The sequence below is a fragment of the Bos taurus genome, chromosome 19 (genome assembly GCF_002263795.3).
Source record: "Bos taurus isolate L1 Dominette 01449 registration number 42190680 breed Hereford chromosome 19, ARS-UCD2.0, whole genome shotgun sequence".
Classification (NCBI taxonomy): Eukaryota; Metazoa; Chordata; class Mammalia; order Artiodactyla; family Bovidae; genus Bos; species Bos taurus.
In genome coordinates this window covers 32740925-32812291 of record NC_037346.1, presented here as the reverse complement: position 1 = coordinate 32812291, position 71367 = coordinate 32740925, and the positions used below count along the sequence as shown (strand labels likewise).

The 71367-nt window shown below is 46.4% G+C and overlaps 1 protein-coding gene and 1 long non-coding RNA gene across 5 annotated transcripts; one reads left to right on the top strand and one right to left on the bottom strand.

Moving 5' to 3' along the window:
* Positions 1 to 27066: 27066 nt before the first annotated feature.
* LOC104975041 (uncharacterized) lies at positions 27067 to 30819 on the bottom strand. Its single transcript, XR_813267.4, has 3 exons — positions 30626 to 30819; positions 29015 to 29060; positions 27067 to 27890 (listed from the first exon to the last, which is right to left on the bottom strand). It is a non-coding gene; the product is annotated as an uncharacterized lncRNA (long non-coding RNA).
* Positions 28253 to 56672, top strand: PMP22 (peripheral myelin protein 22). Of its 4 annotated transcripts, none has more exons than XM_005220380.5 (5): positions 28253 to 28424; positions 32585 to 32701; positions 33912 to 34011; positions 48320 to 48460; positions 55352 to 56672. In XM_005220380.5, exons 2-5 carry the CDS (start codon positions 32624 to 32626, stop codon positions 55513 to 55515), a joined length of 483 nt encoding a protein of 160 aa, XP_005220437.1. In that variant the 5' UTR covers positions 28253 to 28424; positions 32585 to 32623; the 3' UTR covers positions 55516 to 56672.
* The last annotated feature ends 14695 nt before the right edge of the window (positions 56673 to 71367 follow it).

Genomic DNA, 71367 nt, shown 5'->3' with positions numbered 1-71367 from the left:
AGAAGGATTCTGTTTTGTGATTGATGGCTGGTTCCCTGGGGACCCTGCTGTTCACTCATTTTGCTGGAAGCTAATAGAAGACCCTTTCTGCTGCCAACTCTTTCCTTTTAGCAAAGAGCTTCTAAAGAGCTCATCAAGACCAAAAAGCAGCTCCAGTGACACCATGGTAGAGTGAGGAGGGAACTCTGACTGTTTAGAATAAATTAGACGTTATCAAAGCTTGTGGTGGTTTAAAGAAAATTATTTTAAGACCGATGTATTATTTTTCCCAACAGATATTCATGAGGATATAATATTTTGAACAATCAATCTCATCAATATTAGTGAATTAATTTTGCCAAAATATTGCAAAGTCCTAGATCTAAACTTCTTTGAGTATATCTTTAAATAGAATTTAAGAACCATATCTGAGTGTATACTCTGTTTTACAGATAGAAGGAAAAAATCTCAAACAGCTTGACAGAAGGTACTCAGTTCTAGGAATCAAGCTCTTCTAGCATCCTGTTGGCAATAGCCATTGATACTGATGGACTGTAGAACTGCCCTCCATGTGCCTGTGTCTTTGACAGCATGTTTTTCCTTAAGAGTGTTCAGTTGCAAATGGAAAACGATTGTGTTTTGTGACACCGGCATTTTAGTGCTAGTTAACTAAAATAGGTTCTTTCCCGTATGTGTGCATTTTGGACTGTCTTCTTGAGCTGGAGTTATAGCAACAGAAATAGCTAACTTCCTCTAGACAGAAAAGAGAATTTAGAAGTAGGTCCCTCCCTTTCTCACTTTGGTTTGGTTTCTGTTCATCTTATCTTGAGGATTTTAAGACCCTTAGCTAAGGACACATTTTTCTTTGTTTGCAAGGAGCTGAGGATACACAGGAATGTATTAATAAAATGGGTACTAAGCAGTGCGGAATAGCAGTGTTAGGGAATGTAGAAAGGGCTCTAATTATGAAATTTAGAGATGAGGAGTCAACAAAAACCTCAAACCTACTGATGCAGAGCTACCTAGGGAGAATTTCAAGAGTCATTTGAGTTCTGGTTGGTCAGATGAGTAATTACCTTCTTAGAGAAGTTTTGAGATGTGTTTATTGTTCAAGAAAAGAAACAAGGTACAAAAATTTCATGGTCTAAAGGTATTGAAATCATAGAGTCTGTTCTCTTATCACTGTGGAATTATGTTAGAAATCAATAGCAAAAGTTCAATAGCTAAGTTGAAGATCTCTCAGTAAGTGGCACATTGCACTTGCAAAAAAAGAAAATATGTGGGTTATTTGCAGTTTATTCTTTATTCATTCACTGAATCAATAGATTTCTACTGAGTTCCTTCCATGTGTTTGTGCTTATTGAGCTCTGGAAATAAGACAGTAAACAAGATTGACATGGTCTTTGCCCTCATGGAGGTGACAGCCCAGTGAATTTGACGGGCCACCCAATCAAATTTAAGAATTAAGAACCCTTAGTTCTTAACAAAGAACTAAGCTAATTATGACAATTTATGAGAGGGATTGAACCTTGGGAGGCTGTCTTGAAATTGTGACATTTAAGCAACTATCTGAAAGGGACAGGATCAATGTGCAATGTGCTGGGGGTGGGAGAGCCCACAGTGGTACAGAGAAGTGCATTTTCAAAGACCCCGAACATTTGAGGAGCTTCATACAGGGCTTCTCTGGTGACTCAGACAGTAAACAATCTTCCTGCAATGCAGGAGACCCGGGTTTGATCCCTGGATCAGGAAGAAGCCCTGGAGAAGGGCATGGCAACCCACTCCAGTATTCTTGCCTAGAGAATCCCAGGGACAGAGGAGCCTGGTGGGCTATATAGTCCATGGGATCACAGAGTCAGACGTGACTGAGTGACAGCACTAACATAAGAGAGTTACAAATGGGCAGGGCTGGCTTCATAGGCACAAGACCTGCACAGTCACTCAAGGCCCTGGACCCAGGGGAGCTCATGCTTGGGCCAGTGCTCTGCTGTCACCATCTTGAAATTCTTAATAATTTTTGAACAAGGCGCCCTGCATTTTCATAGGTGGTCCTGGCTGTGGGAGTTTGATCTTGACCCTACTTGTGATGTGTAACCATTGGAGGGTGTGACTCAAGGAGGGTCATCGTCTCAATTCCTGAAGGATGCTCTGGTTGTGATGTGAAGACTGGAGGGGAGTGGTGTCATGGTTGTTGCCCTTTAGAAACTTACAGTACAGCAGGTACAACAGAACCTGGCCAAGGGGTGTCCTTTGAAGAGGATCCTGAGAATTGAACAGAGGGTTAATAGGTTAACAGGACATTTCTGAGTTGGGAAAGGTATCATTTCTCATATGTGTCCTCCCAGTCTTCTTTTCTCTGGGCTAAACACCATGTTTTTGCCTCTCAACTCAAGCTCAATTTCTTTCTTTTCTTTTTTTACTCAGAGAAAGATGTATTAAAAGCCATTTTTGAACTCTAAAGTACCATACAAATAAAAGGTACTGTTATTATGTTTCAGATTATAACAGGAATAAATCTGATTTCTTCCCAGAACTTCCTTCCAACTTTCCAGTTCTTCATATCCTTTTTAAAGCACAATGCTTCAGAATTTAAGATGTTATGCTTCTGAAGATATTGGCCTTCTTTCTATCAATTTGATTTTTATTTTTAGGCATCTTTTAGGATTTTTTCCCCCCAGTAGTTGTTACAGCTAGAATGCAGGCATAGGACCTTGGTTCTGAGATTAGATATAGGAGGTGGAGAATTCATTGCATTTGTGAAGAGTCTTTTCATGATAGGCTGTGTCCATTCACTCTGCCTCCTGTGATCAGGCTTCCATTTCTGTTACTTCACCAAAACATTTCTGTTTAAGGCCAGTAATCACTTCCTTGCATTCATCAAGCTCAATTTCTTAAATCGATTAAGAAGCTTAAAGATCTGAACACCACTGTTTCCCGTTTGAAGCCTCACAATACTTTGGGGGAGCTGTGCCATAGCTTGAGTTTAATGCTGCAGACTCTCACATGAGGTGGGGCCACTTTCCCCTCTTCCTCCCTATGACTCAGTGAGCTCAGATGACTCCCAGATGGTTCCGATGAGGTTTCTCAGTTGCTTTTCTGAATCTCCGCTAATCTAATTCCTCTGAAGCCCTGGAGTGCCTCTCACAGACACTGACCATCTCTTCCATTCAATGCAGCCGTGTTTCTGCTGTCCGTGAAGCTTCTATTCCAGGCATTTCCCATAAAGATTATCTTATGACATGTCTGCCAGCCACAGCATCTTCTTCTTGTGCTGTATTAACTCTCAGCACCGTCCAGTAGAGGTTTCTGCAATGATGGAAATGTCCTATGTCTTCTCTGTCCAAAAGAGTAGCCACCAGCCACATGTGACTCTTAAATACAGAAAATTAACACCACTTCAAATGAAAATGTAGGGCACTGGAACTCAGGAAAGCTATTTAGTGGTTCAGTACCACAGAATTGGAAGAGGACAAATCCAGATGAAGCTCAGACCTTCTGACTCTCAGGGATCTTTTCTCTGTGTTGTGGCCATGTGGTCTCTATTTATTTGCAAAGCTTTATAGAGCATCTATTAAGGGTAATTGCAGGTATGGGGATGCCAAGAAATAAAATAGTTTCATTGGGTCAAAAAAGGGTGAGCAATGAGAAAAGAGAACCACTTGGTGACCTCTAAGAACACAGAAGAAAAAGGGAGGGTCCCAGTGTTTACCTCCAGGAGCCTAGAGGTGTTGCCACCACCACTCTACAAGATGGGCCGTGTTCTGCATGTGTGCTAAAGACGGGGCTCCCAATCCCGCAGGTTCCTCACTGTCTGACACACTCAATATCCCACTGGCTAAGCCACTTCCTGGTGGACTTCAGGGTTTGTAGGGAGTGAGGCTAAGGGCCCAAGATCACACAGCTACTGAAACCCAGACCCTTTCAGGCCAAATGTTAACTAGGGTGGCAATGGGTATGGATGCTGCCAAGTAAGTTTGTGCTCTTACTCTGGTGGTCCTAGGTGCCAGGCTGAGAGATTTCGATTTGGGCTATTGGCAGCAAGAGGCCAGAGAAGCTTCTGACGAACTTCTCAGTGGAAGGTACCGAGGAAGAAAGAAGGATACACTTGTGGTGGTCAGAATGGAAAGATGGGAGAGCTTCTAGGAAAACCACGTGTTGAGGTTTTTTCTCATTAAGGGCTCCTTTCTCCCACACCCAGAAGATGTCCAGAGCTGCTGGGGACAAAGCAGGATTGCAACATCCAAGACAGTGCAAATTTCTTCAAGATATGAAAACGTTGTTCACGTTTGCAAGTATAGAGAAGAAGCCAAGGAAGAGAGGAAGAAATCAGACTGGAGGAGTCAGATTACGTATATTATCTTCTAAAGAGATGAGTTACTTGGTAACAATTTTAAAGTTACTCTAAGGTAAGACTTCTCTAAATGTCCTTAAAAATCTTTCAGCTACTTTTACTTATTATTACAGAAGCAGCATTTTAAAATTATAGTAATTAAAGCTGAGATAGGCAGACAGATCACTGAAACAGAAAAGTCCAAAATCATGCCCTTATATATGTGGATCTAATAAAATCGATGCTCCATAATGGTAGGAGGGAGGATGGATCACTCAATAAATAGCAATTTGCCAAAAAAATTAATTTAGGTTGTAATTTAGTAAGACAAAATTAGTATAAATTATAGATGACTATAGATTTTTAAGTATCATGAAAGTATACACTCTCTGTATCTATTCAAACATCCAGAAGAACAATAAAAGTGAAAGTCAAAAACTGGGAAGGATCAGTGAACATTTCCTCATGCACTTTTTGGTTGAATTGAGTTTTTTAATTTTTCAAATTCTGTGACATCATTTTGGTTGCAGTTTTAAGATGTTGTCTACCCAACAATGTCATCTCTCTCTTCCTCTAATAATGGAAAAAAAATCAACAGGTATTGGGAAAGAGTCAAATTCTTTGCTATTAAGTCATTTATACCAGGAGAAGGAAATGGCAACCTACTCCAGTATTCTTGCCTGGAGAATTCCATGGACAAAGGAGCCTGGCAGGCTGTAGTCCCTGGGATCACAAAGAGTTGGACCTGACTGAGTGACTAGCACTCACTTATTCATTTATACCAATTGTCCATCTCCTGAAAAATCCTCATGAATTTCCAAATATATAGTGTGATCAGATCAGATCAGTTGCTCAGTCGTGTCTGACTCTTTGCGACCCCATGAATCGCAGCACGCCAGGCCTCCCTGTCCATCACCAACTCCCGGAGTTCATGCAGACTCATGTCCATTGAGTCGCTGATGCCATCCAGCCATCTCATCCTCTGTCGTCCTCTTCTCCTCCTGCCCCCAATCCCTCCCAGCATCAGAGTCTTTTCCAATGAGTCAACTCTTCGCATGAGGTGGCCAAAGTACTGGAGTTTCAGCTTTAGCATCATTCCTTCCAAAGAAATCCCAGGGCTGACCTCCTTCAGAATGGACTGGTTGGATCCTCTTGCAGTCCAAGGGACTCTCAAGAGTCTTCTCCAACACCACAGTTTAAAAGCATCAATTCTTCGGTGCTCAGCCTTCTTCATAGTCCAACTCTCACATCCATACATGACCACAGGAAAAACCATAACCTTGACTAGACGAACCTTTGTTGGCAAAGTAATGTCTCTGCTTTTGAATATGCTATCTAGGTTGGTCATAACTTTCCTTCCAAGGAGTAAGCATCTTTTAATTTCATGGCTGCAGTCGTCATCTGTAGTGATTTTGCAGCCCAGAAAAATAAAGTCTGACACTGTTTCCACTGTTTCCCCATCTATTTCCTGTGAAGTGGTGGGACTGGATGCCATGATCTTCGTTTTCTGAATGTTGAGCTTTAAGCCAACTTTTTCACTCTCCACTTTCACTTTCATCAAGAGGCTTTTTAGTTCCTCTTCACTTTCTGCCATAAGGGTGGTGTCATCTGCATATCTGAGGTTATTGATATTTCTCCCGGCAATCTTGATTCCAGCTTGTGTTTCTTCCAGTCCAGCGTTTCTCATAATGTACTCTGAATATAAGTTAAATAAACAGGTTGACAATATACAGCCTTGACGAACTCCTTTTCCTATTTGGAACCAGTCTGTTGTTGCCCTGGGCATCACTGAGTTGGGCTTAAGAGATATTATCAGTGCCATGAAGTAATGTTTTTTAAAAATCCAAACGCTCATTCCTAAATTCAAATACTCATTTGAGTGCCTTTTACTCAATATAGTCTATTGTAGAGAATAAAATCTTATACCTCCTGCTGATACCTTCACACCCTGTGTCAAAAGGCCTATGCTGAATGGGCACCGCTTGATTTAAATTTCCAGTTTGAGCATCTTCCCTGCTTTACTGCGTCATGATTAACACACACACTGGTAATCCCAACATTTATTTTCACCAGCTCCTTCTCTCACCATACCTACTTAGCTAGTGTTCCCAACGCACATTTTCCAGTCCTCAGCATGACTCACACAATAATTGCTCACTAAAATAAATACCTCTTCTGTACTATAAGTTTCCAACAGAAAAAGTTGTCAGCTTTTTCTTCCTTGAGATATTCACTCATATTCCAAGTGAGTTCAAAAGTTGGTACACCAGGGTTTTATCCAACCACAAACCAAAAACAAACACAAGCCTTACCACCAGCCTTCATGACGTTGCTCTTTCACATTAGATGTTATTAATACAGGGCATCATCCATCTGGTGTCCACTCATGTATGGATGTGAGAGTTGGACTGTGAAGAAGGCTGAGCACCGAAGAATTGATGCTTTTAAACTGTGGTGTTGGAGAAGACTCTTGAGAGTCCCTTGGACTGCAAGGAGATCCAACCAGTCCATTCTAAAGGAGATCAGTCCTGGGTGTTCTTTGGAAGGGATGATGCTAAAGCTGAAACTCCAGTACTTTGGCCACCTCATGCGAAGAGTTGACTCATTGGAAAAGACTCTGATGCTGGGAGGGATTGGGGGCAGGAGGAGAAGGGGACGACAGAGGATGAGATGGCTGGATGGCATCAGCAACTCGATGGACATGAGTCTGCATGAACTCCGGGAGTTGGTGATGGACAGGGAGGCCTGGCGTGCTGCAGTTCATGGGGTCGCAAAGAGTCGGACACGACTGAGCGACTGAACTGAACTGAACTGAACTGATGAATAAATCCCATCACTACACATCAGTCAGGTTGAGCTAAGTTATGCTGCAGTAACAAGTGAGCCCCTGATCTCACTCAGCAAAGTTTGTGACTGGCACGAGGCAGTTGAAGACTGCTGTACATCATCCTTACTCTGAGATCCAGGGTGGCGAAACAGCCACTGCTGGAACATGGACAAGTCCTGGCAGCAGGCTAGAGAGAACTCTGAAAATTGTTTATCCACCCTTTTTTCCAGACTGAAGCCAGTCATGTGGCTGTGCCTGACTTCAGAGGCAGCTGAGAAATGCAGTGCTGTCAGGCACGCAGGAGGCAGAGAACTAGAAATGGGTAGTGAATGCCCTAATGATTTCCACATGCTCATTTGACTTACTCTCTGAGTACAAATGTGTCAAAGGCTATGAAATTGGTTTTGTGAACTTTGGGAAAATATTTTGACTCAACCTGTTGATGCTTTGGAGAAGGCTTTGAATGTTGGCTTTGAAGTTTTAGACTTCTTAGAGAAAAAGATTCCATTGAAGACTGGAAAGCAGTATTTTGTGGTCATTCTAGAAAAAAATTGCTCAGTGGGTTTATTAAAGAGGTCACTGGTGAAAAATGATGCAAAATCTTCATACTCCTATTTAGCGAAGTTTCTGATCAGGACAAATCAGTGCAGAAATAGAAAGAAAGAAATTCCTTCATCCAGTGAAATCCAATTTAAAAACTCACTTGTCAGACTTTTCATTCAACCCTCCAGTTGGAGTTGTTTGTAGGAAATCTGTTTTCCTATCACGGCTCTGGCGCATGCAGATTCATAGTCTATAGTTGAACTGTACTGGAATCCTCTTTCCTATTTATATTTATGATGCTATTCTGAGCTCTAGTATTTACATTACTATTTTCAATATACTCTTATTCTTAACAAACCACCTTGGAGCCGTTGATTCTTTTCTGTGAACCGAGGATTTAAAACAGCAGAGTGATAACAAAAAACAATGACAAATTTTTGAAAAAAAAATTTAAAGAGAAAATAAAATGAAGTTCTTAAATGAATTAGGTAGATGTCCTTGAACAGGATGTTCAGTAAAAGTTGACTTGTGGAAATAGTATAAGCAACACTCAGTACCCCTAGAGACAGATAATGTAGAAAACTTTCTGTCTTTATTTTTAGGAAATGGGGACGATCTGAAAAGTTCAAAGCTTGTAGTTCCTCAGAGAATATGATCCCCCATTCTATCAGACAATGTCCTTCTCAATACCTCCAACCAATTTGTGGGGTTTTTTTGGCCTTTATTGCAAGAGATGCCCCAATTATTTTAATTAATCCTCCCTTTAACCTTCTAATTATCATGGTGTGAAAAGAGGTTGGGAGGGACATTCTCTCCTCCTGCTATTTATTATATACACAGGTCTCACTAAACAACAGAGAAACATTTTCATTTGCATGCTTCCTTTTTTAATGGCATATTGAGTACACCAGTTCAGAGCCCAATATCCCAATGCAAAGTGTGGGTAATTAGAAGAGGGTTCTCAAGCTTGGGATCAGAGACAGGGGTCTCTCACTTCCTGGCTTTTACCCCAGAATTGAAATCTGGGACCACATTCTCAGATGGCAATGGAGAGAGAGAGAGGCACGGCCTTGAAAATTCCTGACTCAGTTACTGACTTTTCCCGCCCTGTTCTATTTTATTTACGTGTTTATTTGGCTGCTTTGGGTCTTAGGTGCAGCACATGGGATCTTTCGCTGGGACACATGGACTCAGTAGCGGCAGTGTGTGGGCTTAGTTGCCCCCTAGGTATGGGGGATCTTAGTTCCCTGACCAGCTATTGAATCCACGACCTCTGCACTGGAAGGTCTGTTCTTAACCACTGGACCACCACAGGGAAGTCCCTCAGCTACTGTCTCTCACCCAGGAGTGAGGATAACTAGCTGGCCTTACATATAATCCCCTGAAAATACCACAGTGTGGGCCCATGAGCAGTGGTCTGAACCCAGTGACCCCAGTGCCATGAATGAATTTCATGTTCGATGGGTCAGTGATCCCATTCTTACCTGGGGGAAGGACCCTGGGAAGTGGGAGAGAAAAGTCAGCCAGGGTCCCTTTAAAAGTTGTCTATAGGGAGGAGAGAGAAAGTCCATTCTTCTGTGAACCAAAGTATGAAAAAGTAGAGAAAGACATTCCTTCTCTCAGGCACTAGTGTTCACTGGCTTCTATGGTTTGAATATGTATGTCACCCCAAAAGGAAAAAGGAAGGAACCCAGAAACCCCAAGTCTCTTCCTTTGGGGGGAAGGGAGTTTAGGAGTGAAGCTCCAATTCTCTCCTCTCAAATTTTCCTTCCCTTTGAATAATTGCTCATTAATTACCAAGTCCTCCAACACTGTTCTGTGTAGGGATGTGGTATGGGCTGAAGTGTGTTCTCTAAAATTCCCATGTTCAAGTCTTAACCCCAGTACCTCAGAATGGGATGTATAAAGATACAGGATTCTTAAAGAGGTAAGTTACCATGAGGCCGTATAGGTGAGTCTTAATCAAGCATGACTAGAGTCCTTATAAGAGGAGGACACCTTAGATGTTGACATACATAGAGGACAGACCAGGTGAAGACACAGGGAGAAGGTGGCTGTCTTCTCTGGGGTACTTTGTTAGGGCCATCCTGGCAAATGATACACGATGGGTGGAAAGTGACTTCTTTTAATGTCTAAGAACATAGCTGAGAGCAAACATTTAAGGCAAGTTTCTGTAAAGTTTATTGTTGTCCAATTGTTAAGTTGTCTCTGACTCTTTGTGACTCCATGGACTGCAGCATGTCAGACTCCTCTGTCTTCCACTATCTTCCAGAGTTTGTTCAAATTCATGTCCGTTGAGTTGGTGATGCCATCCAACCATCTCATCCTCTGTCACCCCCTTCTCCTCCTGCCCTCAATCTTTCCCAGCATCAGGGTCTTTTCCAATAAATCGGCTCTTTGCATGGGTGGCCAAAATATTGGAGCTTCAGTATCAGTCCTTCCAATGAACACTAAGGGTTGATTTCCTTTAGAATTGACAGTCTTGATCTCCTTGCATCCAAGAGACTCTCAAGAGTCTTCTTCAGCATCACAATTAGAAAGCATCAGTTCTTTGGTGCTCAGCCTTTTTTAGGGTCCAACCCTCACACCCGTACATGGCTACTGGAAAAAGCCTAGCTTTAACTGTTCATAAAATTTGCGACACAGCAAAAAGGAACCAGACACATTAAGGTAAAACTGGGTCATCCGGCTTGTAAGAAATGGCTTGCTTTTTAAGCTCACTAATGGCTCATCCCATTCAGGAAAGAATTGATGCCTCCTGCACCCCAGGGTCCAGAGCTGGATCCCCACCCACACAGCCCATTATTTTGTCCAGAAATCATGTGGTCACATGTGCTGAGAGCTGGGTTAGGACTCAGACCACAAGTGGCCTGTGGCTGGAGTTCGTGGTCAGGAAAAGAGTGGTAGAACCCAGTATCACAACCCCTGGGCTTGTCTGTAAGCCAGTGTGGACATGCTGTGAATCTGTATGGCTGTGGCATTTCCACATGTGCTCTGGGAGGGCCATGTAATGAACAAGGTGTCTATAAGCATCTGATTAAAACTATGTTCCCACACCCCTAGGAGGGCCTCAGAGCAGGGACGATGTTCTCCTCTCACTTGAGAGAAACCTTATAGGAACATTCTCTGGCAAAGGCAAGCCCCTCCACAGTGTGCTCCAGGAAAATAGTTCTGAACACAAGAACTGCCAGGTCTGGATAAACATAGCGCAGTCCCTCAGATGTTTTGAACATGACTGAATGTTCATACCACACAGCCTTCCATCAGAGGCCTCCAAATAGTTCACATAAAATCCTGAGCCTGTTCCAGGCGGCGGCTCGTCAAGGGTTATCAGATCCACTGTTAGAGAGACCGAGCACCATGAAGTGTTTATCCTTGAAGATAAAGTGAACCAGGAGAAAGTTGATGCTTGAGATGGAGCTGGTGGCAGGAGAGTCCAATTCTAATAGACTTGGACATTTCTTTATACTCAAAACCCCACTTTCCTCATGTTTAAAATGGGAATAATAAAACAATTCCCTGGTGGCTCAGATGGTTAAGAACTCGTCTGCAATTCGGGAGACCTGGGTTCGATTCCTGGGTTAGGAAGATCCCCTGGAGGAGGGTTTGTCAACCCGCTCCAGTATTCTTGCCTGGAGAATCCCCATGGACAGAAGAGCCTGGCAGGCTACGGTCCATGGGGTCGAAAAGAGTTGGACATGACTGAGCGACTAAGCACAGTGATAATAATAGTGTGTCTTGAGACTTCTTGGTGGCCGAGAGATTAAGATTCCATGATCCCAGTGCATGGGGCACGGGTTCAGTCCCTGGTTGGGTGGCTAAGATCCTGCATGTTGGAGGGTGTGGCCAAAAAAATAAAATAATAGTGTGTCTTCATATACATGCTCTAGGTTTTTAGTCAGATTAAAAAGCAAAGAGGGTTCCTACTTTGTGGTGGGGAAGCTCTCAAAGTTCCTGCACACCTTAGCCTTCAGGAAGAAACATAGAAAATGATGAGAAAGGTGATAAATGCTAAAGTGATAAAGACCTTCAAGAACACATTCATCACTGCCCCAGCGTTCTTGAGACATCCTACGATTCTACCGTACCAAAATCTATTTTCCTTAAACCCACCTTGAAGTCCAAGCAGCAGAAAGGATAGTTGATGAGCCAAGAGGTTGGAAATTTTAAATGTTGAAGTAACATAAATAAGTGAGTTGTAAAGCAACTCAAAGAAATATTTAACAGTCAGAGTGTGGTGCATATAAACAGGGGATCCCCACCTTCATGTGCAGATTTCTAGTGAAACACAGAGGTTTGGAGATTTGTATGTTTTTTCAAACAACCCCTTCATTCATACATGCAACAAATATTAATAAAGTGTGTATGTTATGCCAGGGACTGAAGTTAGCCATAGGAATGGAAGAATGGTAAGACAAGTCTCAGCCTTCCAAGACTAGAGCCTAGAAGGAGAACATCAATAAGGAAATTAAAAAAAGAAAGAAATGCAATAAAGTGTAATTAGATTCTCAACAGCTGGACTTGGTATTCACGGTGTCAGCAGTATCTGAGTAAGGACACAGGCCTGTGCCTTCCAGTGATTTTTTTAATGACTATTTTTTCCCCTTTCTTTTTTATTTTTTAAGTTGTGAAAGTGTGATAACACCTTTACAGCAGACTTGGAAAATACAGAACAAAGTTATATATAGTTCCACTATATATTACAATTATTTTTTAAGTAGATAATTTAAGATTTTTGGTTGGAGTTCAATATCAAATGCTCAAAAATTAATAGAATGAATATACAGAAAAGGACATACTAGACTCGAACAGCACCATAAGCCAATTCAAAATAATTAAGATTTATGCAATTTTCATACAACAGTAAGATAGTAATCGTATTTAAGTTCCCATAGACTATAAACTAGGAGATGTTGGAACATACCCAAGGATATAAAACAAGGTGCAAAAACTTCATGGTCTAAAGGTATTGAAATCATACAGAGTCTGTTCTCTTATCACTGTGAAGATAAGTTTAATGAGTATTTTTAAGACAAGTTTTAAGTTTACAGGAAAATTGAGGAAAAGGTACAGGAATTTCCCATACAGCTTCTACCCACCTCCCCACATACACAGCCTCCCCATTATCAATGTCCCCCACCAGATGGTATGTTTATTACAGTTGATGACTCTACAAGGACTCATCATAGTCATCCAAAGTCCACAGTTTAGCTTAGCATTCATTTGGTGGTGTACATTGTATGGGTTTAGACAAAGGTATAATGACATGTACCCATCGTTACAATACCATACAGAGTATTTTCACTGCCCTAGAAACCTGTACTTTGTTTCTTCATTCCTAGCACCCATGTTCAGAGAAGGCGATGGCACCCCACTCCAGTACTCTTGCCTGGAAAATCCCATGGTTGGAGGAGCCTGGTAGGCTACAGTCCATGGGGTCGCTCAGAGTCGGACACGACTGAGCGACTTCACTTTCACTTTTCACCTTCATGCTTTGGAGAAGGAAATGGCAACCCACTCCAGTATTCTTGCCTGGAGAATCCTGGGGACAGGGGAGCCTGGTGGGCTGCTGTCTATGGGGTCACACAGAGTCGGACACAACTGAAGCGACGCAGCAGCAGCAGCAGCATCCATGTTAGTCACTCAATCTGAGTGACTGACTGACTCTTTGGGACCCTATGGACTGTAGCCTGCCAGGCTCCTCTCTCCATGGAATTCTCCAAGTAAGAATACTGGACTGGGTAGCCATTCCTTTCTCCAGGGGATTTTCCTAACCCAGGGGTTGAACCTGGGTCTCTTGCATTGCAAGCAGATTCTTTACTGTCTGAGTCACATGGGAAGGCCTAACTGCTATTAACTATTCATCCTAACTGCTCCCCAAAGTCCTGACAACTGATCTTTTGACTGTCTCCAAGGTTTTGCTTTTCCCAGAAAGTCATGTAGTCTGAGTCATACAGTAAGTAGACTTTTCAAATCGGCTTCTTTTACTTAATCATATGCATTTAAGTTTGCTGTGCTTAGTTGCTCAGAAATGTCCAACTCTTTGCAACCCCATGGACTGTAGCCCACAAGGCTCCTCTGTCCATGGGGATTCTCCAAGCAAGAATACCAGAGTGGGTTGTCATGCTCTCTTCCAGGGGATCTTCCTGACCTGAGAATTGCACTGGGGTCTCCTGCATTGCAGGTGGATTCTTTACCAACTGAGCTACCCTCCTCCGTGTCATTTCAAGGCTGGATAGCTCATTGTGTGTGTTCAATAATATTCCATTGTCTGGATGTACCAGTTTATTTACACATGTAATGACTTTAATTTTGCTCGGGTGCAGTGTTACCTGGGTGGCTGAGGGCACAGTGTGAAATGTATGGGCAGGAACAAGTCACCAAACTAATGAGGAGACCAGCTGACTTTCCACCACTAGTTGACGCTTGGTTGGAGGGAGGGGTGTGGTGGTGACTGGCACAGTTACCTTCACAGTGTGACTGATGAGAATCTCAGTCACAGTGTAGTCAGAAACAACCTTAAGAAAAATCCAGTTGCTAGTGGTGATGATGGAGAAGAGAAGAAATGAAAGACCTCTAAGGACACGACTGTTGACAGTAACCATTGATACTGATGGACTGTAGGTTGCCCTCTGTGTGCTTGGGTCTTTGGTAGCATACTTCTTCTAAAGAGCATTCAGTTCCAAATGGGGAGCAACTATGTTTTGTGAACACTTACCAGCATTTTGGGGCTTCCCTGGTGGCTTGAAGGTAAAGAATCTGCTGGCAATCCAAGAGATGTGGGTTTGATCCCTGGGTCAGGAAGATTCCCTGGAGAAGGAAACGGCTACCCACACTCCAGTATTCCTGCCTGGAGAATTCCATGGACAGAGGAGCCTGGTGGGCACTTTGGTGCTAGTTAACTAAAATAGGTTCTTTCCCATGCTCAGAATGTATTCCTCATGAATAGAAAGGCTCTATTCTGTATGAAGTGTGTGATGGTAGACAGAAAGTGTTAGAAGCTTCTTGAAGGGAGTGACTTGGAGCAGATTCTTGGAAGATAAGTCATGCACTGACCATGTGACTAAGATCAAAAGTTCCGAAAGACCCTTGCCTGTTTGGAAAATACTGGGCAAAAACCAAACAAAAGGACTTCTGTTTCTGGCCAAGGAGGGTAGTAGGGATTTACTCTCTGACTAGAAACAACCCAAAGTGATCATGGCAAGAAAAGTTCATAAGCTGGTTGTTTGTCCTTGAAATATCTTCCCCCATAGAATCAGTTTTAAGTGACAGGTTCATTCCTGGCTGATGCACAAAAGCCTGTTTCCTCCACATGAGGGAATTTCAACTATACTCTCTGTTAAGTAGGTTTTATAGCCTGGTTTGAAGACAGTGTCTCCCCATGTTATATGTTGTCTTCCTGAAGGAGATGTTGGGGGACCAGAAGAACAAGGAAACAATGATCATTTAAATAGTCCTTTCACCTGCTGCAGGTGTCTGCTGAAATGGAAATGGAGAGGTTCGAGGACAGGTCTGGCCTCTGGGAACAGCTGGGCATTGTTTGGTCAGTGGATAAAGGTCTTTTCTAAGCGCTTGAGGCTTCCACCTCCCTGGAGAGGGCTGTCCAAAGCTCTTGGCTGCCCTGAAGGGGGAACTGGGGAATTATTATGGACCCAGAGACTTTCCAGCTTGATGCAGTTCCTTCTAACCCAGGTATGGAATGAGATGATAAGAGCAAATACATGTGTCTGGGTGGTCAAAGGGTCTGTGGATATTTAGCAAACAGAGAACATATAAGTAAAAAAAGACACAAATAAAAAGACATCTCCAAGGCAACAGAGAGGAGTGCTACTTGTGGGGATGTTGGCGGAGGGGGGGGGGCGGAACCATTGCAACACAGGGCATGCATTCCTAATCGGTCCTTTCAGGGCATTTGGGAACTTTCCAAGAAGTAATAGACTGAGAGCTGGAGGACCAGCACAAGTCAGAGTGGAGATGGAGGCTGAGAGAATTCCAGGCCGGGAGAAAGGGCAGGGCAGGGGTCAGAAGGCAGGACAGAACATGCCTGGTAGAGACATTACAGACTGCAGCCCACCTGTTGCCGAGCACAGCAGGTGTTGGGGAATATTTCAAAGCACCATCACAGCATGTTTTGTTACAGGAGAAAAGGATTTAAGTCAGCTAATAAATGGGCTTCCCTGGTGGCTCAGCGGTGAAGAATCCACCTGCTAACCCAGGAGACATGGGTTAGATCCTTGGGTCAGGAAGATCCCCTGGAGAAGGGAATGGTCACCCACTCTACTATTCTTACCTGGAGATGCCAGCGGACAGAGGAACCCAGCGGGCTACAGTCCATGGGATCGCAAATAATCAGACTTGACTTAGTGACTAAACAACAACAATAAGCAGGCTATAACCAGGTGTCTATTTTGTTCTGTTTTGATGTTTTTTTGTTGCAGGATTTCTCAGAACCTTTGAAATTCTTCTAGATGCTCATATCCATCAAGAAATCCTCTAGTGGACTTTTCTCTCAAAAAACCATCAGTGTGTTCCACAGAGGTCTTGGTGGTGTCACTAGAGACACTCAGCTGAAGCTTTGGGACAAAGCCAGGATGAGAACATGGTCTCTGGAGTTAGAAAGATCCAGGCTTTTTGACTTCGATTCTGTGAGCAAAATGTTCAATTTTTCTAGCTTTGCTTCCCTCACTGAAATTCGGAATAATAGCTGGAATGATAGTTTTATTTTAGTTTAGTTTTATTTTGGAATAATAGTTCCCAAAATAATAGTTGTCAACAGTGGTTGCCCTTGGGGACTGGGAATTGACTGGAAAGTGGCTCAATGGAATTTTCTGGGTTGACAATAATGTGCTGTATTACTCAGGTGGAGACAGTCATCAAATTCCATCAGTGGTGCCCTTGAGAGGTGCACATTTTACTGTATGTAAATCTTACCTTAAAAATGTTAAGCATGTATTGCACTTTATTTAATGGTTTTCATGTCATATTACTTAAGAGTGAATAACCTGACATCTGCAACTAACTTTTAAATGAATAAAAAGTAAAATGGGTTGATAGATGGATACATATGTGATAGAGCAAATGCTGTTAAAAGGTAACAATTATAGATTCTAAGTGGTAGGAATTTGGGTGTTCATTGGGCCACTCTTTCAACTTTTTTTGTATTTTTTTTCATAATAAAATGTTGGGGAAAAGTTAATAATTACTATTTCTCAGGTCAATTTCAGTACAGTGAGTCCCCTACACATGAATGAGTTCCCATCCATGAGCACTTTTCTAAGTCCAATTTGTTCATAAGTCCAATAAAATCAGCCTAGGTACCCAGCTAACATGATTGGCTATATATTGATAGTTCAGTTCAGTTAATCAGTTGTGTCTGACTCTTTGTGACCCCATGGACTGTAGCACACCAGGCTTCCCTGTCCATCATTGATAGTACTGAACTGAAATAGGTTTACAATACTTTTCACACATGATAAAGAATCCACCTGCAATGCAGGAGACACAGGTTTGATCCCTGGGTTGGGAAGATCCCCTGGAGAAGGGAATGGCAACATACTCCAGTATTCTTGCCTGGAAAATTCCACGGACAGAAGAGCCTGGTGGGCTAACAGTTCATGGGATCACAAAGAACTGGACAAGACTAACACACACTCCATAAAAAACAAAGAAAAATAAAATATTTTAAATTTTATAGTACAATAATCTTATAGACATATGAACTAACTCATGTGATTGGACTTGCAAACACGTTTGCATCTTTGAAAGTTGGCAACTTGGAGTTTCGTATATAGGGGACTTACTGTACTAGTACAATGTCGAGAACATAACAAGTTGGTGATGATGGTTATTTTTAATGGTCATTAGATAGTGACAAAGTGCAGGCAGAGAGAGCATTTGGCTTTGGCAGTAATTCAGAGAAATTAAACCAGGGCCTAAAATAGAGTGGTTGCCATGAGAATGAAGGTGGTGGAAACAGTTTGGAGATGGAGCTGCTAACACTCGGTGATCCACGGGTAAACTGGTGTTGAGAGAAGGTGCAGAGTCTGGGGTGATGCCACAGCTTCCAGTCTTGACAACGGATGGTTGGATGCTGGTACCTTTCAGAGGGGCCCATCCTTTCCGGATGAAGGAGAGCAGGCTCTAGAATGTCCTGGTCCCGAGGCTGTTTTGTAGTGAAGGAGCTGCAGCAGCCCTGTTTGACAAGTCGGCTCCTCTTATCTTCCCCACTTCCACAGAGCAATGCAAAACGTGTCAAGCTTTGTTTCCACCAGTGAGAGGAATATCTTAAGGCTGCAAGACTCAGCCTCAGGAAGGTGCTTCAAGGGACACTCTTTAAAGCACTTTGCAGATTTCTCTGGAAATGACAGCTCTATGGTCCTGGGGTCTGCAGGTTGTTAAGATAGTAGTGGCTCCGTGGAGGGGGGTGACCACTCAGAATGTTCTAGAGTGTGGTTCCTGCAGCCCTGAGACCCTCGCCCAGCACTGTTGGACCAGTGCTCCGGGCAGGGCCAGCCTCAGAATAGTGCTGCCATCAACACTGTAGCTCAGGGACTTCCCTGGGTGTCTGGCAGTTAAGAATCTGCCTTGCAATGCAGCGGACACGGTCCAGGAACTAACATCCCATATGCCACGGAGCACCGAAGCCCAGGCACCACAACTACTGAAACCTGCACTTCAGAGCCTGCGCTCTGCCCAAGAGAGGCCACTGAAATGAGGAGCCGTGCACAGCAAGGAGGACTTGATACAGCCAAAAGTAAATAAATAAATAAATACTTAAAAAACAGACTGTGGCTCAGAGATGGTGGTGATAGAGCAATGCTTCCTGGTATGACTATTTTCTCTGGCCAAGGAAATGCTGAATGTTGAGAGTTATTCTGTTCATTATTCGGTGCTCTTCCCAAGTAAAGGTGCTGTTTTTCATAAAAACGTGCCTGTTACTTGATTTTCCATGGGCCTTGCTTTGGGGGTTGAAGACCTGAATCAGAGGAAAAGTGTTAATAGTCAGGTTTACGCCACAGATGAGAGCCCATGGTTCCAGGCAGGGGGCTGTACGAGTTGCGGGGTTGGCCTCAGCTGTTTCCACGGTGATGCTGCTGGAAGCTTTGTGAGCACACAGCTCACCAACCGGAACAGGGCTGCCATGAGGAAGTACGCATTGAGAGTGAGACTTTAGAAGCTTTTAGAGAGATTTTACATGGCATGACACCCAGTGTGTGACCAGGGGACATGTCCCTCTGGCATATCTATCAGATCCTACGGAACCTTGGAGTCTTCTCAGTCTCTTTCTCTATCACTCTCATTCCTCAGAAATACAGCTGAGCCAGTGATTAAAGCCTGTTTTCTAGGCTCCAAAGAACCAGGAATGTGAGGAAGTCTATCCATGACATGGGTGGGGCCGGAGTGGGGGGTTGCAATTGCCTCTGCTGGCAGAGTCCTGCTTCTGATTATAACCTGTTTAATATGAAATCCCAACTCTATGATTCTTCATGTATCAGTTAGCTTTAGCTACATAAGAAATCATTCCCAAACTTTTATTTTTTTGGCTGAACTGTATGGCATGTGGGATCCTAGTTCCCCCACCGGATATTGAACCCTACATTGGAAGTTCAGAATCTTAACCAATGGGCCACCAGGAAAGTCCCCATTCCTAAACTCAGTGGCTTAAAATGACAATTTATTGATTTTCAAGATTCTGAGAGCTGGCTGGGCTTTGTTTCGCATCCCTTCTGATCTGGGCCTGAATCCACTGTTCTGTCCAGGGTGGCTTGTGGGTCTGGGGTCTTTGCTGAGTTGGGTGGGATGGTTCAGATCATGCTCCATGAGGTCTCCCCATACCCAGCAGGCTTCCCTGGGCTTGTTGTGATGATGGGGGAACAGTCCCCAGCAGTAGTGGATTAACCCTCAATGGGCAAGTGCTCTTTAAGCCTCCTAACATCCCATTGGCTAAAGCAGGTCTGCTCTGGATTCAAACGGTGCAGAAACAGACTGTACCTCCTCACAGAGGGAACAGAAAGGCTACATTGTAAGGAGGCGAGCAGACAGGGACCAGAAGCTTTCCTGGCTATTTTTGCATTTAATGAAGATTGACAAGACCCTGTGACAATGTTCACCCCTGGCTCATAGTAGCTGCTCACTAAAGAGTTATTAAATGAATAAGATTTTAAGACTTTATTTTTCCTTCTTTTCACATAGTTGAGGTTAAGATGCTCAAAATACACTGCTCCCAGGGGCTGGTTCTGACTGTGGATGCCAAAAATGCCCAGTCATCTGTTTACCTGTCATCATGGAAGAAGCCAGTAAAGTCCAGTGACCTTAGTTAGAGGAACTGTATAGCTTTTGTTTCCTTTATAGAAGCAGCCACTGGCATAGACTGGGAACTCAGTCTTCATCCATTGTGTGCTTGTTAAAACAACACCAACTGGTTTCAGCTCCACCCAGGTATTCACACATAACATTGTGTACAAGGAGTAGGGGGTAAGGATCAGCCGCTAAAATTACTGGGTGGAAAATGGCTCTATCAGGGATATCTCTGGAGAAAAGTCTAGTCTGAAAAGATGCACGCACCCCAAAGTTCATAGCAGCACTATGCACAACAGCCAAGACACGGAAGCAACCTAAGTGTCCATGGACAGAGAAATGGGTAATAAAGATGTCATACATATATGTCATATATATACAATGAAATATTACTCAGCCATAAAAAAGAATGAAATAAGGCCATTTGTGGCAACATGGATAGACCTAGATATTATCCCACTAAGTGAAGTAAGTCAGAAAGACAAATATCATGTGATACTGCTTATATATGAATCTAAAAATGAAGATACAAATTAACTTATTTATAGCACAGAAATACACTCACAGATATAGAAAAGAAAACAAACTTATGGTTACTGAAGGGAAATAGCAGGGAGGAAGGATAAATTAGGAGTGTGGGATTAACAGATACACTACTATTTAGAAAATAAATAATCAACAGGGACCTACTGTATAGCACAGGGGACTCTACTCAATATTTTGTAATAATCTATAAAGGAAAAGAATCTGAAAAATGATATACGTACACATGCGTAACTGAATTCCTTTGCCGTACATGTGAAACTAATACAACATTGTAAATCAACTATAATTCAATTTAAAAAAAAAGGAAAAAGAGGATAGAAAAAGTTGAACTTACAGAAGAAGTCTTATTGCCTTTTCTAATAAACCTCACATTGTCAGGAAAAAGAAAAAGAAAAGTGGCTCCACCAGCCACCTGGGTGGACACATACCTGCTGGGGTGTTGTCAGAGTGTGGGGCTCCGGTGCCACCGGGCTTGTGCACCGGCTGGTGGGTCAGGTTCCTATTTTCTCTAGCCCCATAGCTGCGGAGTCCAGGTATCCAGCCCCTCAGTGGTCGTCTTCCTCAGCTTGCTGGAGTGGAGCTCTTTCTCAGAAGGTCTTCCAGTTGGGGGCCATCCCTGACAACCCTCACCAACCACTCTCCCCCTGGATTCTCTGGAAGAACCTCTTTGAGGGGGTTATTTGAGGAACCTGGGGTGATCTGAGTAACAATGTGATCAGGATGCTTTTATTTCGCTGGAGGAGTTCTTGCCCTCCCTTGCAGCCTGCAACCCTGGGGCATCGCTGGGCTTCCGCGCACTGGCTCAGTGTTCCTCTGTGTGTCACTGGTCTCTGTGTGTGGAGGTGTGTCAGGGGGTCCTGGAGCTGACCTAGGAGAAAAGACATGGCCATAAGAGTCTGCAACCCACAGCAAGCTTCATCAGTGGGTCTTGGACAGGGTCGCATGAGAGACAAGGTCAGTGCATCACAGCTAGAGACCATACACAGGGACCACCATCCACAAAGGGAGGAGGGGAAGGGACTCCTGGGAGCGGGGCCAGGAGCGAGGGCTTACATGTGTATCTGTGTATATCCAGTGATGCTGCCCAATGGGACGTCTCTGGGTCAGAGGACCGAAGGACCGTAGCGGTTTGCGGGGGTTTTACAACCACAGACTCTTTCTCATCAATGGCTTGGAGTCATGGGGTAAGGTCTCATGGGGCTTGCAAAGCAGCCAAGTTCTAAGTGGCTAAAACTTTTGGGCTATTTTTAAATAATTGGATGTGTAAGCATTGGAGTTAGAAGCCAGGGAGCTTTTAAGTAATGGGTCTCAGCCTGCAGTGAAGATATAAACCACCCAGAGGCCACCTTCAGATCATTCCTATAACCCCGTAACTGGGGTCTGGGTGTTCTTCCAAAGTCCATGATGAGGCCAAGCCCTGAGCTAAGACTCAGTGGTCCCCCCGAGAGGAAAATGACCACCTGATAGGGGAGAGCCTGAATGGTCACTGGGAACCACGTGTCCCTGATGGCCTCAGGCCACATCCTCCCTATTCCTTACTGGGGACCACAGCCCCTGTGAACACTGCCTCTTCCCTGCCAGGGTTGGGGAGGCCTTGGCCGATGTCTCCTGCCTCCACACCTGCCTCTTCATTTCCTGAAATGCCTGGAGCCATCTCTTCCGTTTGTGTCCATTGATTTAGGCTAGAATGTCAGGGCCCACGAGGGTCATGTAGCGCAGTGTTTCCAGTGGTGAGTTCCAGGGAATCTAATCCTTGGAGACAATCTGAGAATAAGCATTCAGTGCTCTGATATATCTAGGAAAGGCTTCATCACCTAGTCTCCTCCTAGGGGCTCCTAAGACACAGTTGTAGGTTCAAGGATCCAAGATGATAGTGGAGTGAGTATGTTGTGTGGGGCAGCCTTTGGGGAGGTTCTGGAAAGGACCTCGCTGGGGAGGAAAATTCAAAAGAGTCCTGATGTCTCCAAGGATCGAGAGGCTTACAAGGTAGTGAAATTCAGATTTTAATGGTATTTTTATTTCATTATGGTTGTACAGCATAAAGGATGAATGAGCTATGAGAGCGATGAGGGAGAGAGAGCAAAAGAGGGACAGAGAGAGATTCGGAGACATAAGATAGCAAGACAAGGGGAGGGGCTTCCCTGATGGTCCAGAGGTTAATGCTTCACCTTCCTATGCAGGGGGTGCAGGTTTGATCCCTGGTCGAGGAGCTAAGATCTCATATGCCTCATGGCCAAAAAACCAAACCATAAAAAAACAGAAGCAATATTGTAATACATTCAATAAATACTTTTAAAAAAGGTGCACATAAAGAAATCTTTAAAAAGCAAAGGACAATAAGACAAGGGAGTCATTTAATCCCCATGGTTGAATGGACCACACTTTTCATCTGAATCATGTCTGACCTTGCTTTTAGTGAGAGTTATAATGACTCTCAGGCTTCCCAGGTGGCGCTAGTGGTAAAGAACCCGCCCGCTGATGCAGGAGATGTAAGAGAAGCAGGTTTGATCCCTGGGTGGGGAAGATCCCCTGGAGAAGGGCATGGCAACCCACTGCAGTATCCTTGCCTGGAGAATCCCATGGATAGAGCGGCCTCATAGTTGTGGTGGGCTCAGTACTTGTGGTGCATGGATTGAGTTACTCCTTGGCATGTAGGATCTTCCTGGACCAGGGATCGAACCCATGTCCCCTGCACTGGCAGGCGGATTCTTAACCACTGGACTAACAGGGAAGTCCAACACTTTCATTTTCGTCACTGTGAAAACTGGGTTGAGTCCACAGAGGCACATTTACGGGATGTAGTGGCTTATGGTCCAAGTTTATGTTTGGCTGCATCACCTGCCAACTCTGTGCCCTTGGGCACTGTGGTAACCTCTGGGGGCTGAAGGGGTCACAGTGGTCCACTCCTTCTGGGATTGTTGTAGGTAATAAAGTCAAGGTTTCAGCACAGCGTCTGGGGAGTGCCTGATCAGTTATAGGCATCGCATTTTGTAATTCCCTCTCCAACCACATGATGTTGACTTTTCTTCATTTCATTAAATTATCTTCCTTGACATTATTTTTAATGTCTTCACAGCATTTCATCTTATGACTGTACCAACCTTTATCCCCTATTGTTTGAAATATAGCATGTTCATTTTCCTTCTACAACAAACAGCTGCTTTTTTTTTTTTTTTTGTTTGCATATCCATATTTCTAGAATTTTCCTTTCTGGATCAAAACTGTAAGGTAATTGCCCCACGAGGTCCGGGATTTATCACTGAAGTCCCCCGGAGAGGTATTTCCTAGTCTTAAACAATGAAGAGTAAAAATACTTAAAGCTTTGCCCAGTCTTGCCTTGAACCTCTCCAAAGGTTTTGACCTTGATCTGTGAACTTCCTAGACTTTCCCTGAGGTTTCCCACTGGTTAAGTGGTTCAGGGGGTCACGAGGGAGAAAACATCTGTTCTCAAGTTCAATTGAAGTGCAGCCTCGTTCCTCCGGCTCAAAAGTGCTCAGGGAACAAAAGGAAGCATCAATGAGGCAGCTTGGGGAACGCTCCCCCAGGTCCCTTGCTGAGATGCTTTGTGTGTGCCCATCGTTTTGTTTTGCTTTGCTGGTAATGAATGCTTCGCTGCCTGGTGTGGTCCCACCTGCCTGAATCAAGCATTCCCTTGGCTTAGAGTGGACCTTCCCATCCACCTCCCTCAAAAACAACCGGCCTCTGCCAGCCAGCCTAGGTTGCCTTCTTGGCCTTGTCTCGCTGGGCCTGCGGGACTTGAAAAGTCCGTCCACGCCTCTCCAATTCCCTCACCTCAAGACTGTTACTTCCTCCATCCAAGGGAGCCTCTCTCCACCAGGAGAAGAAAAACGTTCCTTAGCAATAAGAGTTTTTAGAAAAGTTTCAGAGTCCTCAGTCCCAAGTGCAAAGCCACATGGGACCCTCTCTTTCTTAGGTTACTTCGGAATCCCCCCTCTCGCCTGCTCGTGAGATGCCAGAGAAGACCGCCTTGCCCCTCCACTTGCATCTATGGAATTCGGCCTTTCTCAGCAACAATGTGTTTGGGAACAAAGAGTTCTTTGTACTTCGTATCGTGCCAATGGCTCCGCACGACCATTCTGTGCTTTCTCTCTCCCATAAGTGTGGCAGCTAAAGATGCGATGTATCCCATGATAAACTGTCAATCTGTGTAACTGAGGGAATGGCCCTGTGCCAACCTGAGTTTGTGTGTCATAGGCTGCTTTTTACCTGCGTCTTCGTTGCTCGTTGAGAATATCTTCTAGGGGCTTGGAGATGACATAACTTCAGACACATCCAGCTATAGCAGAATCTGCACACGGAAGTCAACACTGGCTTCATTCCTCCTCTTCCCCTTCTCCTCCTCTTCTTTCTCTCCTCCCTCCCTCTCTTCCTTCATCCCCCTCTTCAGCTCACTCTCTTAATAATAAACTGCTCAGAGAGTCTAAATGGGTCTGGATGGGGCAGTAACCAGCCTTCCGAGGCCCTTTCAGACCAGCTGTGTCCGAGCCCCGCCAGAAACTCCCACACAGCCTGCTGGCTGTAAGGAAACAGGAAAGGCCACCCTGCTGGAGTAAACACTCCCCAGATATTGACTGAGTGCTTGGTGGGGCTGATGTGCCAACGACATTCATCCCCTGGACAAATGCCCGATTGAGACTCATGTCTGTTTTTCCTTTGGGGAATTCTGCATAATGGAAAAACATCACAGGTTTGGAAACCAGAGGAGCTGGTTGCAAGTCCCAGCAGGTACTCGCTGGTGCACAAAGGAAAGACCCTCAATTTTCCAAGCCTCAGTTTCTAGCTAGAAAATAGTCCTGATTCCCTTCAAGTAAGATACTATATGAAATGGCATTTTGGCCACTCTAAGTGCAGAAGACAAGGGTTGCCTCTCACTTCCATGCATCTGATTCTCCTCCCTGTAGAGAGCAGTGATGGTCTCATGAAATCAAACTACCAGCCGTGCACTGGGTCCACCTTGTGCCAGCTGCACAGGTGAGTGATGCTGACAGCTTGGAGGCAGGATGAGTCGGGGCACGGGGAATGGGGGCCGCACAGGATGGGGCAATGGGTAGAGGTTGTAGGATGTTCTCTCTTTTTTTTTTAATGAGAAAATAAACTGGGATGCATAAACAGATAAAACGTGTCAGTATCTTTGGTGAAAAAAGGGAATTAGATCACATAACATCTATGGAAGCACCATGAAAAAGTTTAGATGTACTATGAATCCAGACAGCTATGTGTGTTTGTCGCTCAGTGGTGTTTGACTTCTTTATTTTTTTGTGACTGCATGGACTGTAACCCACCAGGTTCCTCTGTCCATAAGATTCCCCATGGGAATCCTGGAGTGGGTTGTCATTCCCTTCTCCAGGGGATCTTTCCAACCCAGGGATCAAGCCCGAGTCTCCTGTGTTACAGGCAGATTCTTTACTGTGTGAGCCACCAGGAAGGCCCCAGACACCAATAAGAGGCTCCAAAAAGCAGTGGGTACCAAGAGTGGATTCTGCAGCCAGATTCCCAGATTGAATCTGTCCTCAGCCATTTCCTCATGGGGCATCTTGAGAAAGTCACTCCATGTCTTACTGTGCCTTGATTTCCCCCACACCCCATCTTGCCCCAGTCTCCTTCCTCTGAATTCTTAGGCCCTGAAGCAGGAATCTCCAGGCTGAGTCCTGGCCTGAGTGGCAGCAGCCTCTGCAATGCAGTCTTCAGAGTCAGATCCTGGGGGCATCCAGGAAGGCGGGGTGTCTGGGTGGGGGGGCGGTTTGCTGAGACACCGTGCTCATCGGTCCCCATCACCACCATGTCAGCAGAGGACTGTGGGAAATTCCTCTCTCTCTGTGTCTCTGTCTCTCTCTCTCACACACACATACACACACACCAGGTATACATACAAGCCCCTCTTATGCCTGCCAAGACTCTGACCACAGCTGTGTAACACTGCAGCCTGCACTGGGACTTACCTCGATTTGGGGCCCCCTGACACCATATGATGCGAAGAACCGACTCATTGGAAAAGACCCTGATGCTGGGAAAGACTGAAGGCAGGAGGAGAAGGGGGCTACAGAGGATGAGATGGTTGGATGGCATCATTGACTCTATGGACACGAGTTTGAGCAAACTCCGGGAGATGGTGAAGGACAGGGAAGCCTGCTGTGCTGCAGTCCATGGGATCACAAAGAGGCGGACATGACTGAGCAACTGAACTGAACTGACGCCATGTGACAATCTGACTGGATGCTGGAACATCCTGGTGAATGTTAGAAATGACCTACACCTGAGCCCCCTCCCAGACCACCGCGTCCATGTGTGGCTCTGGGTCTGGGCAAGGACGTTTCCAATCAAGGACTGATTCTGAGGAGCAGCCAAAGTTGAAATCTGAGATATGAAAACAGACTAAATTGTTTCCCTGTGACTGGGGAGATGCTGCCTGGGGGCAGAACTCCCTCCTGACTGTGGAGTCCAGCAGAACAGAACACAAAGTGTCTGTGGCAGAAGGGGACCTCCCTGCATGCATGGGTGCTCCAGATGGGGGACCCTTCACAGAAGAGGGAGAGAAACTGCCAGAATTTCAGGAAATTCATTCACTGAAACCAAGCCCCCTTGCCCGGAAGCTTCCACCTAGAGAACTTGGTAGAGATGGAGGACATTTTCTTTTTTTTTTTTAATTAATTTTTATTGGAGTACAGTTGTATTTCAATGTTGTGTCAGTTTTTGCTGTACAATGAAGTGAATCAGCTATACATATACATATATCCCCTCATTTTTGGATTTGCTGCCCATTTAGGTCACCACAGGGCATTGAGGAGAATTCCCTGTGCTCTACAGTAGGTTCTCATTAGTCATCTATCTTAAACATAGTGGCAATCTGTTATACGTGTCAATTCCAGTCTCCCAGTTCTCCCACCCCTTGGAGAATGTTTTCTGAGGGTTTGAAGGTGTCCAAGCTGCAAAGAGTCTGAGAAACACCCTCCTTTCTTTTGTGTGCCTCTCCGCAGCTTTTCCATCGTCCTGCCCGACAGGTTAGAATGTTCTCAACAGAGGCTTGTTTATTTGAATTATCTCATGAAGGTCAACATTTAATCCTGACTCGATTAAAACCCCATGGAAGACAGAGCTGTAGGAACCCATTTCCAGGAGCTGCGTTTCAATGCCTGCCTGTGTGACAGAGCGGAGAGAGGTCTAGACAGTCATGGCAGGTGGCGGGGGCCCTGATTTGGTTCCCTGCTGAGATCCTGTGAAGAGATGACCTGTGCAATGTTTGAGTGCCTTAAAATGATGTCGTTGATAAAGGATGAAACCTACCTGCACACACATTATACACATAGTGTACTGCATTGGCCTCAAAGTCCGTTTGAGCTTTTGTATACGCTGTAAAAGAAAAACCTGAATGAACCTTTTGGCCAACCCTATGTTTCATCTTCGCTGACTTCACTGGGGGTGGGGGGGGGGGCACTGAGGACTGGGTGATCTCTTTGCTCTGACACAGGCTGGCACTGGTGGTGAGAATGGCCTCGGCATCCCAGCTTTCAGGCACACCTGAAGCTCCTCTCCCTCCAGTCCAGGCTCCCCACACTCTAAGGGCCTCTTGGGATCACTGTGTTCTGGTGAGGACACAAAGCTGGGTGCTGTCTCTTTAAACAGTAGAGGCTGAGACGCTCTCAGGCCACCATGACATATCCCAGCATTGGACCAGCCCCTGAATAAACTGGATGGACGCCTGGTCTGGCTTCAGTTACTGGGGAGCATCACCAGGGCGCATTTCGGGGATCCTGGTGGGAAGCAGCAGGACTAGACCTGCCAGCTGCTGGTGTCTCGGCTGCCCTGTCCTGGGAGGGGCCTGCCTGACACGCGTCTGAGTGTGAAGACAGCCGAGTGGAGGAAAGGGTGACCCTGTTTGGCCCGGTGAGTTGTCTTGGCAGACTGTGCCTCTGGATGGTGTATGCTCATGATTTACAGAGCACTTGCTGCCCAGCCCCACGCCCTGCAAACCACAAATGGAAAGGATCGCAGGGGAGACAGCGCGTGTGTGTTGGAAATGACCAGAGAATCCGAGGGTTTCTAAAATCCTTGGCTAAGAGCTGGATATACACACTGGCTGGGGAGGCCAGAAGGGCCCTTTGGGAGCACCTAGAAACCCTGGCACATCCAGAGTTGAAGGGAGGAAGGGGACCAGACACGCCAGCCCTGATGGAAAACAGCTCCACGCACACAGCTGGCAGGTGACCTCGGATTGTAAGCAGGTTGGGGAGAGGCTTCCTCTTGTAACGGAGCCCTGGCTGGGACCTGGGTGTGGCCGAGCTGGTGACATCACCCTAGGCGGCGGCATTTGTCTTCCACAGCTGGGGGCTGAATGGGCAGGAGGCAGGCGAGGGGCACTGAAGTGACTGACAGGGACGGGTGGGTTCAGATGTCCTGCAGTGTGACTATGTGCGACCTGGTTAATGACTAAAACCTTGGGTGCAAAGGAAAGGAAGAAATGAGCTATATCTTACCATGTGTGCACTTTTCTAGATGTCTACATTTCATTCAGAAGTTTAGCTGGGAAAAAAGACAAGAAAGGAAGAAAATCCTGAGTAGATATGCTAATATTTATAAAGTGCTTAGAACAATCCCGGGAACCTGGTGATCATGTCAATGTTGGTTTAATAAATAAAAAGTCTGGATGGCACAAATTCCCAGGCAATTGCCCTGGCAATAATTCCCAGGGCAAACCCAGCCTAGAATATGACCCAGGAGGAAAGTGATCACTCCCATTTGTTTAGTTAGTCCTTCTACCTACAAATGTGCTTTCAATCTAGGAGGCTGATAAGCGATTTTAGTTTAGGGGGTCGGGCTTTCCTTAAAAGGTTGTTGTGAGGATTAAATGTGAAATAATATTAATAGTGACAATTTCCTGGGTACTACTGATCCTTTATTTGGTTCCAGACATTATGCTAAGTATTTCACAACTATCTCTTTTAATCAACACCATAACTCTTTAAAAAAAATGGGCATTCTCAGTCCTGTTTGCAGATGAGAAAACTGAAGCACCCCATACCTCAGCAAACTGACCAAATCCACAGCCCTGAGTAAGCAGGCTAATCAGGTTTGTTTGAGCCTCCACACCTAACCACTGGACCACACCCCTCTTACAGACCACCTCAGAGTCCTGCTAACCCACCTGCCATATCACTGGGCAGGGAACAAAAATTTCCCAAGGATTCGTCTTTTTAATCTAAGGATTTTTGAAAGACCATTGTTTGAAGAATTTTTCCAAATTATCTTTGCTTGAAGAATGTATAATTAGCTGCCACAGGCAGCCGCTTTCAGATAGTAAAATAAGTAGATGGGGGTATTTGAGTCATTCAGAGCGGTGATGTTCTGTGACACAGAGCTCTGGCAGGTGCTGGTGACTTGTGTGTGACCTGCTGCGTTGGCAGGCAGACCTGTAAAGCCCACCTTCCCGCTCCGCGTTCCTGCATCAAGGCGGGCTCCCAGAGCGTCTTCCCCTCTTACTGGGGCGCACCCACCCTGCGCCCGGAAGGGCTATCCTCTCTCCCCGTGACGCTGGGCGGACCGCCTTCAGCCGACTATGAATCAGCTGATTTCCCTGGCTGCTCTTCCCCCACCTCAAATGGCCAACTCACCACCCTATGGCCGGGGACGCCAGCCCAGGCCGGGCACCAAGCCAGCAAACTCGTCTGGAGCGTACCCGGTTGTGGTCTGGATTTGCCCAGCGACCCCCGGGCGCGCTGTCCTGCAGTGGGCAGCCTTTTCCCCCTCCTCCTCCAACTCTCTCCCTAGCAGGCCCGCTAGATCCGTCCCGGGAATCCGAGGCACCTGGCGCACCGCCTGGGCGCAGACGGGATCGCGCGGGCGGGCTTGGTGCGGGTGAGCCCCGCTAGGACGCCGGGGCAGGCCAGGGGCGCCAGGACTCCAGAGGAGGGATGTCTGCCTGCGCTTAAGTGCCATCTCCCCCTATCCGTGGGAGGGGCATCCAGGCTGGACCTCCACGTGGGCGCGGTCCGAATGCGTGCGTCCCAGAGCCTGGCGCTGGGCACCCGCGGGGGCAACCTCTGGTCGACTTTCCCACTTGGGCGGAGGGGGCGGAGGGGCCAGTATACCGGTCAACTCTTGGTCTCGGTAAAGTCAGCGAAACCACAGGAAACAGAGGTGAGAAAGCTGCGCGGTCTGCTAGTTTCCAGGATAAGTCACAGCGGTTTTGCCGTCATCGACTTTCTCCCGGGGCGCAGCGTAAGGCCCAGGCTGTCTCCTGCCCTCCCTCTCTCCCGGCTGCCCTCTCCCCTCCCCGAGTCCCGCCCCCCTGCACACGCTGACCCAGGGACACACCCTACTGCAGCGACGCAGACAGGGCGTTGTTCCCGTTAAAGGGGAACGCCGGGAGCCTCCCTCCTGCCCCTCGCTTGGCGCGCGTAGCCCCGCAGCGCAGCTGCCTTTGCGGACGCCAGCCGCTGAGCGGACGCACGGAGTGTGTGCCCGAGGCAGCTCTGAGGATCTCTGAGGATCGGGGACAGCTATCCTTTGGGCCGTAAGTGCTTTGGCCGGGAGAGTGGAGGAGACGAAGGAGGAATGTGGGCATCTTCCATCGACGGCGCCAGAACGCGCGGAGCGAGGGGGCTTCGGGCTGGCGCGTTCCCCGATCGCTGGCAGAACACCGCCTGTCCGGCGTCATTCCTGCGGGGCTTGTAAGGGTCTGGTATGGAGAACCTGCGGGTCTGTGAACCGCCGGGGGCGCGGGTGCTGATGTCTGGATGTGGGGCAGGGGCGGAGGACTTTTCGTCTCGCTGGAGAGTCGCCTACTCGGAGACTCGCTGGCAAAGCAGTCCCTGCGGTGGACATCTTCAGGGTATAGGGTCCCCGGGGCCCCCCAATTTCTAGCTACATACCCGTTTATCTTTCTCTTGTCTCCCCCCACTTCCCCCCGCCTCCTCGGCATGAGGAGTCACTGGATTTAATTTAAACCTTCTGGGAGACGTCAGAAAACCCTGCTTATTTCCTCTGCACGTTCCAGGGTTTTTTTTTTTTTTTTTTTTAAGTGTTGCTGAAGGAGAGGACCGAGGGGCCTGCGACTGGGTACTTTAAACACTGAAGTTATTGAATCGTTGTTTCTAGCCCAAGACTCTGTCCTTCAGCACTTTCTTAAACGCAGCTTCGTCTTAGCAAACGTGCGGATCCTTCCGCAGATCAGACTCGGGATGTGAGGTGTGGTGTGAGGACCGCACCGCGGCGGATAGAAGAGGTCCTGCCGGCTCCATGCTGCTGCACTTATTTCTGGCGGGGGGGAGCTCACCCCATTACCTCCGCCTCTCCTTCGCACGGACACTTGCTCCCCTCCAGCCTGGGCCCTGAGCGCATTGGCCCGACCAGCGCCCGGGGAGGGCAGGAGGCGCCGGCCCCAGCAATTCTCCCGGGCGGTTCTTTCCTCTTCCCTCGGCTCTGTGCCTTCTCTCCGGGGCCGCGGATGTCTTTGCCAAGCGGTGGTGGGGTCGGGGCGGCTCCCCTGCGCGGGCCAAACTTGAGTGGAAACTCGGAGCCTAACGAAACGCGGAGCGGTCTAAGGGACCCGGCTCTAAGCCGCGCGCTATCCTTCCCAGCACGCCGCTGGATCCTGGGCCTCTCGCAGAGACCTAGGCCCCTGCCTGCCCCTCGCCCCCACCTCCACTCCACCGGGAGAGCGCTCGCTCTCCCTTTTTCTGTCCCCCTTCCGCAAGCTGGGCCGCCCCCGGCGCGCCCGGGTGGGTGGAGGCGCGCTGCAGCCTCTGCTTGGCACTCTGGAAAAACCTCCCCTCCCGGGAAGATTTCGACGTTTGTCGTGCGTACCGCTTGTTTTCTTCCAAAAGCAAAAGATATTCGGCCCGGCGGGCTGCGGGGCAGGGATGCTACGGTCGGCTGCTGCCCTCTCTCGGCGGCCGCGGGGCGGGGTGGGCGGGCGGCGGGCCAGGACCGGGCATTCCGAGCGCAGGATCCTCCCTCCTCCCCTCCCTCCTCCCCTCCCTCCCTCGCTCGCCTGCTCGGGCCAGTTAGCCCGACCTCACGTCCAATTCGGCTGTGTCTCCTGTCAGGCCAGACGGAAACTCCGCTGAGCAGAACCCGCCGCCAGAATGCTGCTCCTGCTGCTGGGTATCATCGTCCTCCACGTGGCCGTGCTGGTGCTGCTGTTCGTGTCCACCATCGTCAGCGTGAGTGTCCGGCCGGGTAGCGCGCGGTTGGGGCGCCCGGAGCTCGCCCAGAGCTTGGCCTCCGGACCACGATTCCCGCCACGCCCCCTCAAGTTTGCAGATTGCGAGTCTCAGACATCCTTGGGCCTTTTGCAGTTTCTGGCAATCCGCGCCTTTTCAGTAGTTTTTGAGAATATCAGAGTGGATTCAGGGGTGGGGAGAAAGCAAGCAAGCGCTGGGCTAGGTCAGCACACAGGCCTCTCTTTAAGCCAAAGAATGTGAATGCAGATCCAGGGTCCCCCCTACCCCCTTCATGTGATAAGCTTGTTTAGCATTTTTCTTGATGGGGCGGGGGAGGCGGGGAGGTGGGGGGGTGGGGGGCGGTGGTGGTTGTCCTTGAGGAAGGAAGTGGAGAATTTAGGAAGGTCTGTTTTTTCTCCAAACGGCATCCATCAGATGGGTGACTTAGTTCATGAAATGGCCTTTAGGACTTAAAACTGGCAAGTTAAAATTAGATTTTCCTTAATGGTTCATAGTCCCAGGTCTGTTTTGTGCTGTGGACAGGGCACCTTCTTAGAAAAGCCTCCTCCAGTACAAACAGATCATTGGGATAACTTGCATTACAAAATCAGCAAACATCCAGCTCAGTAGGTTTTAAACTTATTTTCTTAAAGATGAGCCCAGACTTGGGCAGTCATGTGACTGTGGTCTTAACTTCTTAATATACGACAAGTCCCAGGTATGATGTTCTTGCTTGGTTCAAAGATTGAAAAATAATTATGTTGGGGACTGATGAGTTGATTCATCACTTACCAGCATCTTCCCAACATCTTAACAGTAGGTTGACGGGAATTACCAATAAGGAAATGAGTTCAGAGTGGCTGTGGCACGGGGTCTGGGAGTCAGGAGATCAGGGGAGGAGAGACGGCTTGGATGCAGGTGTCCTGGCTTAAGTCCATGGCTCCTTCTACTGCTGTACACACCTTGGCACAGAGAAACTCATATTTGTGAGGTTTTTTTCCACTTACAAAGTGCTTTTTACTTGCAAAGCCCTGGCCCTCCCCTAGAAAAAAGGTTTGGGCCAGAGCACCACCTCTTCCCTTTCTCTAGCACCGTGGGCTCTGGCTGGACAGTCGATGAGGCTGCTCTTTGCCTTGCCTTGGTCTTCTCCCTCCCCTTCTCTGTCACTCCTCACTGCCTCCTCTGACTTACTGCATCTGGTTCTTTCTAGCAATGGATGGTGGGCAATGGACACGCGACTGACCTCTGGCAAAACTGTAGCACCTCCTTGATGGGCAGTGTCCAGCACTGTTTTTCGTCATCAGCAAATGGTGAGGATGGTTTTTTGTTCCACAAACTCGTCCTGGTCTGTCTGCAATGTGCCTCTCTCTCCAGACCTAGAAGCACTTTGTTCTTGGAAGCTAGAGCGGTGTTGCTGGGCTGGGGTGAGATGTGGCCAGGGGCTGGGAAGCCAAGGTGAAAGGAGAGGGGTGGTAGCTTTACTGGCTAAGCTGAGATCTCAGGGAATTGTTGTGCATTCTCTCTACCTGGAGAGAAGCCCTAGACCTGCCCTCCTGTTCCTGCTCATCACTTAGTGTAATTCTTTTAGTGAGTGAAGAAATGTGGATGCAGATAAGCAATGATGATGCAAAATCTCAGGCAGATTCTGCTGGGAGTTTCGATCCAACAAGCAAGTTTGGTTTGGTGGTGGAATATCCAGGAGTGCCCTGGGTCTTCCTGGTGCAGTGATGGAGGGGCTGTCCCGGGAATCCATGGGCCCCTTTTGGTCTCCAGTTACAGGACTCCCTCTCTGGGTCTTGGGCCTCAAAGATCCCATATAGCCATCAGAGCTGTAGAGTGATTTCTTGTTGCAAGACGGGGCATTGACACTGTTTGCATGTCCCCAAGCTGAGCCCGGGGGTATTTTTACTCTGTCCTCAGCATCTTTGTTTGTGAGATGTTGGAATCCAGGCTTTCTTGGGTTCAGGTTAAAGGGATTAATTGGCAGTGGAAGCACACTCTTAGACCCTTGCAGTATCCAGAGGGAGGGAGGGCTCAGCAGGGCCCTGGGGCCTGTGAATGTAGAGAGGCAGTAATAAATACGATGCAGTCTTTTTGGTGGCTGAGAAGTATCTGGTGGCAGCATGGACCCTGGCAGGGGCCACAGTGCCTGGTGTTGAGAACACAGTGGGCCAGGCTCTTCACAGTCTCATGTTCCAAAGGATGTGTCCTCAGCCTGGACATGAGGTTTCAATGTGGCCGCAGCTGCCCCTTGATCAAATATTTCTGTCGAAGATGCTATAGCCAGTGAGAGAAACCATTTCAGATGCAGCTGAACAAGGCAGGCAGGGCAGTGGCCATTGGTTCTGGCTTCTCACCATCCAATTTCACTGCTGGCCTTTCCTTCTCTGGGCTATGTACCCAAATTGTCCCTGAAGCATCACCAACCAAACATCTCTAACCTCAGCATAAAGAGAAACTGCTAGAACTACTCGAGGAGGATAGCCAAGCAGTAGAAAACACTGTCTTATGTGTCTGCTTTCCTGGGGGCAAGAAAAGAGACCCCAGTCCTTGTGGAAGGGAGCAGTCCTTAATTCTTTTCTGTGAGTCTGTGAAGAATATTGAATTAAAACCACCCTTGAGGCTGCGTGGTGAGTTGGTAGCCAAGTAACCGAAACCCTCAGGAGTGTCTGAGCGTGTGGCCGGAGCACTGCTTGGCCCCAAAGCCGCAGCATCCGGTGTCTCCTGGGCAAGGTCTGGCTGAAGTTCCCTGAAGGCTGAGAATGGGAGGTGCTCTGCTCCCTACTGACACCTGGTGGCCATGCGTGGTGACTCCGCCCACAAGGGCTGGCTTTCCCTGAGACCCCGGGTACCCACTTGCACCTCCCCCAAGTGGTGTGTGGCCATGTGGAGTTGGCAGGAGATTCTACACTCACAGGCCCGGAAGGGGCAGTTTTGGCAGGCATGTTCCAACCCGGCTGGGTTTCAAGAGGGATGAGTCGGCAGAGGAGCAGGGATCTAAATTGTCCTGCAGCAGGGCAGCGATGTTCGTATGCTGCTGGCCTGCCTTCTGCATTGACCGCGGTCAGTTAGGAATGGCTGCTCTACCGTCCTCCCAGCAGCTCCCAAAGAGGCACCAGTGTCGTTTCAGTTGGGAACTTCCCATCGCTCAGCTAGCTCTTTGTGTTCAACCTCATCTTCTTGGATTTGCTGACAGTGACCTTGGAGTGTTTCATCTTGGGTTTTTATCCAAATCCACATTGTTGCTTTCCTGGGGCGGGGGGTTCCAAGATCCTGCTTCTCCCCTACACATGCCTTCTCTTCTCTCCCAGGAAGGGCATTTTTGAGGAGCTCTGGACAAGCTGTGTTTGTTTGCACTTGAACTTCTAAGTAAGATGTTCCCATTTCAGCTTCCCCAGTGGTCAGTATCTCTGCTCTCGTCTTCTGATGGGTCAGCTTGTGTTACAGCCTAAGCTCTGGTGGATTTGAAGCCACTGGGCCTCCTTTGCCTTCGGACTGGGTTTAACCATTTTTGTGCCAAACAAGAGGCGAAAAAAATACATAATTAAGAAAAAAATTAGACTGCCTTTACAGATGAACCCTGTTAGTCATAAACCAGTCACCATGGTTTGTATTTGCTCTTAGGATGTTTCAAACATACCTTTTATTTAAGTCATTGAAAGTAATTTTTTATTGATACTTGTTTGTGAAGAATATGTCAACAAGTTTGTTATGTGAAAATGCATTGGTTTACATGACTTGCTATTTTTTTGAAGGGGCCTGTCTTTGCCTGAGTGTTGCTGGAGCCCTGCACCTCTGCAGGGCTTCATTCTTTTTTTTTTTCTTATATGAATGGTGCTTGTTACCACATTGACTGCATGGCAGTCAAACATCTATGTTACTTAGTTGGATGGAGACAGATTTTCCTTGAACTCCCTCTTTGTATTAGAGTTGGTTTTAGATTTCTTACTAAATGCCCTCAGCTTTGTCTGCTTTTCCATTATCTAAATGCATTTACATACATTTAGAATATAAATCCCTGGCTCTACCCTGATCCTGGCTGCAGACAGAGGTGAAGGAGGCCAGTGAGGGAATATTTATCATGACCTTGTTTTGAATGCCTCTTGACCCAGGGCATACAAGGACTTGTAGACTCTGGACTTTGGTCCTGATCGTCCTGAGCTCTGTGAGGAGTCAAGAGATCACTTTGGGGAGATGAAGACAGCATAGGCCAGATGCCCGAGGAGTGGAGGCAGGCAGGCAGAGCCGGAGTTCAGGGGAGGAAGTGGAAGGCAGGTCTCCTGTGGGAGGTGGGATTTGATCCATCCTCCAAAGGATGGGCAGGATTTAAATAAACACAGGCAAGGAGGAGGCAATTCCCTGTCGAGACAATGACATGACCTAAAGCAAGGGGAAAGGTAATGGAGAGACGCGTTCCGGTTGAGATTAAGATTGACCCCACAAAACAAAACATCTTTAAATGGTAGTGACTTAAATAAGATAGTTTATTTCTCTCTCTTTCAAAAGAAGTATGGAAATAGGCAGCCTAACATAGATATGGCAATTCCAGGAAACTGTCAGAGCCATAGGCACTTTCTACCTCATTTCTTTGTCTAATCCTTATGGAGCAGACAGCTGCTACAGCGCCAGCCATTTCATCTCTGCTTCAAGCCGCAGAATAGAGAAAGGAGGAGGAGAAGAATGTGTCCCCCTCCCTTTTAATGAAACATCTTCAGATAGACCACACACCTCTGTTTTTGTCTTTTCCTGGAAGTCAGTCACAGAGCCACACCTACTGTCAAGGGAGGCTGAGCACGGAGTCATTTGACGTCATGGGAAGCATGACTTCTTGATTCACAGAAATTTAATAGCAAGCACCTCCCAGTAAGCCTGGCTTCTCTTCAAGGCTGTGACCACATCCATCCATACCCAGTCATACTCTGACAATAGCTCTGGTGCATCCTATGCTGTTTCAGACTGGAGCCCAGTTACTTTAGGATTCAGCAGACAGTCTATCTCTGCCGTGTCCTGGGACCCTTCAGCAGCACAGTGACCTGTGTCGGCAATCCGATGACCCTTCGACTTCCTTCTCTTTTTCTCCACTTCCCCAGTCATTAGCAGCTCTTACTGTTTCATGGTGTCTCTTGAATCCTGTTTCCTCCCAGGCTAGTCCTCTCTTCTGACCTCCAGACCAGCCTGGCCAGCCACCCACTGGAAGGTTCTGCTGGGATGTCTCAGAGGCATCCCCAGACCAGCCAGCCTTCGTCCTCCTCCACCCAGTCTCCCCCTTTGACAGTTTCCAGTATTTTAGTGGAGGCTGTCTCACCGTCCAGTGAGATTCACACTCAGAGTCTGCCTGGATGTGTCTTCTCTCCCTTCTCAGAATCATCCTGGTCCCACTGGTCACTCGTCATCCCCACCCACATCACACCGGGGCCACTGCAGCAGCCTCCTTACTCCTGATCTTTATCTCTTCGTTGTTCCTCATTTTGTACATTGAATCCAGGATGATATTTAAAAATACAAACCTTGTCATATCACTCTCAATTTAAAACCTCTCAGAGGTCCCTTTGGTCTTCATCTTCAGATGAACATCTTTGCTAAGGTCCATATGTCTACATGAATGATCTGCTCCTATTAAACCTCACCCCATCTCTTCTCCCCTTCATCTTGGCATTTCAGCCTTCTCTCACTTCAGTGATCATGACTGCCTGCCTGGACTGCCTGCCTCAGGATGCCCCCTCTCCTCCCTTCTCCCCTTTCTCCCTGGTCTCCTCCCTTCTCTCCTCTGCCCTTTCATGCAGGACTATTCACTGAACACCTGTCTTGCAGAAGATTCCACTGCAGACACTGAGGGTGCCAGTGGATGAGAGCTTCCATTTTACTGGGCAGATCAGTCAATAAATGTGGATAATCAGAAGGCAGTGATAGGAAGGATGAGGAGAATAAAGCAGGGTGATGTGTGGTGAGGGATTGGGATGGGGAAGAAATGATCTCTTGAGGATGACCAGGAAGAAGTCAGCCACAGGGACATCAGGGGCAGATTCCAGACAGTGGGACTTCCTGAGGACAAGGTCCCTGGGGTGGGAAGGAGCCTGGCAAAGCTGATGCATGGAGAACACAGGGGATGGAGAAGCAAGCCAGCCTGCAGGGTCTTCTAGATCCCAGGAAGGACTCTGGGGCATGTGGATGGGGTTCTAAGTTTCATGATTTGATTTAGACCTGCTCTGTCTTGTATGCATTTCTCAGCTGTTCTATTCCAAGTTGGAGTAACAATCCTGTGCATTTATAAGGCAGAATATGTCAGAAATCTTACAAAGTAGAAATCCTATCTATTTCCAGCAGTAGCGACCTTATGGCCAGCAGTAGGTTGTAGGCAGCCTTAAACCAGTCCTTTGGATTGAAAGTCAGAAAACAATACGTCTGGCCAGTCTCAGGAGCCCCTCCCTGACTTGAGCACTCTGTGTCTCCTGGGACTGTATCTCCTGTGATCGCCAGGTTTATCTTGTTTATCCGTTTGGTGGCATTGCCATTTCGGCAAGGACATCAGACCATTTCCTCATCTGTGGCTCAGCTTTTGGTCAACAATTTTAAAAACATAGGAGGCCCTCTGCACTTAGGGGCTCGTGTTTTGCAATTTAGCATCTTTGTGGCTCCCTGGGCTAACCCACAAGCTCTGCCCCAGCAATGGCTCTGGATTCTACACGCCCTTGTGGGATGCGGAGGTCCCGGCGGGCAAGGGAGGTGCGGGGTGGGACGAGGCGTCCTGATGCTGATGTTTCAACCCTTGGAGTCTCTCATCAGATGCCATCACCTAGGAGTAAATTCAGAGGCTTGTGCAGACCTGTGTCCCACCATATGGTGCTAGATACTCAGTCTTTGCTTTTTAAAAAATGTAAATTGCTTTCCCGGGATTTTACCAGTGTTGAGAAAGCATCCTTTGTAGTTCAGAAGCTGGGATTGGCCATGGGGCAGCTTGAGGGCATAGATGCTGTCTTTTGGTGCCCAAGAAAAGGATGCCTGGCAGGAAGCCTTCTGAGTATGTGCTCATCAGCACACACGTAGACTCTGATGCTGGCAGGGGCTCTGGAGGTCATCAGACCCATCCCCCTGCCCCATGTCACTCACTTCAGACCCCTCTGCAATGTACCCATTATATGCTCATCCTACCAGTGACAGGGGACTCACTACCTTTCAAGAGACTCCCTTTCATTTCAAAGAGCTAACAGAGTGGTCCATTCATCCATTCTTTAACTAGACTGAGTGTGTGCTAGGTACTGGGCACTGTTCCAGAAACCGAGCTGATGGAGCTGAACAAGAAATACCAGTCCCTGCTCCAGTGGATGGAGCTCACAGTTACTCAGGGGAGATGGAGGAAAGACAATGAATGAGTCACTGTGGGCAGCGGACAGTGCTCTGCAGGAGACGGCCAGAGCGACGGATAGTAGGGCGCCACTAGGGAGGAAGCAGCTGGTCACAGAAGGCCTCTTCCTGCCAGAGTCACATGGACAGAGGCTTAAAAGATGGGAGGGGCCAGCTGTATGAAGAACCACAGGAGGAACATTCCAGGAGGTACTGGAAAGGGCCAGCTCCTTAGGCAGGGAGGAGTCTGGTGTGTCCACCAGTGCTGGGCCAGCATGACTGAGTGCCAGGCTGCAGGCAGGAGAGGACAGGCTCTGATGCTGAAAAAGCCACCCAGGACATACAGAAGGGTCTGGAGCAGAAGGGGGGTGTAATTTGATTTGTGTTTTGAAGATGCATTCTGGCTGATGCATTGAGAAGGTACAGTGTCAGCAAAGCACTTGGATTTAGGAATCTGTGGCTCAGGGTAGACGTCTGGCATGGACATTCAGCTTTGGGGTCATCGGTGTCTGCAGGAGGGTATTTAATGTCTGCAGGGGAATTGATGAGAGGTGGAAGGAGCAAGGGGTCCAGTGTGAGTCTTGTGACATCTGGTGGCTGATGGGGGCAGGAAGGAGCTGGCAGAAAGGTTGGGGAGGAGGGGCCCATGATGTAGAACGGGTGAACTGCTGTGGGATGCTGTCATTAAGAACTTACTTAGCTGTGGGACTTCCCTCGTGGTTCAGTGGTTAGGCCTCTGAGCTCCCATTACAGGGAGCATGGGTTTGATCCCTGGTTAGGGAACTAAGATCCCACATGCTGTATGGTACAGCAAATAAAAAAATAAAGCAACTTAAAAAAAAGAAAGAAATCACTCAGCTGAGGCCACATCAGTCCCCTAAATTTTTCAGTGGTTTCTGGTTGTCTTCATTCATGCCTGGAGGCTTGGACCTCATCCTCAAGGTGTCTAAATCCCTGTTCTGTCCTTGGAAGCTGTGGTTTTTTCTTCCCGGGTCTCCCCTTCTCCAGGTGGAGCTTCCTCCTTGCAGTGACCTTTCTGTTGCTGGTGAGAGTTCTGTGCCCCCCATCCCCACCTGTGTAACACGTTGTCTCTGGACCGTGGGCATTGGCCTCCTGGTGCCACTCAGCTGCTGGCTTGTGGTTGGCCTGGCAATTAGACACACAGAGAGGGGGTCTCTCTCCTGTGGCCACCCCATTCATTCTCCTCCCCACTAGGCTCTGTGGATGCCAAACCTAAAGAAAGGCTGAAGGATCATTTAACTCCTTAGATTTCAAACATGCTTTTGAACTTCTTGGGCTTCCCTGGTGGCTCAGACAGTTGAGAATCTGCCTGCAATGCAGGAGACCCACGTTCAATCCCTGGGTCAGGAAGATGCTCTGGAGAAGGGAATGGCTACCCACTCCAGTATTCTTGCCTGGGAAATCCCATGGACAGTGGAAGGGTGGGCTACAGTCCATGGGGTCGCAAAGAGTTGGACACGACTGAGTGACTAATAACACTTTGAACTTCTCAGCACCCCGGTGGATTGGCATCATGAGTGCCTGCTTTTCTGCACGGGGTATGCCTCTCAGAAGCTGGTTACCTGGGGCAAGTACCCTCATGGCCTAATAGGGTAACTGTGGAGGCAAGACCTGGGGTGGTCGCCCATCACGTCCCATGCACCCTGAGTCCTCTTCCCATTCAGGATATAATTGTGACATGGGGGGATCTTGAGTGGACACCGCCTTTGAGCTGGGCCTTGGAAATTGGGTAGAACTTCAGTAGGTGTGGGGAGAGGGGAGAGTGCTTGGTACTGAGCTTGGTGGGCTGGTGGCTCTTAATTTCCATGATGCTTGGACAGAAGGCCTCTGATTGTTTGCATATGGAGAATGCTTTTTAAACCTAAAGATCCTGAACCCCTTCCTCCACCAGGCATCCCCTTTTCCTCTATACATTCCTTACCTCCCCTGGGCAATTGAAATGTCTTTCTCTTCTCTTCCTTTCTGAAGTCACTGTCTGTGGCCAGACTCCACATATTCAAGTGTTCTTGACAACACCAACACAAAGTGTTCTCTGATCAGTCAATTTGGAAAAGACTATTTCAAATCTACTCAGGCTCTTCTTTTTAATCGTAAGACTTTTCAGAACCTTGAGTACCTTACTGTACATTGCAGTGTCCAAGGAGGGACGTTAATATACTTGACCACGGAAGCCACTTACTTTATTTTTCTCTGTGTGTGTGTGTGTGTGTGTGTGTGTGTGTGTGTGTGTGTGCATATTAGATGGCTCAGTTGTGTCTGATTCTTTGTGACCCCATGGACTGTAGCCCACCAGGCTCCTCTGTCCTTGGGATTTCCCAGGCAATAATACTGGAGTGGGTTGCCATTTCCTTCTTCAGGGGACCTTTCTGACCCAAGGATCAAACTCACGTCTCCCACATTGGCAGGTGGAGTCCTTACCACTGAGCCACCTGGGAAGCCCTCCATTTTTCTGTTTAATCAACAGTGTTTTGGGCAACAGCCTAACCTGACCCTCCTGTTACTAGAGTTTTCCAACCAGGGAATGGAGGAAGCCTGAAATAGCTGGACATTTTCAGTAACCTCGGAACCTCAATGACTGTATTATATCCCCTGTTCCAGTTTGAAGACTAGTGGGAATAAGACCGTTGGTGTCAAACCACACGTATAAATTAGACTCTGGAACAAATTCCTCTGCCCACGAGGGAGCCTCTTGGTCAGGAGGGCAGTTAACCAAGTGACGGTGTCAGGTGCAGCCTGAGCGCCTGGAACATGAGCTCACTCATCGTCAGCCAGAGGTTTAGCTGGAGTTGAAATGCCCCCCAGGATTAGCGTGGAAAGAGCCTCCCCCATGGTCTCCCTCATCCTTGTGAGCTTCTGGCCAGGGTCTGTGGGCTGAAAGACCCCATTATGGCTTTTCCCTCTGGCTGCATCCTTGTGGGTCCCAGGGAAAGTGAACCCAGGGCCCAATTTCAGAGCTCCCAGCTGGGTGGGATGGGAAGAAGCTGGAACCCTGGGCAAGGACCACTCGGTCCCTGCTCAGGCTCCTGCCAGTGGGCAAAGCAAACATACAGCAAAGTCCTCGTGGATAGGATGGAGGCTGCTCGCAAGTCAGCAGCCTCTGGAATGACATCCATCCCAAGAAGGAAGGAAAGTGGCAATTTGTGGGATGTCAGTGGGGAGGGTGCCAGCTAGTTCAGTGGTAGAGAATCCATCTGCCAATGCAGGAGACGTGGGTTTGATCCCTGGCTCGGGCAGATCCCCTGGAGAAGGAAATGGCAACCGGCTCCAGTATTCTTGCCTGGATAATCCCATGGACAGAGGAGCCTGGAGGGCTACAGTCCACAGGGTCACAAAGAATCAGACACAACTGAGTGACAGAACAACAACAGTGGGAAGGGAGGTTAGCGGGTGTGTCAGCTGCTTTGCAAGACGGCCCAGCATTCTGGACAGGGGCGGCTCTCACTCCCCCAGTGGTGATTCACCCCAATGGCTCCTTCCTCCTGGCTTGGCCTCCCCAGTTCATGCTCTGACCCATCTGCCACTGCCCTTCCTTTCACTCTTGATGGAGTCAGAGAGCTTTTGTGAATTGCCAGAGTGGGACTCGAGGTTGAGGGGGGAGCAGGCCCTCAGGCATGCCTCTAGGCTGGGAGGAAAGGAGGCAGAAGGACGCAGAGGGGCTGGTGCATTGAAGAGCGTCGCAGCCTCCCTGAGCCCTTCGCTCGCTGGCTCGTTGGCCCTGGGCTAAGAATACAGCTGAGGGGGCAGATGTATTTCCTTCATAGCTTAGCTGCTGCGGGGTAGGAATCTGACCTTTGGTCATTGGGCATCTGCAGCTTTCCCTTCTGTGGCGGGGAGGAGCGGGCTTCTGCTGGCTGCCATGGCCTAGCCCACGTCAGAAAGCTGTCAGCAACCCTATTACCTGACAGGCTCTTCAGAAGAGCAGGTCTGCAAGGAATTCGGGGGTTTTTAATTCCCGGGCTCAGCACCAACGTTGGAGGTTAAAACGCTGTCACTGGGCATTCCACAAATAGTTGCCGGGCACTGAGCAAGGCCTGGAGAATGACCGTGGGTGCTGGTCATGGGCTCTGCCAATGACCCTGAACTTGCAATTTGAGAGAAAAGAGTATCACTGGCCTGGGGCTTGGGTAGAAGTTCAGATTTGCCACCTGGCATGCTGCTCACATTAATTTGACTTTGTATAAAACAGGACTGCAGTGGACAGCATTTTCCTCTGCATCCAGGTCTTTCCACTCTAATCACTGTTTTCTGTACATTGGATGTATTTGGCTATAGTAGAGGTTGGCATCTGATGCAAAGAGCCGACTCATTGGAAAAGACCCTGATGCTGGGAAAGATTGAAGGCAGAAAGAGAAGAGGGTGGCAAAGCGTGAGATGGTTGGATGGCATCACTAACTCAATGGACATGAATTTGAGCGAACTCCGGGAGACAGTGAAGAATAGGGAAGCTTGGCGTGCTGTAGTCTATGGGGGTCACAAAGTTAGATATGACTTAGTAGCTGAACAGCAGCAACAGAGGTTGGCAAGCAATGGCCTGCAGATCCAGTTGGGTCCACTGCCTGATTGTGTAGATAAGGTTTTGTTAAGGTGAACAGGCCACACCCACTCATTTACATATTGAATGAGGCTGATTTTGTGCTAAGATGGCAAACTTCAGCAGTTGCCGTGGAAACCATATGACCTGAGAAGCCTAACCTATTTATAGTTTGACCCTTCACAGATAATTTGCCAACCTCTGTGCTGAAGCTCTTGTAAGAACTGGTATCAGAATTGTATTGAAATGGGCTCTGCTCTCAAACAGCATTCTGGTTGGCACCCTATAATGGCTTATGTGGACACAGTTGTCCACCTTATTCCTTGGTGTGGCCCAGATAAAGATACCCTAAGGACCCCCTCCCCACCCTCCACCATAGTCTATAGCTACTAATTTACTCTGCCCCTGAGCTCAGCCTTTTAATGGGGTTATTTGTATTGTACAGAGCTTTTATATCAACATTCTTATTTGAACATTACACAGTCCTCTGAGGTAGTTGGTCCCTCTTGTTAGCCAGTTAAGCAGGGGGTACCCAGGCCTGTTTTGATGGAGCACATGGCCTAGCCTGGCTGGGGCCACAGCCTGTAGGTTTAAGGTACATACTGTCAGTAGCATTCCTTGCTGAAGAAAGCTTTACTTCTCATCTTGATTTCTTTATCCAAGGGATTATCTGGAATAGTCTTTTAACATTTCCAAATTTATTTTGGTTGGTTTGTTTCTTTTGAGATTTATTGAGGTTTTTTTTGTTATTGCCTACTGCATAATTGGTAAGACTATCCCATATGTGTTTGAAAATTTTATCGTCATCACTATAGAGACATAAAATAATGTACATCTTATCATATTTTTGATCTACTTGATTTACCTATTCTGAGAGAGGTATGCTGAAGTCTCCCACTGTGCTTGTAGGTGTATCCATTTCATCTTATACTTCAGTCATTTGTTGCTTTATATTTTTTCCAGGTCACACTGTGCACAGAGGTTTATGACTTTTGTTTCTTTATGATAAACTGGAAATACCATAAAATATCCTATGAAATATCCCTCTTTGGCCATCTTCATCTTTTTCAGTTTGAATTCCAGTTGTCTGGTGCTATTATGACTATATCTTTTTATTAATATTTGCTTGGTGCCTCTTTAAAAAAGCGTTTTAACTTTTAACTGTTGTTGGTTTTAGGTATCTCTCTCGTATCAGACTCTAGATAGGAATTACATAATTCAAGATGGAATTCTACATCTTATAATGATTTCCATTACTGTGATTGATAATATGGTTGAATTTGTCCTACTTTCATCACGTATGTGTGTTATTTATTGTGCTTCAGGTTGAAAACTTTCTTCTTCAACTTTGTATTCCCAGAGCTCAAAACAGTAGATTTTTAGCCAAGGCCTGCTGAATAAAAACTTCCTTGATTTCTTAATTCTGGTTTGATTAGATAGCTAACTTATGGAAAATTAACTCAGTTGTAATGAGGTTGGCATTAAAATTCAAGTTCCTGGTAAAAGAAGTTTTGAGAAGAATTTAGTGACATCACTAAATTTAAGAGACTTTTCCTATTGGTGTAGTTTTAACTTGTATGATTTTGAGTTTTCTCTAAATGTGAGGCCTGGCAGAAGTTTCTGTTATTAATGAGTGGAGATAGAGACTAAGGAAAAGATCTCAGAATTGGAGAAAGAAATCTGGGATGTTGCCTGCACCAACCGTGCTCCTTCTAAGGGTGTGCCTTGAAGGACATTCCCCATGATCTCTGTTTTAGTTCTATACTTAGTTCTAGATTTATTTTTGTGGCTCAGATTTCTTTATGTTTCCAGCTTCACTTACCAGACTGCTGGATAATTGCTTTATTCAAAACGTAGAGTCTTCCCTGGTGGTCCAGTGGCTAAGACTCCATGCTCCCAATGCGGGATGCCTGGGTTTGATCCTTGGACAGGGAACGAGATCCCACATGCTGCAACTGAAGATCCCAGTGGAGCCAAATAAATAAATTAAAATAAATATTAAAAAGATAATATTATGGCGGCAGTAGCTTTGTTGCAGACTGCTCCTCCAGAAGAACCACTGCACTGGGTGTGAGTCAGAGTGAGTGATAGTCACTCAGAGTGAAGGTCACTCAGTCACGTCCAACTCTTTGCGACCCCATGGACTGTAGCCCATCAGGCTCCTCTGTCCATGGAATTCTCCAGGCAAGGATACTGGAGTCTGTTGCTATTTCCTTCTCTAACTACACTGGGTAGAATGGTTCAATGAGAGATATGAAAATGAAGTCAGGATGGCTCATAGCCCATTAGATATCTTTTTCTAACCTTAATTGACAAAGAAATTGCAAAGATTAAAAAAAGCATATGGTCCATCAAGGTAGAAAGATCACCAGACTAGAACAAGGGCCTCCCAACCTTGGCCATGCCAATGGTGCTCAGTTGAACATCTCTGGAAATCTCTCTCAGTACAAAGGGCCTGGGTTAGCTGATCCCACAGGCTTCTTCCAACTCTAAAATGCTTCCAGAAGATTCTTCCCATCTTCCATGAAACTCTAGTCACAGTTGACCTAATCAGCATCCTTAAAATTCTTCCCTGAACTACTTGCAACTCAAACCAGGGTCATCTTAGTGAGGTATTGATGTAAGCCATCCAGATTTCACAGTTTTTTTACTGTGATAAGCATAGGCATGTATTTTTCTAAGCCAATGCACATTAGTCTGTTCCTGACTGTGGAGGAGCAGACCTTGGGTCTTCTCTAACTGATCTTCCTTGTTTAGAGCAGCACCCACCCCCAGGATTCTCTGGCACTTGGAAGGAGGGATGCAGGAAGGAAGGATGACAAGGCCCTTGGAGGTCTCCAGGGGGAACCTGGCGGGTTCCTGTCTCTGATGCCAAACCCAGGTTTTTGCATCTTGTTGGTTCCTTCTGGAATTGACATTCATTTGTAGTAGGTGGTGAACTACAGAGTTCTCTTCCTTGCCTGAATTTCAGTTGGACGCTTGGAGATTTGATCTAAGGCTGGTGGTTCAGCTAAGATAAGGAATTGTCATCTGTGCTCCTATCTGATGACCAGACTGAGCGCTGACTGCTCTGAGATGAGCTGGGAACAGACACAGTGTGGCTGAGCAAGTGGTTTATAGCTAAATAAAGCATGCTCTTCCCATCAGCATCTTCTTCCAACTTTCTGCAAAATTAGTCTTGGCTCCAATATAATTTTCTTCGTCCCAGCCGTCCCCAGGATCTCTCTGACTCCTTGGGGGATGCTGACATTTTGAACGGTGGTTTGGAACTATTCTCAGAATCCAGGGGTTCCAAGAAGCCCTTCAAACCCCCTGAGGACAGAGAGAGAGAGGACGCAGAGGGCAGGGTTCAGAGCCCCTTGAACACACGCATATCTGTGTAAGTAACTCATTTGGCTAAAGGACTGGAAGGAAATTTAATATATTTTAACTTGATTTTAGCTCCTTGCGGTGGGACTGAGTATTTTCTTACAGCCTTTTCTTAAAATGTCTACAATTAAACATGTATTAATACCTCTTTTTTTTTTTTCCTCCAAAAGAAAGCATGAAATAAAGAATGACTTTTAAGAGTGGGAAAGTGAATAGCCTGAGTTTCATTCAGAAGAGGGCTGCTGCTCCTGGGAGTGGGTGTGGCTTTCTGCTGCCCAGGCCACGCCCCCTGGAAGAGCCCCGCCCCTCTGGCTGGCTCGTGCCGCCTTTTCCTAACCCCGTGTCTCCTCCCCTAGAATGGCTGCAGTCTGTCCAGGCCACCATGATCCTGTCCATCATCTTCAGCGTTTTGTCTCTGTTCCTGTTCTTCTGCCAGCTCTTCACCCTCACCAAGGGCGGCCGGTTCTACATCACTGGGGTCTTCCAGATCCTTGCTGGTAAGTTGGAGAGGACCAAGTTCCCGTAGGGGCTAGGCTCCCCCAGACTGCATGCAGGATGGTCAGCCAGGTGGGCGTGGCTCCAGAATGACTGACGTGCGTGAGTCCTCCCCCTGGATGGATTTCATACAGCACAGGGTTGTGTGTGGGTGTGAATCTGGAAACTCTCCATGGAAAGGGGTACATGGGGAATAGACTTAGGGGCTCTGGAAGGAGGGTCCCTAACCGTGGGACGGAGCTACAATCCAGGATGCATCCTCGGAGGTAAATGTTGAAAGTGTCCATAGAGCAGAGGCCGGTCTCGGGGCTGGATTTCTGTAGCTCACATCGTGTGCCCTGGGAAGCACCCCTGCTCCAGTGTGGAAATGGCCCCTATGTACTGCCCAGATTGCTCTAGGGTACGTGTCTCCCTCTCTAAGCAGTGGTGGAGCCATCTGCCAGATCTTTCTCTCCTTTACTCCAGCCCCTGGAGTCCACTGGGCTCCTGTTTACTGGCATTTCCTTTTGTGTAACGTGTAATGCATGGTCAGTTCCAGACATGGGGCCATGACACCAAGGTCTTCTCTGCCCCCTCCCTGAACTGCCTCGAGCAACCCCCTTTGCACAGGTTATTCACACGGTCTGTGTGCAGAGTCCTAGACGTGACACCTTCCTGCTCTTGTCTCTGGATACTGGCCCTTGTCTCACTTTGTTGCCTCTTATCCTTCTGTCCATCGATGACCAGCTGAGTGAGTCCTCAGGGCACCAGAGAGACATAGGAGGTGGATGTGGTGGATTCTGTAGTCCAGGCTCAGATCAGATCAGATCAGATCAGTTGCTCAGTTGTGTCCGACTCTTTGCAACCCCGTGAATCACAGCACGCCAGGCCTCCCTGTCCATCACCAACTCCCAGAGTTCACTCAGACTCACATCCATCGAGTCAGTGATGCCGTCCAGCCATCTTATCCTCTGTCGTCCCCTTCTCCTCCTGCCCCCAATCCCTCCCAGCATCAGAGTCTTTTCCAATGAGTCAACTCTTCGCATGAGGTGGCCAAAGTACTGGAGTTTCAGCTTTAGCACCATTCCTTCCAAAGAAATCCCAGGGCTGATCTCCTTCAGAATGGACTGGTTGGATCTCCTTGCAGTAGTCCAGGCTAATAACCCACAAACCTCGTACGTGCTGGAGTACATCTGGGGACTGTAAAGTATTCTCAATTCTGACCCCTGATTGGGCAGTGGGTAGCATCTCTTGTTTAGTTGCTGGATCACAAGCAGTCATTGGAGGGTTGAAAACAGCCCACACGTCCTAGATGGATGGATGGACGGGCAGGCAGATCTCATGGCTTATGCAGGGCTGTATGACAAGACACAGCCTCAAGTTGGACGTCGATGACCCTTTTCTAGAAGACAGAGAGTTACCTTTCCCTGGAAAAAGGAAGTAAACTAGAAAACCGTGTCTCCTCAAATCCCTAAATACAGCAGGTCAATGTGCACAGTTTGGAATTTCAAAGTCAAATAGAGCTTGGCTAGTTGCCCAGGTTTCATTATACCAGCTAAGCTTCTCGGGTGTTTCCAGCTTTATTAAAGCACTAATTCTGTGGTGAGAAATCATTTCTGGGGATGTTAGGAGCAGAGACCATCAGTCACCCAGAAGGAACAGAGAACTAGGATGTATTCTGGGATTTCTTCTTTGGGTCCCTATTTACCGTTTGATATCAGAGGTGATCATCTCCTCTGTATCAATGACTGTGTCCTCAAGAAAAAGGGACACAGATGTAGGAAGCAGAAGTTTCATAAAATACTTATATTTGCTCTATACACTCTTGTTATGTTACTGATAAATAAGTTGAGACCAGGAGAGGCTACGTGAAAGCGCAGCTCATGCAAGCACACTGGGATGTCCCCACTTCCTCCCATCCCACGTGGAATGAATATATTTAGAGATTCAGAATCCACTCCAGTTTTTAATGAACACAAGATCCAAGGCAGAAACTGCTTTTTATGTGATCTTTCATTGAACCTGGTTGACCATGGAAGATGAATTCAAATCTACATCCTTTTTGATCCCCAAGGTCCCAAACATCTGTGATGAATGAGTCTATGTGTCAGAACTGATGAGTAGTCAGACTGAAAACATCAGAATGGAGTGAACTTATTACTGTTGAAGGGGCATCTCAAGGCAGGGAGTATGTTATCTTTTTTCCTCTGAGGTATTTTAGCTTAAAATTCTCTAACAATGTCTTTTTAGCAAGGTCATTTTCAGTCAAAACTAGAGTGCAGAGATGAGTACTTCCTTGCAGCCTGAACACTCTTAGGCATTGAGTTTTTCTAATCTAAAGTTTATTTACTCATTGCTACTTGTTTCACCATTTGGATTCTTCTCCGAACTCAGTCCAAGCCGTTCGGTACTCTGCCACAAAAACCTCTGAATTTAGAAGCACTTGATTTGTTCTTGCATTATCCCTTCCAGATCTAGCTTCTTATCTCTCATGAGACTTCATTTTCGGTTACTGGTTTGTCAGCTTAGCAGTCCCTCTGTGAATAGGAAGTTACTGAATTAGAATGTTGATCCAGAATAGCAGTTGTACTCTATACGTCTGAGAGTGCTCCATGCTTGTTCCCTCTGGGCAGAAGAACCCGAGAGCTGGTCTAAGAAACCTCAGCTCTCTAGAATGTTGCATTTGAACTTGCTGAAGCATCTTTCCACTCTAGTTGGGAATCTAAGAGAGTGGGGACTTCCCTTAGAGATTTCATAACTTTTAGCATCTGACAACCCTGCTCTTGTGTGTTTCTCCTCTCATGATCTAAAGGATCCAGTAACTAGGGAGATTGCAGACAGTGACTACAGTCATGCAATTAAAGGATGCTTGCTCATTGGAAGGAAAGCTATGACAAACCTAGACAGCATATTAAAAGGCAAAGACATCACTTTGCTAACAAAGGTCCATCTAGTCAAAGCTATGGCTTTTCCAGTAGTCATGTATGGATGTGAGAGTTGGACCATAAAGAAGGCTGAGTGCCAAAGAATTGATGCTCCTGAACTATGATGCTGGTGAAGAATCTTGAGAGTCCCCTGGACTACAAGGAGACCAAACCAGTCAATCCTAAAGGAAATCAACCCTGAATATTCATTGGAAGGACTGATGCTGAAGCTGAAGCCCCAGTACTTTGGCCACCTGATACAAAGAGCCAACTCATTGGAAAAGACCCTGATGCTGGGAAAGATTGAAAGCAAAAGAAGACGGTGGCAGAAAATGAGATGGTTGGATGATATCACCAACTGAACAGATACGAATTTGAGCAAACATCAGGAGACAGTGAAGAACGGAGGAGCCTGGCATGCAGCAGTCCATGGGATTGCGAAGAATTGGACATGACTGGGTGACTGAACAACAACAGCGACAAACTAGGGAGACAGTTCGGGGAGGGTTGTTGGTGACAAAGGCTGGTGATAGCCCGAGAAATTACCCCTAAATATCAAGGAGCAAATCAGAAAGCAAAAACAGCCACGCAGTAAACAAAAAGAAGAGTAGAACGGAGTAAGGAAGGGAGGAAAGAAGGAAGTAGGTCCACAGTTGCGGGGTGCGGTCCACAGGCAGGTTGGCCACCGCAGGCAAGGTCCACTCAGGGCAGGGCAGATGCTTCTTTAAACACTGCACCCTGTTGGGTGGAAGCCCCAGAATCCACTGAGCATCCCCGGGGCTGTTGCAGCTGAAGGGCCTGGCTATGTGGACTCCAGACACGCACGTGAGCGTGCAGGGAAGGCAGGTGAAAGGTTGTGTGGAGCTCTTCCGCTGACTACAGACCTGGGAGCCGTCCCTGCCTGGCGCTGCCTGTCTTGCTGCATCATCCCTTCTCCACTTATAATAAGCTGAGAGTCTCACCTGTAAGAACTATCTTTCCTTGATTACATAGTTCTCAGTTTGGCTGTTTCCTGAAAACGTTTCGAGAGGCACCCCGTCATCCTCTTTGGTGCTTCTCAATCTTAGCTGCATTTTTTTTTAAAGGGGATGCTTTTAAAAAGGGCTTTCCAGGGGGCTCAATGATAAAGAATCCGCCTGCCAATGCAGGAGACGTGGATTTGATCCCTAGGTTGGGAAGATCCCCTGGAGGAGGAAGTGGCAGCCCATTCCAGTATTCTTGCCTGGAGAATCCCACGGGCAGGGGTGCCTGGCAGACTACAGTCCAAGGGGTCACAAAGAGTCGGACACAACTTAGCTACTGAACAGCAACAAAAGGGCATTTAGAATAAAAACCTGGGGGAGGAATAAGAACCCAGTGCCCTTTCTGTTCTGAGTGGTTCGAAGTCGATTTAAGTCGGAGACCACGTTTAGAAACGCTGGTTCTGGGTGACTCGTCCCAGCTGTCGCCCTGGCCAGGCCAGGATGAGCATCTTGTAAGGCTGGGGGGTGATGTGTGAGGCTACAGGGGTCACTTGGAGGCTGAGAGTGGAAGGAGGGACAGCGGCTTACCTATTCCACGGGAACCTTCATAAAGGTTCCCCACCTACTGGTGGCTGAGAACGCGAGCCACAGTCCCCTTACGGGGGGAGGTGTTTGACTTTTTGGGATTCCTGTATGACACTGCCTGCTCTGTATTCCAGGGCACGACTGTTGCTTTGCACACAGACAGCCTCGTAATGATATATTCCCTAAAACATCAGTTTCCCGACAACAATAATTATCAAGTAGTGTGTCTTCTCGTTGGTTTGTAAGTGTATAAGCTTATGGCTTCTTGAAGCTAAGCACAAATTCCTTTACTTCTGAGATTCTCCCAGGGCGGATGTCACATAATTAAGCCATCGACTCAGTCACTGCACTTGTGCGTGCTGTTTCTCTTGCTCCCCCAGGTCACAGATGGAGTGTTTTGTCTTTGCTGTTTTTTGTTTGCTGGGGAATTCTGGGCCCAGCTGGTCCGCACAGGTGTCATGGCATTTCTCCATGCTGGGTGGACATGGGTCCCATCTGGAAGCCCTGCCAAGAGGGTGGGCACCATCCTACCCTTCGGACGCTCTGTTTAAACCTCCTTCTCCCTTGGTCAGGCCTCCCCTTTGAGAGCTCTGCCCTCATTAGGTAGGTCAGACAATGAATTAGCACACTTGAGGTGAGCCATGGACCTCGAGGCAAATACAGTGTGTTTCCAGCAGGTCAACACTGCCCCTCCATGACAGTTCACCACCTATGACACCCCTGTGGACACAGATGTCTTCGCGTCTCCCGGGCTTTCAGGAGGTGGAAGGTCCTGGAGCTGACCCCCTGGGGGTCTCAGGCCTGCTGTGTGGCTCCCTCAAGGTGGGGGGGCAATGCAATGGGAGTCTCCTCTCTCGGACTTGCAGAAGGACAGTCGTATCGGGGCGTTGAACGTGACACATTCCCACCTCTGCACTTTGTTCAGACAGAGCCACAGTGTCCAGTGAAATAGCCCAAATAGCAGTGAGGTTAGATGTAGGTGGTCCAGCCTGGGGGGCCCTGGACCCACAGGCATCCCACATGCTTGCTGGACTCATAATAGAGTCACTTAGAGCCTGTCAAAGCCCCTGTGTTCAGGAGGGGACAGAGTGGCCTTTGTGCTGCTGGAGCTGGGGTGCTGACCTCACTGGACCCCTCCCCGCAGGGATGCTGACTGTCCCCGTGGGCAGGGACCGTCACGCTGGAACTTGCCTGCTGTGTGAGGTCCCAGGTGGAGGTTTTTCTTGTCCCTCCCACCCCAAAGGCCGCATGGTCAATGAAGCAGGGGTGGGCCGACAGGCCTGCCCATCTGAGACCTTCTCACCTTCGTCTGGGCTGCAGACCAACCTTGGGGGACTACGGGTAGCTGAAAGGGACCAAGCGCCATGAAGTTTGTCCGTGACTGCCTCCTCTCTTGGCTGTGTCCTTCCTCCTGCATTCTTCCCCCACGACCCTGTTCCCCTCCACGTGTTCCTCTGTCTGCCTAGCAGTGCCCACGGGCGTTGTTGCTCTGTCTCTGATGTATTGATCCTGCCACGGGGGTCAGCACAGCCTTCTGCCCTGTGCTTGGCATGAGTGCCACTCAGATAATGATAAAGTGTCGCTTTCCGTGGTTTCAGAGACCGCTACCACCCGTCTATGGAACGCTTCACAGCTTCCAGGGGCTCCACAGCCAGCCATCCTTGCAAAGAGATGGATGGGCTTCTCTTGATACCTGAATTCTCTCTGGTGCCCTCGTGTTGACTGGCCATGGGTGACAGTTAAGGGAGATGAGGCAGGAGAGAGGCTGAGGGGCCCGTGACCTGGGTCAGGTGGACTGGACACAGAGAGAGACTGTTTGCTGGTTCCTGTACCTTCCCCTTCCTCCTCACAGTTCTGGGTCTGTTGGCAGATTCCTGCTTGAGATGGACTTGCCTTCTCTCCCTGCAGCCTACATTCTTCTTCCTAAGAAAGAGAGAAGCGTGCCCTGGTGTGTGTGTGTGTGTGTGTGTGTGTGTGTGGGGTGTGGTGTGTGTGTGTATGTGTGGTGCGTGTTTGTGTGTGTGTGTGTGTGTGTGGTGTATGTGTCTGTGTGTGTGGTGTGTGTCTGTGTGTGTGGTGTGTCGGTGTGTGTTGTGTGTGTGTGTGTGTGTGGTGTGTGTGTGGTGTGTGTGGTGTATGTGTGTGGTGTGTGTCTGTGTGTGTGGTGTGTGTCTGTGGTGTGTGTGGTATGTATGTGTGTGTGTGGTGTGTGTGTGTGTGTGTGGTGTATGTGTGTGTGTGGTGTGTGTGTGTGTGTGTCTGTGTGTGTGTGTGGTGTGTATATGTGTGTGTGTGTGCAAGTATGAGGTGAGCTGGAGTTTGGGGAAGAGAGGAGTGGGTGGGGGAGGTGCCCAGGGTCTTGGGGAGTCTGGGTTGGGGGTGGTGCAGCGTCCCTGCCCCGTGGTGACCCCTCCCACTCCCAACTGATCCCTCTCCTTCCCAGGTCTGTGCGTGATGAGCGCGGCGTCCATCTACACGGTCCGGCACCCGGAATGGCATTTCAACTCGGACGGCTCCTATGGCTTCGCCTACATCCTGGCCTGGGTGGCCTTCCCCCTGGCACTTCTCAGCGGTGTCATCTATGTGATCTTGCGGAAGCGTGAATGAGGCCCGGGGATGGGACGGCCGAGGCTCTGAGCTCACGTGGGGAGGGAGGAAGCAAACCAGAAGCCAGGAAAACAAACAAAAAAAACCAAGCTAGCCAAAAAACCCAAACTCAAACCAAACCAAACAGAAAGCAGTGCGGGGGGTGGGGGGGTGGTTAGTGTTGATTGAAGATGTATATAATATCGACGGTTTATAAAACCTATTTATAACACTTTTTACATATATGTACATAGTATTGTTTGCTTTACGTGTTGACCATCAGCCTTGGGTTGAACCTTAAAGTAGCTAAGGAACTTGACATCCTAACCATATAATCAAGCTCAGTTTTTTTTTTTTTTTTCGTTTTTCTTTGTTTGTTTTGCCCAGAAAGAAAGTAAGCCCATCACGCCCCTTCCCCTTCATCTGAAAGAAGTTACCTCCCTCCCACTCCACCTCATTTAGAAAACCAAAGTGTGGGTAGAAACCCTCAACGGCCCAAAGCCTTTAACTGTGGGTGACCCGCCGCGTGTCACAGACACGCGCTGCCCACGCCTCTGTGTGCAGCCTTACCTGCACTCAACAAAGCCCCCAAACTGGAGCCCTCGGAGAGTCGCGGCTTGTGGCTTTGGAACCCTTGCCCTGGAGAGGATGCGGTGTCCCAGTCGCGCGTCTAGGTTAGGAATCGGTGACAACCAACCTACGAAGTGGTGCTATCCATTTACCATTCCTTACGGTCACTAATCATCTAAATGCCTCACTGGAAATTCAATTAACAGTCTTACAACATAAAGTTGAATGGAGACCTGAATAATTCTGTGTAATATACATGGTTTATAACTGCTTTTGTACCTGGCTAGGCTGCTGTTATTACTATAATACATAACAATGCACCGCCTTTATCACGCCCACATTTCCTTATGGTCGGAGCATCCGGACAAGCTTCTAGACCCGCTGGGACGGTGGGATCCCAGGATATGGCGGAGTCTAGATTGTCCTCTGCCTCCAAGGACTGTCTGGCAATGACTCGTACTGGCCACCAACGGTAGATGTATATACGGGGCCCTTCTGATGCCAAGACTCCAGACCTTGTTTTTTCCCTCTTTTTTTGCTTTGCTTTTTCTGATTTTATACCAACTGTGTGGACTAAGATGCATTAAAATAAACATCAGAGTAACTCACTGAGTTCTCATGGGTTTTTGTGGGTGAGGGTGTGAGGTGTATGTTGGAGCAGATGGAAGAGGGTTGTGAAGCTGCTGTTGGGTAGATGATCTGGGTTGTAGTTTGGTGCTAAGGAACCAGAATCTTTACCTTTGTCCAGGCTCCCAGGGGCATCTTACACCTTCTAGAAGCCTGTGCAAACATCTGCTAGCTGGAAAGGCTAGCCCTTGTGGCTGAAACAGACCCTACAAGTGGGCTGGAGGGACTCAAGTGTTATTTAGCCAAACCATCTTTCTTCTGTTCTGGCCTCTGATGACCCACATGGGGTCTGGAGCACCACACACACTCACGTAATGTATGAGATGTTGGCATGAGCAGTGCCGGTCCCTAACCTTTGGGGGGGCAGGTGTGATCTGGTGGATTGTCAGTGGATCATCTGCATGATGATGATCTGAGGCCAGACTTTCAGGTCAGACGTTTGTCAGAACCAACTCCTCCCCATGCTGTCCCCAGGGAGCTGGGGTCACTGTGCTGTCAGCTCCAGGGTCCCAAGCTGTATCTCACTTTCACATTTTCTTTTACTCAATACTTTGAGCTAATGATGACCTTGCTATTCTTCAGCATTATCCAGCACATATATTGATGGACACACTTCTTGATCTCCAAGGTGACATTTTAGTGAGAGGCACAGCAGAGAATTAACTATGTTACAATGTTGTTGTTCAGTGGCTCAGACGTGTCTGACTCTTTGTGACCCCGTGGACTGCAGCATGCCAGACTTCCCTGTCCTTCAGTATCTCCCAGTTTGCTCAAATTCATGTCCATTGAGTCAATGATGCCATCCAACCATCTCATCCTCTGCCACCCTCTTCCCCTCTTGCCTTCTATCTTTTCCAGCATCAGGGTCTTTTCCAATAGTCGGCTCTTTGTATCAGGTGGCCAAAGTATTGGAGCTTCAGCTTCAGCATCAGTCTTCCCAATGAATATTCAGGGTACACATAAATTAGAGACCTTGGCTTTGAACCTGCCCTCTGCCCCTTGCCGGCTATGTGAGGCCGGACAGTTTCCTTAAACTCTTAAGGTTCTATTTCCTTATCTGTGAGATGAAGATGCTGATTCCAAGCTTACAAGATTGTGGAGATTAAAAGGAGGTGATCAACGTGTATAAAACATTTAGCCTAGGGACCAGCGGGTAGACAATACTCTATAAATGAGTGCTTATCCCCAAAGTCATGTTAGAGGTGTATTGGAAGATGTTGGCTGTTCTGGGGAATAAATACCTACATATTAGAATCGCCTGTGCAGGGCTCACCCAGAGATGCAGCTTCCTTGTGCTGGTGGTGGGACCCATCTTGTCTGGATAGTCTTAAAGAACCTCGCCAGTGACTGCAGCATTCAGCTGGGGGTGACAAGCTCTGAGCTCGTCCAGGGCTTTTAGACTTGAATCTGCTAGTGAATCTCCTGGGAGTCCTGTAGTCCTGTAAAATCAGATCTGAGTGGGGACTGAGGTGCTGTATTTCCAACTTAGAGCCTGAGAGATGCCGGTGCTGCCGGCCCAGATCACACTCTGAGTAGCAAGGATGTCGAATGAGGCCACCTTCAGGCACCTCATGCTCCCATGTCTTTGAACATCTGTGATGGAAGGCCTTCTCCCTTCCAAGGTTTCTGATAGTAACCCGCACGCTCTGCTTTGACTTGGATAGATGGGGTAAGTTGACACAGATGGCCGTGAGGTGACTGAAAACTGGGAATTTCACTTCATGAGCTCGAACACTGAAGATACACACTTTCATTTCATAAGCTTTCTTTATAACATTTAACTAGAAATTTAAAATGAATACAGTTAAGAACAAAGAAGAAAACCAGAAATGGCCCAAATCTCACCATCCATGTAAGTGTGTTGGTCGCTCAGTCGTGTCTGACTCTGCGATCCTATGGACTGTAGCCCACCAGGCTCCTGTCCATGGAATTCTCCAGGCAAGAATATGGGAGTGGTTGCCATTTACTTCTCCATCCAGATAAACCTTTTGGAATTAAAAAAAACTAAGTCTAGGATCATGACATCCTAAAATTATCCAGAGGGAAAGATAAGATGCGAAAGCCTCTTTTCCTCTTTTTTTTTTCCTGTAGTCTCTTGCCAAAGGTAACTAGAAGACATGGCTTATGATTTCCTCCAGGATAAAAGGGGATACCCACATAGATATCTATTCAAATATTTGTAAGATTTCCACAAAATGGAGCAAAGTACTCATATTATTCTACACCATGCTGTTCTTTCCCTGTAGTAAGGATATAAATTGGAGATCTTTCTATAGCAACATATACCTTATTCTATTTTTAGTGAGCTCTGCTTCATTCTTTCAGAATCCACATAGTATTTCACTGCGGAGCTGCACAGACATTGATTTCCCAACTCCTCAATGATAAGCACTTTGATTGTGTCCTGGTTTTTATTATTACCCAAAATACGTCAGTGAACATCCTTACACATGAGTATTGGTGCATTTTAAGAGTACATCCAAGGGCTAAATTCCTGGTAAGGATATTGCCAAGAAAAGGACATGCATATTTAAAAAAATGTACTAGCTGTGGCCAGCTTTAGTCTCCAAAAAAATCACACCAACTCTTGACAGTGAGCTTTATTTTCTAATCATACCTCATGAGGACTGCCAAATACAGACGCATGTTAAAATAAAAACACTTGAGTAGAATCAGGTACTTGCTACCAGTTCCTTTGTATGTGACTGTGATGGATCTTTCATCCACAAGCCAGTCTTTCTGATCTGGGAACCTGTCTGCTATAGATTATTTTCTAAGTGTGAGAATACTTGTAAATCTTTTATCTGGAAATTGACTTGTATTCAGAATATATATAAGGAACTCTTATCAGTCAGTTCAGTTCAGTTGTTCAGTTGTATCTGACTCTTTTGCCACCCCATGGACTGCAGCACGCTAGGCTTCCCTGTCCATCACCAACTCCTGGAGCTTGCTCAGACTCATGTCCATAGAGTTGGTGATGCCATCCAGCCATCTCATCCTCTGTCATCCCCTTCTCCTGTTTCCAGCAAGTATAAGAACTCTTATACTCAATAATAAAAAGACAAACCATCCAATTAAGGGGTCTTCTTGGTGGTTCAGATGGTAAAGAATCTACCTGCAACACAGCTGACCTGGGTTCAGTCCCTGAATCAGGGAGATCCCCTGGAGGAGGAAATGGTAACCCATTCCTGTATTCTTGCCTGGAGAATTCTATAAACAGAGGAGTTTGGTGGGCTACAGTCCACAGGGTCACAAAAAGTTGGACATGACTTGGTGATTGAATAACCACATATATACAAATGGCTAATAAGCAACTGAAAAGAATGTTCAGCATCATGTGTCATCAGGGAAATGCAAATCCAACCACGGTTCGGTGCTGTTAGTCCACACCCACTAGGTGAGCTTGGGTTGAAAAGTGTGATGATAGCACAGGGTGATGAGGAGGTGCAGAAATTGGAGCTTTCCATCCTTGAGCAACCTGCTATGCTGCTGGTGGGAATGGAAATGGTACAACCACTTTGGAGAACCTTGATATTTCCTTAAAGGGTTAAACATAGCATTGCCCTAGGACCCAGCAATTCTAGATACTCATGTAAGAGACATGAGCAAATATGTCTGAGCAGGAACTTGTATGTTCCTTGGATGTTTATGGTAGCATTATTAAAGATGGAAACAACCCAAATGTCTATCAGCTGATGAATGAATTAACAAAAGTGTCCATGTGCCGGGCTACTACTTGGCCACAAAAAGAAATGAGATACTGCTATGTGCTACAACATGGACGAGCCTAGGATATTTTATGCTAAATGAAAGAATCTAGTCATAAAAGACTGCATTTTTATGTGATTGAATTTCCATGAAAGTCCCAACTGGAAAGTCTTTAGAGACAGAAAGTCCCCTATGGTTTGTTTAGAGCTGGGAAAAGGTGGGTGAGGATGTAGGGTTGTAAAAACTAACATGTGTGATGTTTCCTTTCGAGTTGATGAAATGTTCTAAAACGGATTGCGATGATGGTTGCATCCCTTTTCACAGATGTGAATATACTAACATCCAATGAATCGTATGCTTAAAATGGGTCAATTGTATAGGAGGAGAAATACATCTCAATAAAGTTTCTAAAAAAGAAAAGGGACAGCTGTCTGCTGTAGCTGTTCCTAATTTTCTCATTCAGTCTGTTCTCTCTGGAAAGCAATACCTCTTTTTTTTTTTTTCCCTGTGGTTTTGGATCTATATTTTAAAGGGAAGAGATTCTTACTCCTTCTGAGCAATTTAAAGCACAACAGGATATTGGAGACGAACAGTTAACATAGTTCTTCACTCAGAATCTTGAGTTTTCCCAGAGGATTTTTTTAATGACATTTATTTTCCATCCTTGAGCTCTTCTGAGAAATAATGCAATCTTAAGAATTTGTAGCAATGGAAATTTGATTCAAAACCACCCTCCTGACAGTTGCTTTGTGCTTTGCACTCAGGGAGGGTACCGTTTAGGAAATGGTGAGTGCAGACAGGGGTGAGGCTGGCTTCTTTGCAATTGTCTTCTCTCCAGGACCTTGAACCCTTCATGTCTTAGCAACCCTGAACTCCAATTTTGTCTCCCAGCTCTTTCAGCTCCTGAGAACGATGTTAGCCTTCCTGCCCTCAGCAAGTGGTTTCAGGGCAGCTTTTCAGTTTCTTGGTCTGTTGCTTATTAATTGGCAAATTCTTTCAGCAGGAATTCAGAAGATGTTGGACTGGTCCAAATGAGGGGGGGTGGGTTTCTTCTCACACCTGCGAGCTCCTGAATCCTGGAGGCCTTGGTATCTCTTGATGCTGTCAAACAGAAGGAAAAATCTAATCCAGATTTTCTAATAATTCTTGGCCAGAAGAATCTGTCTTTCTATAAGATGCTACAAGCTATTCTACAAGAAAGCCCTTTTGTTCCGAAAACAAAAGTTCAGTATTTATTTTGAAAGAGGTCATTTAATTTTTTATATTTATTTATTTATTTGAACGCAGGATCTTTGATGTGGCATGTGGGATCTAGTTCCTTGACCAGGGATTGAACCCAGGCCCCCTGCATTGGGAGAGCAGAGTCTTAACCACTGGGCTGCCAGGGAAGTTCCAAAAGAGTTAATTTAAATGTATAAATGAATGTCAACAGGGAGATATTGATATCGTTTCAGGCATGTTCCTAGTCTGAACAAACTCTAATGAGTCTGATCTTTGTTTACACCTTCATAACATTTTTTTGTTTCCATTATATAGGTCCTATACTTTTATATTAACTCTATTTCTAGGCATTTACATGCTTTATGGCCTTTATGAATTTCTTTTATTCTGTGGTGTTTTATTGTTAGCTCCTGTGTGTGTGTTGGAAACATGGATTTTTCTTAGCCAGTTTTATAATTGTTTCTTTGACTGAATTGTCTTACTGTTTTCCATATTTATCCAGTTGATTATCTTGGCTTTTTACATAGATAATCACAGCAGTGCAAAGACAGAAAAAAAAGAGGTAATATGCTTTTATTTCCTTTTCCATATTTACAGTTCTTCATTTTTAAAATTATCTGATTGATTTTCTAGATCTTCCAGCACATGCCAAGTAATAGTTGGGATGGTAAACACTGTTTCACTTTTTCCCCCTTGAATTTAATGGAAATGCTGATGCTTATAGTTAACTTGTTTAAACATAATTTATTTTGGTAAGTGCGTATTTCTGATTCTCAGCTTAATAGGAATTTTATCTAAGAATTATATTACACATTATGCAATGTTTTCAGTCTTTATCTGCTGCTGCTGCTAAGTTGCTTCAGTCGTGTCCGACTCTTTGCAACCCCATGGACAGCAGCCCACCAAGCTTCTCTGTCCATGGGATTCTCCGTTCAAGAATATGGGAGTGGGTTGCCATTTCCTTCTCCACAATCTTTATCAAGAAGACTTAATTTTGTTATACCTTTAACCAGTTACTCTGGCGAATCCTATCAATAGTTTTCTTAATATTGACTCATTCATTTTGTAAATGAAATAAAGGCCAGTTTTGGGAAAGTGGCATTCTTTTGATGTTGATGGGTTATTTATTTACGTATTTTTGACTGTTCGGGGTCTTTGTTGCTTTGAGGGCTTTTCCCTGGTTGCCGTGAGTGTGACGACTCTCTAGTCGTGGTGTAGGGGCTTCTCCTGTTGTGGAGCGTGGGCTCCAGGGCATCAGGGCTTCCCTAGTTGAGGCCCACGTGCTTAGTTGCTCCCCTGCATATGGGCTCTTCCCGGACCAGGGATTGAACCCGTGTCTCCTGCAGTGGCAGGTGCGTTCTCCACCCCTGAGCCACCAGGGAGGCCCCTTCTTGGCTTATTTTTGCTTACATTTTATTAAGGCTTTTTATATTTTATTAAGGTATTTACATTTGTAAATAAGATTGATTTTTCGGGATGTGTGTGTGTGGAGGATGGAAAAGTGACATGAAGTCCATCCGTATTAGTACAGAGAAAACATTAACTTGTTTCTCTGGGGTACTGTGTGGGGGTTCTCATTTTCTGTACAGTTGGCAGTTTTCACGTAAGGCACACTGCTGGGCAAGTGACTGCTGGAAATTGTAAGACAGTTCACAATCGATTGACTTATCGACCTGACATAATTGGTAGTGACGTTTAGACGCTGTCATTCACAGTCTGATCAGTGGACTCCAAAATTTAACTCCACATGTTTAGAATTTCAAGTGGATCTTGTCTGGAATTTAAATTGGTCCTTTTCTTTTTGGAATTCCAAATGGAGCCAAGAAGAAAGCGAAAACAAAACTTTAAAATGCCCAGGCTTTATTACTGCATTCAGATTTACAACGTAAAATCTTCAACCCACTGATCCATAGCGGGCAGGCATGTAGGTTTAAGAGCTGGAGACGCATGGAATCATCCTGAGGCTCCTACACTATTTATCAGGACCTGGATCTCTGAGAAATATACGGTGAGTCCCCATCTCCAATGGACTGCAGCCAAGACACATTTCCTAACTCAATGAAAAATCATTCCCTTTATTCTTTGTGCTCCTTTGGTTTCCATTAGGTGTATCCCAGGATAACTTTATTGCCTGCCAAATTAAGACTAACAACAAGAAAACCATTCTCCAAGAGTGCCTCCCTAAGACTTATAGCATCTTTCTATACTCACCCTATTCATCTTAGAGCAAGTGAACATTCACTTTACTAAATCAGCAACTCGGCTTCATAACTACCAGAAAGGCTTTCATTACCCACATAGACAGGGGATGTCAGTCTTGCAAGGTTAAATTATGGGTGCTTTTCTCATTCCATTCCCAAGGAGGTAATTCAAGGAGTCAATTACAATGTATGGGTTTCAAAGTAGATTTCCAGCAGGGGGAGCCCCTGCTTGGGTAATAGAGTGTTCCTTTTATCTTCGTTAAAATGCACAAAGTGAAGATTTTGAATAGAATTCATTAGCATAATTTTCCACCTCCAGCTCCATTTGTAGTCAAATGCTCTATCACTGAGCTCCACTCCCCACCATTCCAGCTCTATGTGTAGACTAAGCACATAATTTTTTTTTTTTTTTTGGCAAAAACGAACCAAATGACTGTTTCTATATCTAGACCCCAGGGCAGGAATTGCCCAGGGTTCAGGACCCTGGCTTTGGTGCCTGGTAATTGGCCATCCCTGTGGCTCAGTTGGTAAAGAATCCGCTTGCCAGTGTAAGAGACCACCTGGAATACAGGAGACCCGGGTTTGATCCCTGGGTCAAGAAGATCCCCTGGAGAAGGAAATGGCAACCTGCTCCGGTATTCTTTCCTTGGGAATCCCATGGACAGAGGAGCCTAGCTCAGTCTAGGCCTCTTTAGTCCCCTCCAGAGGGGCATTCTGAGCCCTGCGGTGGGAATGAATTGAAGGTGGTGGAGTAAGAGCCTGAGGTTCAGAATCAGGTGCCTAACGTTCAAATCCCAGCTTTTCCATTCACGGACTGTCCCTTGGATGCGTTGTGCAACCTTTCCAAGACAATGTCAGTATTTACCATACAGGGTTGGATACAGAATATCAGGTGACATAATGCTGGCAAATAATAAGAGCCTTATAATATGTTAGGCATTATTGCTGTTGTTGCTTTTATTAAACCCAACTTGCCTTTGGGGTCCTAAATTCTTGCCCTGAGATCCTCTAATTCTGCTTCACCCTTGCAGCTTGCTGACAACCGTAGGAAGAATAATTAGGCAATTGTCATGTGTAACACACTATGTAATTTTTCCCCCACTTTACGTTATGTGCATAATTTTATCATTTGGTATCAAAGGGAGTTGAAGAGTTCTCATACCATTCTCCTGTTCCCAAAACACTGGGGCAGAGGGTGTGGGAGGGACAGGGTGGACAGAGGGTGGACACAAGATCTCATTTTAGTTGTTGAGGAAAATGTCTTAGAAAGCAAAACCCACAAAGACAGATCCAATGCTGCCTTTTTAGGGGGAAAAATCTCCTGTAAATATATGTACACCAATGTAATCTTATAAATTCTTGTCTGATACAAACTAAAATCATTAGCATAACCCTCAATATCCAGTTTCAGATTTTAATCCTATGTTCTGGGCTGAACGGGTTATCTTCAATTGGTCTCTATTGATTGGACTTCTCCTGAGAGTCACTCTCATTTCTGGTTTGACAAAAGAAACATTTGCTGTTGTTAAACCTCCTTTTTTTTTTTTTTCCTATTGATTTTGCCCTTTTTCTTTAATCTCTTATGTGATCTTCCTTTTGGGTGAAGGATGTTCCAGAGGTCTGGAGGGAATGAAATAGGGTTTACAAGAGGAGGGGTTGTTGAGTTGGGGTTTATTTTTGCAGACACCTGTCCTAGAAAGAGGTGTGGAAAGCCCCCTCTCCTTGTAATTCTTCACTTTGAACTGATGGAGGTGTATGTGGAGGGGGAACCTGAGGTTGTAAAAGTAAATGACTGTTTTCTGGGAGCTCTAGCAGCTTCCAGTGGGGAGGGACAGCCAGTTCAAAGGATCAGGACCACTTGGACACACCCAGCTGTTCCCAAACGCCACTGGCCACCACTTTCTAAAAATGAAGTGTTAAGACACCGGGAGGAGAAAAGAGATGTCTGGCTTTTAGCTGCTAAATGTGGACTCACCGTCAATCATTGTAGGCGGGTAGCAAGCACTGGGAAGATTAAATTGACCTTTGTTTTTGCATAAATACAGAACCAGGGAAAGTGTGGAGTATTCTCAAGTGGTTTCAATCTGCATTCTCCTGCCCAGGAACCAGCAGCCACATGTATCCACTGGGCGCTTGCAATGTGGTTGGTATGTTGAACTGAATTTTTAACTTCAGTAATAATTTACATTGAATTCATGTGCAGTGTTTTTGTATATTTATTATATATTGAAAAAAATTTCCCTGGTGGCTCAGACGGTAAAAAATCTGCCTGCCATTCAGCAGATCCAGGTTTGATCCCTGGGTTGGGAAGATCCCCTGGGGGAGGGAATGGCTACCCACCTCAGTATTCTTGCCTGGAGAACTCCATGGACAGAGGAGCCTGATGGGATACAGTCCATGGGGTCACAAAGAGTTGGGCATGACTGAACGACTATCACACACATTATAAATTGAAATGATAATATTTTAGATACACTGGGTTAAATATATTTTTGAAATTAACTTCATTGTTTCATTATACATTTTAAAAAATATGTGAAAATATATTTTAAAAATGTGTCAGTGGTTCATTCCTTTTAGTTATGGACAAGTGTTCCATTGTTTGGCTACCACACTTCGTCCATTCACTTGTTAATGGATATTAAGATTGTTCCTGTTTAGAGACCATTATATATCAAGCTGCTATGAACATTCATGTTTGAGTCTGAATGAGTACATATTGATATTTCCTTTTTGTTGTTGTTCGGTTGCTTAGTCGTGTCCAACTCTTTGCAACCCCATGGGCTGCGGCATGGGGTGTAGGAATAAAGTGACTGACTTCCAGGTCAGGGTTAGTCTACCTTTATAAGAAGGAGCGATACTGTTTTGCAAAGTGGCTGCATCATTTTATACATTCACCTGCAAGGCAAGAGTGATTTGGTTCCTCTACATCCTTGCCATCATCAGATCAGTCTTTGATTTTAGCAGTTTTGGAGGATAATAGAAAATATATGTCGGTCTCTCCCCCCTGGTTCCTGGCACAGAGCTCCTAAAGCCCTCGTAATTTCCTAAGTGATAAGAACACTAGGAGCACCTCATTCTAATGCTAGTCCTTGACCTCTGTTCCTGACACAGAGCTCCCAAACTCTTGGAATTTCCTGGGTGATAAGAGTGTCTTTTGTTTTTAATGAGGCCACTCTGGATGAGGGCTGGCCACCAGAGAGACCAAATCATGATTAGAAGCTTGGAATTTTCAGCTCCCCCATTCTACTACAATTCTCTTGAGAAGGAAGAGGGACTAAAATGGAGTTAATGGTGGATCATACCTATGTGAGGAAGGCCCTGTAATATCCCCAAATTACAGGGCTCAGAGAGCTTCCGGGTTGGGGTTGATGTACACATGGAGATGCAGGCGGAGTCGGTGGGGAGCTCAGCCCCGTTTCCTCCGTGCCCTGCCCCAACCCCTCTTCTCCATGCGTGTTCACCTGTTGTTGTTCACTCCCTAAATCATGTCCGACTCTTGCAACCCCATGGACCACAGCACAGCAGGCTCCTCTGTCCTTCAGTGTCTCTCAGAGTTTGCTCAAATTCATGTCTATTGAGTCAGTGATGCCATCCGACCATCTCATCTTCTGTTGCCCCCTTCTCCTCCTGCCCTCAATCTTTCCCAGCAACAGAGTCTTTTCCGATGAGCAGGCTCTTCGCCTCAGGTGGCCAAAGTATTGAAGCTTCAGTTTCAGGATCAGTCCTTCCAATGAATATTCAGGGTTGATTTCCTTTAAGATTGACTGGTTTGATCTCTCTGCCTGTCCAAGGGACTCTCAAGAGTCTTCTCCAATTCGAAAGCATTAATTCTTTGGTGCTTGGTCTTCTTTATGATCCAAGTCTCACATCTGTACATGACTACTGAAAAAGCCATAGTTTTGACCATACAGACTCTGGCAGCAAAGTGATGTCTCTGCTTTTATCATATTCTTCGTAATAAACCTATAAGCCTAAGCCTATTGTTTTCTCGAGGTCTGTGAGCCACTTTGGCAAATTAATTGAATTCATTAAAATCTCCCATCTCTAGCTGGTTGGTCAGAAGTCCAGGTTATCACTGGTCTTTCCAGGGATCTGAGGGGGAGTGTGTGTGTGTGTGTGTGTGTGTGTGTGTGAGTCTTGTGGGACTGAGCCGTTAACCCATGTGATCTGACACTATCTCTGGGTAACTAGTGTCAGAATTGAGTTAAATTATGGGACCCTCAGCTGATGTCATCGAGAATTGCTGGGGGTGGTGGAACCTTCACTCATTTGGTGACCAGAAGCATCAGGATTGATAGTGTCAGCTATCTGTGTACATTGTACAGAAAAGAAATAGAACTTGGTTTTTCCCTACACAGGAGGTAGATAACTGAGTTCTTCTTTACACATTCTGATCAGTTTGTAGTTGTAGCTCATTGTGGTTTTAACTCACACCCTCAAATGACTTACAAGGTTGAACATTTTTTAATGTGTTTATTTTCAAGCTGCATATATTTGCTTAACTCCCTGCTCACATGTTTTTGTGATTTTTGAATGGGGTTGTTTGCTTTCTTCTTATTGGCTTTGGATATATTTTTATTTATTCTGGTTACAAGCCCTTTGTTGGGTGTAGGATTCATAAATATTTTCTCCTGATTTGTGACTCATTTTTCCATTCTCCTAACAGTGTGTTTCAAAGAGCAGAAGTTTTTGATTTTGGCAAAGCCCAGTTTACAGATTTTTTAATTGTATGGATTATGTTTTTGGTGTTTGTGGCTGTGAAACCTTTGCCAAACCTAAAGTTGTAATCATTTTCTCCTGTATTTTCTTTTGGAGTTTTATAGTTTTGGGGTTTTACATCTAGGTCTCTCATCTGTTTTGAGTTAATTTTTGCATATAGTGTGAGGTGTGGGTCAAAGTTCCTTTCATCTTTCTATTTTTTTTTTTTTTTTGCATGTGGCTATCTGATTGTCCTGCCATTGTGTGTTGAAAACCATCTTTTCTCCACTAAATTTCCTTAGTGTGGAAAATCAGTTTTTCGGCATGTATAGGTCTATTTTTGGACTTGATTTCTTTGATCTATTTGTATATCTTGATGCTAAAACATACTGTCTTGATTTCTGAGGCTTTATAATAAGTCTGGAAACTAGATAGCTTACTTTTAATGCAAGTTTGCATGCCTGGCACACGGTGAGGCCAAACACACCAAAACATTGGAGTTTGGAGCAGAGAAAGGTTTACTGCAGAGTCATGAAAGGAGATAGGTGTGGCTCACGTTCCCAAAAGTCCCTAACTCTCTAAAGGGTTTCAGCAAAGTGTTTTAAAAAGCCAAGTGAGGGAAGGGATGGTATGTGATCAGCTGGTACAGTTCTCTGATTGGCTGACGGGTGAGAGAAGAGGGTGATGTCACAGGGGTTAGCCTTCTCAGTCCTGAGGTTCCAGGTGGCCTGGGGCCGTGTGCTCATGGTCCTCAAGTAGTCTAGCATCTTCCATGTGGTGGGAGGTTTTCACATTTGAATATTCATTGGAAGGACTGATGCTGATGCTGAAACTCCAATACTTTGGCCACCTGCTGTGAAGAACTGACTCATTGGAAAAGACCCTGATACTGGGAATGATTGAAGGCGAGAGGAGAAGGGGACGACAGATGAGATGGTTGGATGGCATCACTGACTCAATGGACATGAATTTGAGTAGGCCCTGGGAATTGGTGATGGACAGGGAAGCCTGGCATACTGCAGTCCATGGGGTCGCAAAGAGTCGGACATGACAGCGACTGAACTGAACTGAAACAACTCAGGAAATCTGCATCAAATGGTATTATCTAGGTACTTCTGAGAAGAGCTAAAGCAGAGGCTAAGGGGAAAGACCTATCCTGGGAAGGAGGGCCTCAGTGGGTCCTGCTCTGTTACACAACTACTCTACTCTGATCTGTTTCAAGTTCTTGTGGCCCTTCTGTGTCTTTTGCATTTTGTGCTACTGTTTTTATATATTTAATTTTTACATGTATTACCAATCTCACATTACTTTGTTATAGTGTTTGTCTAAACAATGATCTTTGAGAGTGTTTTTCCCCATTTTTTTTTTTTTTTGGTAAATTATGCATAGTGCAAGGAGATCCAACCAGTCCATTCTAAAGGAGATCAGCCCTGGGATTTCTTTGGAAGGAATGATGCTGAAGCTGAAACTCCAGTACTTTGGCCACCTCCTGCGAAGAGTTGACTCATTGGAAAAGACTCTGATGCTGGGAGGGATTGGGGGCAGGAGGAGAAGGGGACGACAGAGGATGAGATGGCTGGATGGCATCACTGACTCGATGGACGTGAGTCTGAGTGAACTCCGGGAGTTGGTGAAGGACAGGGAGGCCTGGCGTGCTGTGATTCATGGGGTCACAAAGAGTCGGACACGACTGAGCGACTGATCTGATCTGATGCATAACATTTGCCACCTTAATCATTTTTAAGTATTCAGTTCATTGGTGTTAAATATTTCATAAGGTGGTGCAGCCATCTCTGCCATCCATCCCCATAGCTCTTTCCATCTCCGAAAAGTGGAAACACTAAACTAGTAAACACTAACTCCCTATTCCTCCTCTCGTGAACCCCTGGAAACCACCAGTTTTCTTTGTCTCTGTGAACCTGACCACAGTAGGTACAAATGAGGCCATGTCCATTTGTGATGGCTTATTTCACTCAGCACAATGTCCTCAACGTTCATCCTTATTGCAGTAGGTGTCAGAATCTCCTCCCTTTTGAAGGCTGAACGATATTCCACTGTGTGTTTAGACCACACTTTGCTTCTCCATTCATCCACTGACGGATATTCGAGCTGCTTCCACATGTCAGCTATTGTGAATTATGCTGCAGTGAACATGGTGTACAGATATCTCTTTGAGATCCTGCTTTCAATTCTTTTAGGTATCTTGTATACTGTTTTTGAGTATGTATCCATGTATAGTTTTTTTTTTTTTAGCATTTTAAATACTAAAAGATACATGTATGACTTTTATTGATATCAACATTTTACCAATTGGGGTACAGAACTAAGGACAAAACAGCTCAATGAGAAACAAAATGAATTAAATCTAAGCATCTAGGTTCTTAGAGAGACTGCAGACCAACGGGGTGGGGTAGACAGATGTACACTCAGAATCTCTGTGGCATCCTTGCAATTTGACCTAAGCTCAAAACAATATGGGCACATCCCAAAGTGAGAAATAATGGTGTCACCCACCACTTATTAAGTGCTTTACTGGGCACGCACTGGAGTGTTTCCATGCATTGTTTCTTTGACACCGCGTGGGAAATGGATATGAAAATCTGAACTTACAAAATAGATCAATTAAAGGGTGACTATTTGCATTATAAAAGAATTCTTTGTGGTACAAGAGGATTAGCATGGGGTTCCTTTAAATGGCATCTCCCCTGGGTATTAATGTGTTTATTTATAGATCATTAACTACTTGACAAAGATGCCTCGGGGCAGAGCAGCTCAGAGACAACTGGTCAGGGGGCCCTGGGTGGAAGATCAATTAAATTGGAAGACAAAGTGTCTTTGAAAGAAT

Excerpts from the sequence above, each read along its gene's own strand:
- PMP22 (XM_005220380.5), top strand. The coding sequence starts at position 32,624 with ATGCTGCTCCTGCTGCTGGGTATCATCGTCCTCCACGTGGCCGTGCTG. Across the intron at positions 32,702-33,911 it reads TCGTGTCCACCATCGTCAGC|CAATGGATGGTGGGCAATGG; the intron begins GTGAGTGTCCGG and ends GGTTCTTTCTAG. Across the intron at positions 34,012-48,319 it reads TTTTTCGTCATCAGCAAATG|AATGGCTGCAGTCTGTCCAG; the intron begins GTGAGGATGGTT and ends CTCCTCCCCTAG.